The following is a 72089-nucleotide window of genomic DNA, read 5'->3' as shown; positions in this document are numbered from 1 at the left end:
TCCCAAGGACAAGCGAATGTCAAGCAAACACTTTCGCCATGTAAAACCATGTAAAACAGCTGTGTTTTGGGAAGAAAAGGAATGAAGGGTATGTTATCAGAACATATAGTCTGAGTGGTAAAATGGGCTGTGCTGGTATCTTTTTAAAGGAAAGCCTCTGCTCCTGTTCTGAAAACTCTACAGGAAAAACATAGAGTTGGAAATGTTTTCAACTGTTGTTTTACTTCTGAAATGTTGGAATTAATTCCTCCCCCCATTAAATGCATAATTGCAAGCGCATTCGCTAAACACACAGTTCTTAATGTAGTGCCTAATGCCATTGCCATTTAAATGATAAAATGCTTTATGTGCCACTCTCCAATCCAATAACCTTGCTAAAGTAAGGACTAATGGAAGAAGCCATTTAAGTCTAGAATATTTATATTAATGGAGAAGAAATTAATTCACATCTGTACATAAGCAAACACCCGGGCAAATCAGGAACACAAGAATGTTAACATTTCTAAAAAATTATCCTGTAGAATTAATAACTTAATAGAGGCTTTTAAAGAGCTATTTAATTATAAAAGATTGTTTTGAGAACTAAACACTGATACAGACAAAAAAGCATTTGGTGCTTTTGAAAATGGAAGTTTATTTTCTGTTGAATGCTGATAAAAATTAAAGGGCTATCCCACAGAAGTGACTGAATAAAAAGAGTTAAACACTAATTTTAAAAACTAATTGGGATTTTTCCATTAAAGAAGAGCAAAGGGAATTATAGCGTTGCATATTTGTTAAACAGACTACCTAATGAAAAGCTGCAGGGTCACCAAAGCCAATTTCCAACAGAGTCAACATATGGATGGCAGTTAATAGATTGATCTAAGAAATCCTGAAGGAGGTCTGTTTATCATTTTGTGTTTGTCGTATTTGATGTTGTCTCTTTCTCCTTTTCATATGTTTGTCATGGTCCATAATTTATGATTAATTAGCTTGGTCTTAGTTAGGGAGTCCCCTGAGGTGTGACTGTGATTAAAATAGTGGGAGTTACATGCCTAAGTTAGCAATAAGAGAAACACTTACTAAGAGCTGGCAAGCTATTTCTAGTTTCTCTAAACTAAATATTTTCAATAAGTTTTAAAATGAAATTACTTGGTGTCCAGCAATTGAAATGACCCCTTTCTGCCTCACAGTGATGCTTGGATCATTTAAAGAGCCAGTATACCTTAGCCCAGAAACAGAAAAAAGTAGCCCTGAAAGTGTGGGAAATAAGCCACAGAGAATATTTTAAGCATGGCAGAGTGACAACTTCTTGACACTCCTGTCTGTACTTATTGACTGCTTGGTTCTGTGATGCACATAACTCGTGAGATACTCAAGGTGTACCACACCTTGGAGGCAAGCACTGAAGATGCTTCAGTCATTAAGACTTGTGAGTGCTAGCCTTGGTGAGTCCCAGTTGCCACTCAAACCCGTATCTGAAAGGAGGGGAACCTTACTGGCTCTGGTAAGAAATGGAAAATTGCAGATAACTTAGATATAATGGCTTATATTTCACGATAAAAAGGTCCATTCAATGTAGGGTTCAGGATACTCAGGTCATTCTGCAGGTAACTTGCATTGTACCCCTGCTGCAAACACTTCCTGAACAGAAGAGCAGTCCAGTAGCACTTTAAAGACTAACAAAATAATTTATTAGGTGAGCTTTCGTGGGACAGACCCACTTCTTCAGGTCATAGCCATACCAGAACAGACTCCATATTTAAGGCACAGAGAACCAAAAACAGTAATCAAGGAGGACAAATCAGAAAAAAATGATCAAGGTTAGCAAATCAGAGAGTGGACGGGTAGAAGGCGGGGGGAGGTCAAGAACTAGATTAAGCCAAGTATGCAAATGAGCACCTATAGGGACTCTGAAGAAGTGGGTCTGTCCCACGAAAGCTCACCTAATAAATTATTTTGTTGGTCTTTAAAGTGCTACTTGACTGCTTTTTTGTTTTGATAGTATATAGACTAGCACGGCTCTCTCTCTGTTACTACTTGGCTTTCTCTCTGTTGCTATTTAACATGCAAGGCACTACATTTAGCTGTTTTCTGAACAGCTTTTGCAAGTGGGATTCTCTAGTCGTGGAGTCAGGTAGCCTACAAGACCACCCCTGTCCCGATCTGTATTTAGCAGTGCTTTGCAAGGACAGTAGCCTTTTCTGTTGGGCACAGTCCTTGATGAAAGTATGATGTTCATTCCTACACTATTCCTTGGTGTCTAAAAGAGTTAGCTTAGTCTGTAATAGCTTTCTTCAGGCTCTTGTCTTTTAAGAACCTGGAGTTGTTCTGTGCCACAGGAGTTCCCTTTAAGTTGGTCTCTGGTCAGCCTTCTGGGCATCTGCCTGGTCTTTGCTGTCTTCCACTAGTATTTGTCTACCTGATTCTGTCAGCAATGCCTGACTGTCATAGTCTGCTCTACAAGTAACTCTGTGGCCTGAACCTGTGTGTTCATACTGGAGAACAATAGACTAGTGTTGATGAAAATATTTTTTTCCTGCTACACAGTTATGGTTGACTGGGAATAATAGAGTTATGGATGAAAGATTTTCAAAACCTGGAACCATCCTAGCCAGACTAGTCTGCTGGAATCTGGGCTACTACTCACCTGGTAAGTACCATGGTAGTGTCTGTGGACTGAGCATAAATGATTCAGTTATTTTGCATTAGCTTCTTTGGTTACTGAAAACTATCCAGATTTCATCCTAACAAAAAACTTGGGCTTCTCTTTTTTTCTGACAAGGCACATCCTATGCTAGTGACACCATATCCTAACACTGTTTTGCATTTCCTCAAAGATGAGACAGTTTCTTTGCACAAGCAGAAGTGGAAGTTAAAAATGTGAACTAATAGTGCTGTTGTTCTCATTCTAGAGTCCGTCTCCAGAGTACATCTGGTCATTTGACTGACGTTTGGCTTTGAGCCTGGTTTTGACAAATGTGCTGATTTCCTTACACCCTAACTGATGGAATAAACATGAACTAGCTTTGCCATTACTTACCACGTCCATCCAAATTTAGATGATTAGTTGACTGCCTCCAAAGGATGTGTATATAACATGAGAAGCATGTTTGAAGGTGTGTAAGTTCTAGCAGTACTTTTACTGGTGCTCATTTACATTGTGGACTAGAATCTATTGCGGTTTTGAGTTCATGAACTAAGTACATTTAAAAGGCTGTGAAGATATTTGTAGTATTCAGGACTATATTTATGGTATTGTGTAGTAAATGAGAAACATGGTAGCCAGGAGTGTCACTGATGTATTTGATTAAATGTGCACTGAAAGTGTGCACTTTTATAAACCAGAAGAAATAACCTGGTCTGCTATCTGTACTGTCCACTCCAGAGTTTAAGTAGCCCGGTTAATGAGGAAGAGATGGTTAAATCTACACATAGTGGAAATAAGTCCAAATTCTGGTCTAGGAGTGTAAATTATGCAAGATATTTTTAGCAATGTTTGTATTTTAATCTCTTTCTGTATATGACCCTTCACAATCCTCTTTTAACTGTTGCCACAATAATAGGGAGATGAATATTGTTTGACTAATTACATTGAGCTCAACTTTTCTATTATTGATATGAGTGTAATCTCACTGATTTCAAACCAGTTACTCTTGATTTACATCTCCAGAGGTCAGTAAAGGATAAATGCATTGTATTTTAAAATGTTCTGCAGCAATTAATTGGGTAGATTTGGATGCTTCTTGATCAAAGTTATTTATAGGAAAATAAATGCTGTAGAATGATCTCCTTGCATGTTACAGTTTAGGAATGAACCTTCCCACTAATTTTACTGAAAAGCACTGTCCAAAGTTGTTGTGAAGGATGAACTGAATAATGGAGAGTGGTTTATGAAATGCTTTGATTTGATCTTATCAAAGATCTGAATAGCAAAACCTATCCAATGATAGTTTTCTGGAACCTTGTGTTCGTGAGAGAAAATGTTTACAATACTTCATTAAAACAATCTGAAAGGAAGAGCAGCACTGGTGTTAAGATTCAAACAAGACTAATTATACTTCTATTGAAAATCAGATATTTACACTGTTGTAGCTCTGTTGGTCACAGAATATTAAAGAGGGAAGGTAGGTGAGGTACTACTATCTTGTGTCGGGCCTGTGTTTGCTGGTGAGAGAGACAAGCTTTGGGTGCTTATTACCTATAGAGCTGTGTATAAGCCAAAAAGTTTCTCTCTCACACCAACAAAGTTAGGTATTTAAATAAATGTTAGCTACTTAAATGACCAGATTGTTAAAGGAGTCTGAGCATCTGCTGCTTCCACTGACTGCAAAGTACAGAGATTTTACTGGGATCTGGGTTCCCAGCACCTTTCAAAGACAGGCGTCTTATTTAGGTACTTAAATATAGAAGTAGGTACCTCATCTTAGATGCACAACTTTGCAAATATGGGTTAGAACCTTTTTGGCTCTTGATTAACCTTCACAAGGTTCATGTGATGCACTCTGAGTAAATATTATTTAATTGTGGGAAAACCTGTAAAATAAAGCACAGGCGAAAATCACTAATGTTAGTACAAAACATCCACTGTAACCGGGATGTAATGAAGTGCTGGGTATTACTTATGATATAAATTTATTTCCTGAATTAGAAAGAAGTGTAATATTTTGGAAGTATATAGTTTTTAACCAACACTTTGAAATAACAAGTACATGGCAAATTCTTTTGTTTTAAACTTGAAGGGTATATCTTCACTACCTGGAAGATCAACCCAGTCAGGGTTGATCATTGAGAGTTTGACTTCATGCACATATTAGGGATGTGTGAAATCGAACAATCTGCAGTCAGCAGTCAACCCCAGTGCACCTCAATATCACGAGGAGTAAGGGAAGTCAATGGGAGAGTTTCTCCTGTTGATCTCCCTGTGTGAGGACAGCTAGATAAGTCAATTCGAGCTATGCAATTGACATAGCTAGAATGGCAAATCTAGAATTGACTTGAATGACTAGTGTAGACCTAGTCTAATTGGGTTTTAAGACTGGGTTGTCTGGCTGTGACTCAGATCTTTAGAAGAGTGATTATGTGGTGAACTGAAAACTTCCACTGTAACCCACAAGAGTGCATGTTCCTTCAGTTACTGAGGGTAGGTCTGCCTTAGACCTGCAAGTCAATCCTAGATATGCAATTCCAGCTATGACCATTGCGTAGCTAGAATCTACTTACCCTAGTGTTGACTTTTCTGGCCATCCTCACTGAGGAAGGTCAATGGGAGAAACTCACATCAACCTCCCTTATTCCTTACTTAATAAGGAGCACAAGGGTGGACTGCCAGATCATGATAGCTTTATTTCTTGTGTCCTCCACTAGGCACATGAAATTGAACCCTGGAAGATGGACACTGAGCAGGTCAATCTCCCGGCAAGTATAGATGGACCCTGAGAGTGGTTACGTTTCTCACCCTGCTCTACATGAATTGTATGAAGCACTCACTCACCACTTCCTGGATTTTGGCTATGTTAAAAGCAAACACCACCAGGATAATATTAAATAAACATTTCAAACCTCCCCAGGCTTGGCTTCTCTCTGGGGCCATAGTGGTCCAGAAGTGACTGGTGATTTTGGGCACCCAGAATCAGTTGCCACTTTTGAAAATCTTACCCAGGATTCTTCTTGACAGATTACTCAGCCCATACCCTGTGTCCTCAGAGACCAACTGCTATGTTCCTTATATCCAGGTGGGGTTGCAGGTCATCTGAGTCCATCAGTCAACTAGAACTCATTTAATCCTTTCCAAGAAGGATCAATTCCTCCTGTGTGTGGCAAGGCTTCCAGGCAAACACTGTGTCCCTGTTATTATTAGTGGGAAATTCACCTTCTGGTTCTGTTCATGATTTAAATACCCTTAATTTATTCTGGGGGCTGCATGTGTTGATAAGAAACCTCCAGAATGTAATACAAGGGTCAGTATATCCCTAAATCACAAAAGAGGCAGCTTATAGAATAAAACAATTTAAATATAGCACTCTGCAATCAAAGTATTAACAGGCATGTTAATGCTTCTTTGTCTGTTCTTCCTGTGACCTAGTCACATACCTTCTGTTGTTGTTATGTATATGCCTAATCCCACAGCCCTTCGGCAGGCAAAACTCAGTATTCTTCATGTGACATGGTTGATAGTCATATACATGAGTGTACCTAGAGAAGAATAAAAAGTCACTATTAGTTTGAGGCAGAAGATAAAGAGGGGATTTCATGTTTTACATCAAATCACGAGTATCACGAGATCTGTTAATAATCACTATTTTCACAATAAACAGAATGCAGAGTTACTCTGATATACTGTAAATGGTGAATATGGTTGGGGATCAATGCTACCCCTTGCTCTGTGGGTGCACTGATGCCCCCACCAGCAGAACAGGGGTGGATTAAGAGGGCTGCATACACTTCATCTGGAGCTCAATCCCATTCATGGCGCATTGCTTGGCAGCCTATTAAAGCCTGTCATGATGGTTGGCCAATGGCAAACCTGAAGAGGGGAAGGGCTTCAGTGTTTGGTGTATCATGTATACAACTGTTTGTTCTGCTCTCAAACACCTTCATGAGAGAAACTTCAGGTTAGCAAATGCTACTGCCGTCTTAGGTTTCCTTTCCTTCCTGGTATACACATCAGATCTGATCTGATGCCCACTGAAGCCAGTGGAAAGATACACAATGACATGAGTGCATTTTCGATCAGCCTCACTGTGCACTGGATAAGACAATTTGATCTTAATATATATCCTTCTATTATGCTGATAGTGGTGAAAATGGATGAATGATTAACGTGATACAAAGCACTGAACGATCAACACTAATGCATGCATCATTGTAATGTAGGATTAATGAATGCAAATGATCAGTATTTTGTAATGGGAAAGTATGGTAAATATAGTACTTGTGGCATTTCGTTCTTCACTGTTCTGACACTGTTTACAGTGTCAGTCACTAATTACGCAATAATAAGCCAGAGATTGTGTAACTATCTCAAACAAACCACGCAAATTTTTGATAGAGCAGAGTTCACGGATTTTTGTCTCAGGAACAATGACTTATGATCAAGCAATTTATAATTGTCATAAAAATAATAGTGCAGAAAACCTTGTGAATTGTGCACAGGATCATTGACATGAGATTGTAACAAAAGTGTGCCACTCCCACTACATTGTTAGCAGGCTGGAACCCTCAAAGGGGGAGGGAAGGGGAATTCTGAAGGATTAGTGTGACTAAATCTTTGTAGCTTATTTGAAAACCCTGGCCTTAAGTACTGCCACACACTAAAAATATGGGGATATCAAGCCCTGTTCACCTTTCTCACGTGAATAGTCCCACTGAGTTCAATGAGACAAACTATGGGAGGCAATATCCTACCATCTTTTTCTAAGGAGATGTCTTAATTGATCTGAATAGGAATTAATGCTAAAAATGTATGACATGTCTTGGCTGACGAACGGGCTTCCAGTTCACTGCCTTCTGTCTGCTAGCCACCAGTGCTAGATTCTTCAGCTGGCCTGTCACCCAAGGGAGGGGAGCTGGGAGAGGGGAGGAGAGTAGAGGGGTCAGTTGCCCTGGTTCCTTCAAATCACTGCTGAAGCATCAACTCAGTGTGCTCCAGAGCTCCATGTTGCAAACCCCGCAGGGCCCTGAGGGGGAGGAGAGGTGCAGTCTGGGTGGCACTGAGGGCTATCCAGTTACGTGGACTCCCTCCTCAAACCCTATGCAACCAACGCTCCCAGCTATATCTGAGATACCACCGACTTCCTGAGGAAATTACAAAACATCGGAAAAGTTTGTGATAACGCCATCCTTGCCACAATGGATGTAGTGGCTCTGTACACTAATATTCCACATAAAGACAGATTACAAGCAATCAGGAACACCATCCCTGATGCCACCACAGCCAATCTGGTGTCTGACCTCTGTTACTTTGTTCTCACACACAATCATTTCCGTTTTGGGGACAATTTATACCTCCAGATTAGTGGAACTGCTATGGGCACCCGCATGGCCCCACAATATGTTAATATATTTATGGCTGACCTGGAACAACGATTCCTCAGCTCTTGTCCCCTATTACCACTCCTCTACTTAAGATACATTGATGACATCTTTATGATTTGGACCCATGGTACAGAGGCTCTAGAAGAATTCCACAGAGACTTTAACAATCTACACCCCACCATCAACTTATGCCTCGATTACAACATGCAAGAGATACATTTCCTCGACACTACAGTACTAATCAAGGATGGCCTGATCAGTACCACACTGTACCGAAAACCTACTATCGCTATACTTATCTACACCCTTCTAGTTTCCATCCTGCACATGTGACTAGATCCATTGTTTACAGTCAAGCTCTTAGGTATAATCGCATTTGCTCTGATCCAACTGACAGAGACCAAAAACTACAAGAACTTTACCAAATATTCATAAATCTGAATTACCCACCAGGAGAAGTAAAAAAACAAATTGAAAGGGCCAGACGCATACCCAGAAACCAGCTACTCCAAGATCAGCCCAAAAAAGCCAAGAACAGAACACCACTGGTCATCACTTACAGCCCCCAACTCAGACCACTGTAACGAATTATTAAAGACCTACAACCTATTCTTAATCAGGATGCTACACTCCAGAAGGCCCTGGCTGACATGCCTGTTCTCTCCTACAGACAACCTCCCAACCTCATGAGGATCCTTACTAACAGCCACAGTTTATACCCCAGGAACACCAGTCCTGGAACCTTTCCCTGCAACAAAGCCCGCTGCCAGCTTTGTCCACATATCTTCTCTGGAAATACCATCACTGGACCTAACCAGGTTACTCACAGAATCACAGGCACTTTCTCATGCTCCTCTACTAACATCATATATGCCATCATGTGTCAACAATGCCCAGATGCTTTGTACATTGGACAGACTTCTAACTCCCTTAGACAAAGGGTCAATGGGCACAAAACAGACATCAAAACACTCCAGATCCACAAACCAGTTAGTCAACATTTTAATGGAATGGGCCATTCTGTCAATGACCTCAAGGTATGTGTGTTACTGAAAAGACATTATCGCTCCTTTGTAGAAAGGGAAGTGGACAAATTGACATTTATATTCAAATTCTGAACATTAACACATGGTTTAAATCAGGATGTGAACTTTCTGAGTCACTATAGGGGCTCGTCTGCATACTTAACTCAATCTAATCCTTGATCTTCCCCCCCACCGCTCCACTCTCTGATTTGCTCACCTTGATTATCTTTTTCTGATTTGTCCTCCTTGCTTACTGTTTTTGGTTCTCTGTGTCTTAAATATTGAGTCTGTTCTGGTCTGGATATGGTCTGAAGAAGTGGGTCTGTCCCACGAAAGCTCATCTAATAAACTATTTTACTGGTCTTTAAAGTGCTACTTGACTGCTTTTTGTTTTGATAGTGTATAGACTAGCACGGCTTACTCTCTGTTACTAAGGGAATGTTAAGTGTGAAATGGCTGGTCTACACAGACCAATTAATGTGTAGCATATTACTGTGCTTTAGAAATCACATCATGGTTTGAGTGCATTATCCCTCTGCAGAGACTAGTCCAAAGTTCCACATTCAAAAGTGATTTTGATGTTTAGTTTGAGTGTCCTGGAAAGTTGGTGAGATTTAGGCTTCTAAGTGCTCATTCACTTTGGAAAGGGAGTTAAGCTCCTATGACTTTTAGATGCTTTTTAAAATTTAACCCATTGCCTTTTGTGGTAAGCACTTTTCCTGTAGAAGCTGAAATGGTTTGAGATGGAGTTATCTGAGATGAAATCTCTCTTCACATGGCACTATAGTTGTAATCAGTGGGTTGCTGTAGTGTCTCAGTTTAATTCATAGCAGGCTGCTGGTCGGGCATTTCCCAAGAGTTTCTTGAATGGATACCCTTGGTCCATCAAATCAGTGATTGTTGACCTTTGGAACATGCTGCAAGATTCATCTGTTTTGTTGGTCTTTGTTTGAAAAAGTGGGCTGCAGGATGTTCTCATTGTTTTAAAGATCTTATTGCTTAGCTCTTTGTGGGCTTTTTGTTTGTAAAATAGATTACAACCTTGAGTAGGATCTTCTGATTTAAATTAGAATAATTTGGTATTATCAGACAATGAACACTCAGGCTTGATAGAACTGAGTTTATTGATGTAAAGTATAGCAGTTTTCAACAGTAACACTATTACAGTCTCCCAAGATCTTTTTCTGGCATGCGATTGTGATTCCTGAGAAGATGGGTGAGATAGTGTTAGAGCACAGGAATCTTTGGAGATTTAGAGAGAGACTACTACTGCTAGAGTAGGGTGACCATATTTCCTTGTGCCACATCTGGGAAGGGGAGTGGCTCGCTGGCTGCAGCTTCCAAGCAAGTGTAGTGCCCTGGCTGCCTTATGCCCTGGGGTGCTGGAAGGGGGCTACCACCCCAAAGGGGAGCTCCACGGTTGGAGAGGCAGTTGCCCCGTGGAAGCGGGCTGGGTTCATCAGCTGCCCCATGCTCCAGGAATGCTGCAGCAATGGTCCCTGGTTCCAGTGGTGGCTTCCCTGTGGGGGCTGCCACCCTGTGGAGGGTGGCTATGGCTCCCACCGGCACCAGGAATGGGGCTGCTGCTTCCTCTGCTGGCCGGTCAGTATGTGCTATCTGGCCAGCTCCTGATTGATTTGACTTGGAGAAAGGGCAGCTCAGAGAGGTAGTGAATACATGGGACAACTAAGTTTTGGGGCAGGGGGAGAAGGAGGGATGCATGCCTAAAATACGGGACTGTCCCGGTGAAACGGGATGGACGGTCACCTTAAATTAGAAGAAAAAAGAATTTATAGAAATCTTACAGCTGATCAGCCCCGACCCACCATTGATCGTGGGATGTTATGTCTCCTTACATCATTCCAGCCCAGTCTTTCAAAAGCCAAAACTAGACTTCACCCTAATATTTTGAAGGTACACACACCTGACTGGAGAATGGAACTTACACCTCTCTTTTGAATATGCATAAGAGAGCACATTGCAGCCTCATTAACAACCTCCAAAAATGGGCATGTGGGCAAGATACCATCTAAATGCCCTTGGTAACCTAGACTGTCACTTTACAATAAACAGGAAGATTGAGCCAATGGGGCCATAGCATCGTGGCACCATGCAAGATAAAACTGCCTTCTACTTAGCTAAACTAAAGTCTGGGAATACAGATGTCTTCCTCTTCCTCTGGAACCCAGGCAGCAAAGCAGCATTCCAGTTCCGTAAAGATGGGGAGGGTACGGTAGGAGAAGCAGGCTAGGCCCATCTTTTCTTCTTCTCAGTGCCCAAAGGGAAAGCAAAGCCGGCAATAGCAATCAGGCTGTATCAGCCTGTGCTGTTTTGCCTTCCATGTTGTGAAGCCCCTGCTTTAAAAGCACTGGTGAAAAAAGCTGTGGTGGTAGGATCTCTGGAAATGTTGCTCCTTTCCTTGCATGAGGATTTTCAAAGCCCACAGGTCTCCTGAGAACCTTGACAATTGCAGAGGAGCCACTGATTAAATTGGCCAGACCTCCCCTCCATCCACAGCTTCTCTCCTCCTAGAATAGACAAGGCCTATTCTGCCAATGAAAGAATACAAAGAAAACGGCTTGAGTTTTGGGCTGGTGGGGTTTTCTGTCCCTGGTCTGGGTTATTCACATGTAGACAGGGGACAATGGAACCCTAACTCTATGAAAACAGGCTGGAGTACTTTACTTAGATTTTTTTCCAGCAGATAAATTGTGGCATTACGTAGTACTTTCAGTAAACATCACGAGAATGGGAAAAAATGTAACATTTTTCAAATCAACGTATGTAGCATTGTATGTTCACATGGGAACTTTACATTAGTCTTTTTATGTGATTTTGCTGTAAAATATTAAGCAATTTGGTTAAGAGGAAGTAGTAAAGTATGTAGTAAATGGTGTTGCGAAGGTATGGAACAAGAAAGTAAAATTTCTTCTCAGCTATTGCAGAATATTTTTGTTGTTGATGATGTATTGCTCAAGTAGATTGTGAAAGAGCTGTTTAATGAAGTGCCCAGTCATACTGATGATTCATTCTGAAAACTATTTCACTGAAACTGTTAGAATTCTACAATGCAGAAGAATGTCTTATTTTTTGCAGGCAAAATGTATCTAGGTTGGGGCAACCTTTTAAAAATAGCCAGAAAGGAATCTGGAACAGTTTTACCAACTTCCTTGCTCTCCCACAAAAAAACAATTTTTCTTTTTTAAGGTTTTCAAAATGAAGTTTCATAAGCTTTTAGAACAAGATGTTTTAGCTGAATTTGTGATTATTAACCTCTTAATAGCCATCTGGCCCAGGATTGCCTACCCGTCCCCCAAATTAGAGTCATTTGAAAATGTAGGCCCAGAGAAGGAGTGGGCAAAATACAACCTGTTGGTTGGATCCAGACCACCAAACACTGAACAAAAACTGCATTGGAGTATTGCTATTTTAACCCTTCTGAAAGCAGGCTTCACACCTTATCCCTGTCAGATTTTTGAAGATACTTCTGATTCTTCAACCCAAAGGCTGAGTGTTATAGCTATCTTTAGAAATCTTACATTAGTACAGGCTGAAACTCCTAAATCTGGCATTATCTCACCCAGCAGCATCTGTGGTGGATCACTGCTCTTCTAGAACCAGAGGCTCCTGTGGCTGGGAGGAGGAGGGGCCAGCCAAACCAGCATCAGGAGCTCAGGGCACAGCAGCCACAGCTGGTCTGGCTGCAAGGGGGAGCTAGCAGCAGCCAGGGAGCCCTGGCCAGGGAGCTTCAGAGAGAGATCCTCTCCCCAGGAAAAATGGCTGGGGCTGGGAAGCTGGCAGCCCAGGCCAGGAAGCAGCAGCTTGTGGCAGCTCATTGCTGGGGCTGGGCAGGAAGCCTCAGCTCCGGGAAACTGTGGCTGTGGATGGGTGGAAAGCTGCAGCACTGGGAAGCAGTGGGGAGTGGTGGCTGGGGCTAAGAAATGGTGGCTGATGAGCCTGTGTGGGGCTGGGGGTGGGGGGGGAGCCATGGGCAACAGGGAGGAGGGGAGCCCAGGAGCAGGGGCTGGAGGATGCAGGGGGACAGAATTGACCTTCCCTGGTCTGGCAAAATCCCTGGTCTGGGACCATTCATGTCCTGAGGGTGCCGGACTAGGGAGGTTGAATGTGTGGGTTCTTTGCCTTTTGTCAAATCTGCAGTGAAACTAATCTACAAAATGGAACATGCGCTGGGTCATTATCTGTGACTGCTATAACATGAAATATATGGCAAAATGTGGGTAAAACAGAGGAGGTAACACCCAGTTATCCCCTCAAGGAGTTCACTCAGAGAGCTAATAATGCATAATATTTTTAACAAGTGTGTCATCAGCATGGGAGCATGTCTCCTGGAATGATGACTGAATAATGAAGGGGCATATGTATGTTTAACATATCTGGCATATAATACCTTGCTCTGAGGTGACATTATGAATAAGAAATGGGTAGCATTATTTCCTGCAAATGTAAACAAACTTGTTTGTTTCAGCCATTAGCAGAACAAGAAGTAAGACTGAGTGGCCTTGTAGGCTCTAAAGTTATACATTGGTTTATTTTTGAATGTAGTCAGGTATCGAACCATTTCTACATTTGTAAGTTGTGCTTTCATGATGAAGAGATTCCGTTGCAGTACTTATGAAGTGAATTGAATTGAATGAATTTTGAAAAATACTATTTTGTTTATCATTTTTACAGTGGAAATATTTTTATTAAAATAATATGAAGTGAACACTGTACACTTTGTATTTTGTGTTGTAATTAAAATTATTATCTTTGAAAATGTAGGAAAATGTAAAAATTTAATAAACTTCAATTGATATTTTTTGTTTAACAGTACAATTAAAACCTCAATTAATCATGGTTTTTTTTTTCAGTTAATAGCTTGAGTTAACTGCAAGTAATTGGAAGCCCAATAGTTATGCATAGTTTAATAAAATGGCATAAGATTTTAAAGGTGATCTTAATTGACTTGATTTTCAGAAAAGTGCTGAATGCTAGCCACAGCCCAAGGTATGAAGGGAAAGGAGATTGCATGTCTTATTTACCAGTCATATAAACATGGTTGATTTATTGTTCATATGTTTTTCCCAAATTCGTGCTGGGTTCCTTTTCCACTTAGTTGTCGTCATGCCTTGGACGTTGTTGATAAACATGCTTTTGTGCTGGCTTGACGAGATTGCAAACAAAAAAAAAATATATATATAGTTCTTGAAAGTTTACATGAACAAAGTTAAGGATGAACAGGTGATAGAAACTGGTTCATAGTGAATGATCATTTATTACCTGGTGGAGGGACATGAGTTGTATCCCTTACTTATTCTTGGAAAGCTAAAAATGTTTTAGATGAAATCTCAACCCTACTGAAATCAATAGGAAAACTCGCATTAACTTCAACAGAGCTAGGTTTGGGTTGGGCTTTGCTTGGGTTAGGCTGTAGTAAGTGCCCTTCGGCCTTCACCAAGTGTCTGTCCATAGTGGATTGAACTGTAGACAACCGTGGAGTTCAGTCAAAATTTGAAGCTTAGACTCATCCCTTTAAGTTATCACAGCTGCGGGTAGCTTTTTCTAGGGAGAGACAGAAGTGCCATTGTGAGGAGGATCTAAATGTCAAGTGAGCAGAAGGAAATCTACACTTAAAATCACTTGAAAATCTATAAATCCTACTTATAACACCAGAAGTGCCTAAAGCTTTTAAATGGCGATTATTCCTTGGACATTAGCCCAATACATCCAAGAAAACATCAGGTTATTTGATAATCTGAGAACCAGAATTGCCCACAGTGTTTATTCCAAGCACTGATATTTACAAAAATGAGGAAGAGGCAGAGGAAACTTTACCTAATATAGGAACAAAACTGAAAATGTTTAAAAAATGCAGCATGTGTTTACTGCAAAAGACCCATAATTTCCTCTCACTTGACTGCATGATGATGATATTCACCAGGCCAAGGCAGAGCTGAATGTTTTCTCCATGGTCACAATGACCTTCAAGTTCTTTGGTCAGTGACAAATTAAAGCAAAAAGTCAGTATATACGTTTCCCTGATGTGTTAGGATTACTCCATGTTTATGTGTCTTAGTCACTTGAGTTACATTTTCCCCTAGAAACATGGTGAAATCCCAAAGGTCAGGATGTTGCCTGACCTTTTTTTAATAGCTAATAATTGTATTCATTGCCAATTAATCAGAAGGTAATAAGGTTTGTTTCTCAGGAATCTGTTTTGCAGGGACCCTCAGGGTGTAAGGCAAGGGCATTTACAATGAGGATGAAGTACCGCCTTAGAGATTTTTAATAAAACAAGGAATAAAGCAAGAAAAGCTCTGAGCCCCATAAATATAAGACTAGTACAAGTACTGGGGATGTCTGTGGTAACAGTTCGTGAACAAACTCTGAAATCTGAATACTTACACTGGGTCCTCAAGGAAGGGTGTAAGAGCCAGTCCAGGCTTTCCCTTGCCAAAGGGGTGTGATGGCCACGGTACCTCAATGCCCAAGATTGATGGTAGAGCTGAAAGGTCAAATGATGGAAAAACTAACAATAATGGAAAGCAGCTCTAAGCTAAAACTAAAAATTAACTCTCCACATGGTGGTTCGCCCTATTAGAGGACCTGAGCACCCTCATGAATATTCATGCTAATAGTCAGCCTTCCATGCCCAAATCTAACTTCCTCACCCAGGTAATATTGAGATGTTATTTATTCTATAGGTTAACATATTAATAAGTAGTAATGCCACTTAGGTCATTATTATTATCCATCACTTCTTGCTTAAAAGAGTTAGTTATTCCACATTCCTGCAGTTGCTATTTATTGTGAAATTCCAAATCCTGCCATTGAGCAAATTACCCCAAACTCTTCAAAAGCCAAGGGTAGCTGCCAGATCATTTATCTATGCCAAAGGTTACAGGACAGCTATCCTTGATGATATTCGTGCTAATGTCTTTCAGAATAGAGGCCTGTAGGTTCCTTGCATCACAGCAGAGAATAATCAAGGCTAAGGTAGCCTTACGGATTGCAAGGAAGATTCTCTGCTAGTGATACATGACTTTAGGATTTTTCCCCCACTGAAGATGAAACAGAGCAAATCTCTGGTTTATAACTAATGGGCATGACACATTTTTACCTGTATTGTAGATGAGGGAGTGGTGTGTGTGTGTGTGTGTGTGTGTGTGTGTGTGTGTAAGAATGTGTTCAAGGGTTGTACATACTCAAGAATGTTCAGTGCTCTTATTACCTCAAGCTTTGTGTGTGTATGCGGGGAGGGTGGGTGGGAATTCATATTTTGTTCAGTCCCTTGTGATCTTTGAGCACTGGAAGCCCATCTAATACAACTTAACAATAATACATTTTCTTGTAGAACTTCAATATTCTTCTAAGATGGGGTGGGCAGTAAAGGACCCAATAAATGGTTGGATGCAGTTCATCACAATCAGCCTTTGAGGACAAAGTCCTACTTCCCACAGCACTCACTGGCAAGGAATGGTGACCCATGGCCAGTTGGTCCTGGAAGCAGCCATACCTGTGGACAGGCAAGTAAACAAAGTATCTGGTGGCCTGCCAGAGCTAACCTGGGTGAACTGCTCCCAGCCCACAGGCTGCTTATTGCCCATCTGTATTCGAAGATCTTAACCTATTTCTGCTGAAACTAGATTATACCTAATTTCTGAACTTCATATGCATAGCAGTGTATGAAGTCCTCCAAGTAAATTAAGTATTATAATTGTAGTTTGGCGGATTTACTGCCATTGTGTCCTCATGGGTCTTTGGCTCTGTCGATGATGATAACCAGAAGGCTACCTGCATATGTGTGCAATGATGTGGGCCCAATGATCACAGCAGACCCCACAAGGCCCCCAAAGACCGTAGACCAGATAAGGATAGAAGGCTCCTGGCCAGGTTTCTTGCAGGGCAAAGGACAATAACAGTTGTCAGTAGACTCTACTGAACCACTGCGCATATGTACCTGCTGCAATGGAATGAATCAGTTAATGGGAAATTCCACTGCCCCCTAGGTCATACAAGGACTGCCTCCTCAAGACACCACCTTATATACAGATACAAACAAAGTACAACTCACTGTTTGCATATCATGTTACCACCTTGACATTGTCGGGTTACCACCCTCTGTCACTACTTAGATACCACTCATCACCCTGTGCCTTGTGGTTTGATTAAGTCATCTCTTATCCATCATGCTGTCATTTTAGACCCTTTCCTGAACCGGGGTCTGTATCTGTGACGAGTTGGAAACAAGAGCTTTTTCAATGAGCTAGTAGTACCTTGTGATTTTGACTTATGACCTGTACCAATTACTGTTCTGTGCCTGGGCTGATTGTCAATTAGTGTTTTGTACTTTCAGCCCTGTTTGTGCCATGTTCTGCTATCAGGCGCTTCCCTCTTGCTCACAGGTTAGCTTTGGTTTTAACCATGTTTTGTCCATTGTTGCTAGGTCTTAAGCCTCAATCCTGGCCTGTGCTGTATGGACCTAGGGCTTCATCTTACCACAGTAATTAGTGTAGCTATCTATTGTGAAGCCATGACCACTTTTTATCTATCATACAGACCTGTGCAAAAGAAGGACACAAAAGGGAAGTCAGAATACTGCCAAGAAATAAGTTGCTTTGATTGGCATCAGAACATTCCTTGTTTTTCCACTGTCACATTAATATCGCTAAATGGATGTCTATTTCTATGTGACTTACTTGTGGAAACAGGTGAAGTCAATGAGAAGAGAAGGAGGAGCTCACTGAATGTAGTAACCATCGTAACAGTCATATGAGGCTGTAGCATTGTGGTGACCCTCACTAGAAGAGTTTAAGTGTCATTGTTTTGGAACTGAAAGTTGTCTCATAATTTTTATGTTTTTCCTTAATTTTACCTTATTTCATAATTCCATTAAATATTGTAAACAGTAAAGAAAAACCTCATATTCAAAACACAATCACAAATTCCCACACACCATTTTGACTTTTTTTCCAAACAAATTTGAACGTTATTCAAAATTGATGCAAACTGACAACAAACTCAATTATATTAGAAAAATGTCTTTTCCTACGAAAAACTGTTTTAACCAAAATGTTTCCATCCAGCTACGTCTGACCCAATATTTCTTACTTAATAAAGCTCAGTTTGTGACTTTAACATTGTTTTACTCTGACAAGCTCCAAGCCTGCAGCCTGGGTTGGGAAAAAGATGCATAATAAGATGAGTTACACGAACACTTGGGCCATTAGCTGTTTATCAGGAATTTTTTTCCCTCCAGACATGCTTCTTGCAGTTCCTCACTGGTAAGTAGAAAGTTAGGAAAGTAGAGTTCTTACCCAGTCTCTTCTACCCTAAGCCACTGTCTCTCTCAATCCCTGCAATATGCAAAATAAATCCTAGTCAATAAAGGCTTCTGATAGCTGATGTGTTTCCTCACTTTAAACCATAAATCTGGATTATTTAAAAACAGAAACCCTTGAATTTGGTTGTCTTTATGCAGCTATTTGGTATGCGGGGGAGGGCGTGGTTGTATGTGTGAGGCTGTGTGTATGAGTGGTACTTATGATCTGTAGCTCAATAATAAGTGGTTCTACGTGACAATAGCCAGGGTTTTTTTCTGCTGGAATGCCCCAGGTTGGGGCTGTGTGTGGGGGGTTTTGGAGGTGGTAAGCCACCGGGGATAGGTTGGGGCTGTGAGGGGGCATTTAGGTTGCCATAGGACAGCTCAGGCCCTGCACGGGGAGGGAAGGGGCAGTTAAGCTGCTGGAGACACAGCTCAGGCCCCATGTGGGGAGGTTAAGTCATTGATCAGGGTGTTGGGCCTCAGAGGAGGGGAGATTGGGGCTTCGGGGTTGGGTATGAGGAGTGGGGTTTGGGGCTTGAGTCCTGCCACCTTTTTTCTAGGAAAAAACCCTCTGACAATAGCTAAATCTCAGGTCAACTTTCTTTGCCAGATTCTGCCAACTTATATCATGTTGAGTAGTCCAGGTTGAACCACTTATCATGGGTGTGACCAAGCTTCCCGTGGTCCTATAAACTTTGTTTACAGCCACCAGTTCTGGCTCTCAGTGTTCTGTGTTGTTATTTAGCTACAGTTTAACCCAAAATGTCTTCTAAGAGCCCAGCAAGAAGTGGCAGTGTTGCTAATGTGCTAGTAAATATTGACCTCCTGTCATCCAGAAAATTCGCTCGTTTGGCACTGGTCAAGTCCCTAGGGTGCCGGACTAGGGAGGTTCAGAGGATTACTCTGAACATAATCCCATTGCACTAGTGTGAGGAAGTCTGCCTGAATCAGTTTCAATTTTAGGAAAAATTTATAAAAAGCTGGAAAAGAAGACTTGGAGAAAGCATGCTTACTTGTCCTCCAGTTGTAGAGATATTGATGAAATCCCATCGTGGCCCAAAGAAGGTATTGTGCTAGTGTAATTTAAATTACTCCATTTACATCAGTGATGTAAAGTCTGGATTCACATCACTGTAACTGAGATCAGAATCTGGCCCTAGTCTTCCTGCGTTTAGCACAGTCTGAAGGCTCATCCCATTTTCTTTGAAGTCAATGGCAAAATTCAGTAGGTGTTCAGACAAATTAGACACATCTTTATTTTGAAATCTTCTGTCTGACACGGTCTCAAAGGCAACAAATTGTAAGTGCTGAGCTACACATGTTTTCAGGCTTGTTATTTGGGACTGCATTGTTTGGTGATGGAATGATACCAAAGGTGCTTCAACCTCTCATCTATGACACATGCGTATCGTATCACACAGGATGCCTCTGTCCAGCCCATAATTCCTGATTTTTATTTCAACATTAAGTTATTGATTGACACTGAATTGAAGTGTTCTAAGATGTTATTGATGTAGAATGACATGAATTGCATAGGATATTCTGGTTGCTGTCTATTCATCACATTTAACCTTGAAAGGTCCACAGTCATTGTTTTGAAAACTACAGCTAGGCAGTTGCTTGCTGCAAATGGGGCAGTTCCGTTCCTCAGCCAACTCCTCCTCCCCCATCGGATGTGCTCAGCAGGGCCCATACCTACATGGTTTTGTGACCTGGGACAATCTCCACCCTGCCTCCATTCAATCCCCTTCCCCAGACCCCAGTCCTAATCTGCCTCTGCTCCTCCTCTTCCCAGCCCCACTTTGTCTGCTCCCTGTCTCCACTCCACCCCTTCTCTATCCCCTCCCTCGAGTGGTGCAGTGCTAGGAATTAATGTATTGTGCAGGACTGATGTTCTTTCATGGAAACAGATTGTCATCTATGCTCTTCAATGAGTCTTCTCTAAAGTCATCCCTTCTCTTTTTCGGCAGTCTTCAAGGTGACTAGTGCAGGGATTCTAGGGATGCACTGGCTAAACGTCCCTGTCCCACCCTACCTGTCTCTTGCCATGGAAGCATCTTACCATTTTCAGTGGGTGCGGGGTAGTCTTGGCCCCAAAGCAATTTGTCCTACGAATAGCACTGTTGGGCCACGCTGCTGGGGAGAGCGGGGAGGCAGGACTGCTCCCAAACTCATCGTAGGTGTCACGTCTCTCACTGTGGGCATGAAGGGAGATGCAGGGGGTGTATGTGGCCCCCTATATACTCCCACACATTGCCTATGCTTCAATGTATCTCCTCAAAAGTATGCCCTTCGTTTTTTTTTTTCAATTACAGTGGGTGCAACAGTGCATCCGTTGACCACTCCTTCAGCTCCTCCAGTGCTTCATCTATCACAGAGCTGATGGAGGAAAAAAACATAATTGGGGGTGACATGTTTCATGATTAAATGCAGTCCACCTGCATCAACATGGTGCAATTATATGCATGGAGGAAACTGATACTTCAGGAGATAGGAACAGAGCATGAAGAGATGACAGAATGCATGGAGAGGGAAGCCAAGACACAGGAGATCTTGAGGCCTGTCAAGCAGCAAAGAGAGCTTCCTAAATGCCTGGTAAATGCACAGCAAAAGCAGCTGGAGCACAGGAAAAGCAGCTGGAGCACAGAGCCCTTTTGCTCCCCGTACTGAACCACCTGTCCTTCTCACCAAGATTCATAGAACCCTCTCCCAGGTGCCCTAGAATATGAGAGGCAGGGGAAGGGAGAGTCAAGAGTAGCCTTGCACTCAAATTCCAGAGATGTCTCCTGGAACAGAAGCTTGTCATTCCCACAGCTGGGATTGCTGAACAGGGGGATTGTAATATGCCACTTGTCCTTGTTCTCCATCCCTCCCAAGAGCAAACCTCCTGAACTCCTTTTCTGCATGTGCTCCCTTTGTTTCCTAAATAAAAATGTATATTTTCTCAACAACACAATCTTAATATTTGCATTATATGGTGTGGAGGGAGGGGTCCTAGTTTACAGGCATGGAGGCATAGCAACAAACATGATTATCATATCACTGTCTGATCCTTCACAAAACTAATTTTCAAATCCTCTCTGATTTGCAGTATCCCTCAAAATGCTCTCCTTATTGCCCTTGTGTCAGGCGGCTCATAATTAGTGGCTAGGCAATCTGCCTTGTCTCCCCAACCTTAGCATAAAAAATGCCCACCTTACTTTCAAAGATATTATGGAGCACACCACAGACTGCCACAACAATGGGAATGTCGCTACTGCTGATCTCTAATCTAGTCAATAAACTGTGAAAATGCTCTTTTAGATGGTCAAGTGCATTTTCTACTGCCATTCTGTATGTGTTCAGCCTGTAGTTATACTACACTTTACTGCCAAGGAGGCTGCCTGTATGCAGCTTCATGAGCCATGTGAGCAAGGGATAGTCTGTGCCTCTAATGATAATTATGGGCATTTCAATGGGTATTGACTGCCCTGGTTACTTAGATCACAGCAGCCCCCAAGGGAGACTTATCCACTCTGAATTAATTTCCAACTGACTGGTAGCTGTTTGACATTGCAAGCTTCCATGGGGCTATTGCCAATCGCTTCTGAATTGTTAGAGCAGATCTCGTTCTTGTATTAATGCACTACAGGGCAGGGGAAAGCAAAGTGAAAAGTAACATGAAAGCAGCCTTAGGCATGTGGAAGTTTTGTAGCCACTACTGATCATTCCATAAATGCATAACTATACGGTCCCACCAGTCTGACGGGACCAGAACCAGCATTCCACTTAGCCAGCAGCATCAACTACTGCCAGCATCTGCCAGTTGCTGCACTCAAGTGTTTCATATATGCCTGTGTTTGTGGCTTCCTCTCATTCTTCACTGGTCTGGAAGCTCATGAATGGGATCTGGGCATAGTGCAGTATAACGTGAGGTGTTTACAATGCTTGCCACAGCCGTTTGAAGCTGAACGGGGTCCATGCTTGCCCTGCTATGGTGTCTGCCTGGATAACCATGGAAAAAAAGCATGGGGAAAAAAACAACATTGTTTGCTATTGCTTTCAAGCAGAGGAAAGGGACAAGATAAATACACTATGGAAGGCTGATATGTTCCCAGAATCACCTGCTGCAGTGCTTTTCTCCCATCAGGCAGTGGTACCCTAACCCAGAATGCAAAGAGGCATTGGAAGCTGTGGGATGGCCACCCACAGTGCAACACTGTCAAAACTGAAAGTAGCCTCTTCCCTGGGAAAACACTCCACCGACCTTATGTTCAGAGTGAGGACATGCACCTTTGATGTTACAAAATCAGGTGCTAAAAATCAATGTTAATAAACTGGACTTAAATTCATAGTGTTGACATAATCTCAGATGTTTTCTCTCTGCCAGCATGGCAGAGCTAAATGCTAGGAAGATTCTTCTTCTTCCTTTTTATGCTTTTTCCTTTTTTAAAAATATCTGTATATTTATAGTATCGGAGGGGTAGCCGTGTTAGTCTGGATCTGTAACAGCAACGAAGGGTCCTGTGGCACCTTATAGACTAACAGAAAAGTTTTGAGCATGAGCTTTCGTGAGCACAGACTCACTTCATCAGATGCGTCCAGCATTTGATGAAGTGAGTCTGTGCTCACGAAAGCTCATGCTCAAAACTTTTCTGTTAGTCTATAAGGTGCCACAGGACCCTTCGTTGCTATATATTTATAGCTACCCTAGTCTCTGATGCACAGAAGGGAGATGACTGAAGTTTCTCCTACATTTTTTTTCCTTGGGACCTCTGAAGGAGTTTGTAAAGAGTCTCTCACCCAGGGGTATACATCCCCCTGAGGGTGTGCAGAGGTCTTTCAAGGCACACATCAACTGCTCTAGTTTTCTACAGGCTATGTAAAATGTACTAGTAAAGTCATTAGAAACTAAACGTTCATAGTGTTCATACTGCTGAATGTACTATACACTGAAATGTAAGCGTAATATTTATGTCCCAATTGATTTGTTTAATAATTATATGATAAAAATGAAAAAGTAAGTAATGTTTCCATAATAGCGTCTTGTGACACTTTTGTATTTTTATGTCTGATTTTTGTCAGCAAGTAGATTTTAAATGAGGTGAAACTTGGGGGTTACACAAGATAAATCAGATTCTTGAAGGGGGTATAGTAGTCTGGAAAGGTTGAGAGACATTGATCTAGTAGAGTTCCCTCTTCCCCCACAGGGATCATTTTTATATTAATCTGAAATAATTTGAGCACGAGCCTTTTGTAAAATTCTATACACCATATGGATTTTTTCATTCTAGTTGGAAACCCCTCCCCCAAATAGGTGTCTCCTGAGAAAGTTATTGTTTTATAAAACTAAACACTTCCCTTCAGAGTATTGCATTTAATAGGTCTTTCTTCTGAGTAGAACTAAGTACCATTTTTGAACAAATGTTTGTCAGAAATAAAGAAAAACCAGCAGCAGTGGAACATTTCACAATTTTCTGTTGGTTTTGCTAAATTACTTGTAACCTCATACCAAAACCACAAAACACCCCAAGCCCCATTCTAGCAATGAAAATGCTTCATTTTGACATTTAGAAGATAAATATTTTATTTTATTTGAAGACTTCAGCTACTCCTGGGTTCCGGAACAGCCAACCACTGTTGCCCTTCCAGTCTAGGTTGCACTTGTGCTGCTCGAAGAATGAGCCCCTGCCCAGCCCCATACAGGAGACACAAAGCTGTTTAAGTGCTAACTTCACCCTGTCCTTCCCTCTCCTTCCTGATTCTTGAGTCTCAGATAAAGCCCAGCTTTGACACAGAGAGAACCCTCATCCTGAAAGCTTAGCATTCATAGGAAACAGGTGCTGCACAATAATATTGAGTGCTTTGCTATCATGGGTTGAAGGAGACTCATGCTCCTCTTCAGTGATGGGGCAGGGTCCTTAGAAATTTGGAGCTTCTGACTTGGCCACTACATGGAAAATCATTGCTAAATTGTCTGGCAAAGGCCTTCGCATTCAATCTCTCCAATTTGGGACTGAGGGTACATGGAAGGCTCACGGGAGGAGAAACTTGTTCAATAAAGAGACCTGGCTGTTCTGTTAAGCTGGAAAGAATGAATTAAATACGGCAGGGGGAGAAAGGTAAGGAAAGGAAATAGACAGAAAGAAAGAAAGAACTGGACAAGGCTAGGGAAGAAAGATGCAAAAATAAAGCGAATGGACTGAGAAGGCTAAGTGAATAATGATATTTAAAGTGGGAAGACAGCAGACAGCAAATGTATCAATCCTCCAAACCACTGTAATTTTAGCACACAAATGGTCCCAAGTGAGCAAATGTGTCCCAACCACCATCTCCCATGAGACAGAGGCCTCTGCTGTCTTCCCACTTGTATGTGCAGAGCCCATCACAACCTCCAGACACCTGTTAGTCAAGTTGAATGTCGCAGTTTGAAAGCTGGCCTTGTTCTGCCTGATTGGTGGTTTGCTCCTTCTCACCCTGCTGCCTGGCTTCTTTCACCCTATCATTCACAGTTCTCTCCCTAGCTTTATCATTGTATCTCTCTCCTTCATAGTCCTTCTATAGCCAACCTTACACTCCCGCTTCTTCCCTTCTCTTCCTCCTTCTTTAATGTCTCTTTTTACCATACTTTGCTCTGCTCCCTGCCCCTTCCCTACTACTACCTCTCCCCCTCATTTTGTCACTGGCCCCATAATAGAACAAAACAAAGTGATAACTCAAAGAGAAGTGAAACTAACCAGATCACAACTTCCATCTTTGCTCTGACCTTCATGCTTGGAAACTTCACCTTTTTTCCACCTTGTCTTTTTAGAGGGAAAGCTGTTCAGGGCAGGGACAGTCTTTCGCCCTGTGCTTGTACAGCATGCTATGGTAGGAGAGCTTATTCCTGCCTGAGGCCTCTGGGCACTATGACACTGTAAATAATAATTAATGAAGCACTGCACATACGGAAGAGGGAGGTGGGTTGACGACAAGGACTGACATTTGGGAACATATACAGCCATTAATAAAAGGCTTTTACAGAGATTTCTACTGTTATAGCGGAAGGCATTAGCGCTTAAGACTGCCATTAAATTCCATGAGTTACACATTAACATACGAGAAGGGATCGGAGCAACGTGTATTAGACGGTTGGAGAATTCTGTGCACAAGTGAGTTTAATGAATGATAGCTGCCAATTGAAGTAAACACCTCGGGCCAGATCCTCAGTGAAGGTAGATTGCTACAGCTGGCCTTCAGGGAATCGTCTTGGTGTATTACAATGTCACATCTAGCCATCATTACTTAATAGTGCTCTATTAAAGATTATATAGAGACAGAGCTTGGGGATCTGTTATGATAGCATATTTGTGTTCCACTCCTTCTGGTGATGGAAGGCAGATGAGTGAGCTGGCTCAGCTTGGTCTGAGGGTAGTGGGTGATTGCCCCACTCTGGCAAGAAAGGGGTTAAACTCAGGGTTAAACTGAGAGAGGGATGAGGTTGAAAGAGCCAGAAGCTGGGGCAATTAGCTGCCAATTAGAGCTGCAGCTACTTAGGGCCCAGCTGGGGTTTATAAATCGCTGGCTCCTTGCGAGGAATAGGAGGAAAGAGTCTTGGTCTAGCAGTGGAGTGGGAGGGACCTAGCTGCCAAGGAAACGACAGGGGCTTCCTAACACAGATCAAGGCTGGAGGAAAGGCAGGCAGGGCTGGGATAGCTCAGGGCAGGCAAGGTCCCAGGCTGCAGGGCCTCACATAAGGCCTGAGGGTACTAGGGCTGTAGGGAGGCAGCCAGGGCAGCAGAAGGTCCAACCCCTTGCTAGTGATCAGCAGCCCTTTCAGACTGCAGTTTACCCCAAGGTAAGAGGCTAAATGCCAACTGGCAGTGGGTCACAGAGGCAAGATGGGTATTTCAGTTCAGAGTTCCCTGAGAGGGGAGGACCCTGGAGAGAGGGCGGGCACTGCAGCAGGACAATACCTCAAAGGGAGAGCACTGTGGTCTGGGAGGGATGTGGGAGAACAACTGAAGAACAGGCAGTAACACCGAGCGAGACACCTGCCAGAGGAGGGTGCTCCAAAGGCTGAAGAGCTAATTTCTGTGTAACCAGCAGGAGGCCCCATAAGGTGCCTCTCGCCCCATTACACTGACATTGCACAAACTTGTCAAAGAGTCCTCTAGCTATGGCTAATTAGGAACAGGAAATAGAAGGAAGTGACAAGATTAGTTACCCATCTGTCTTAAAGACACCTAATTTGCCGCATGGCTTCACTGCTATAGTTTGTTAGCAAGTTTAAAGTTCATTTGGGTATGCAGTCTACACGCAGTGCATTCTGGCCCTCCACAGCAGCATATACATACGCTATGAAGCAGTGAAGACACTCATTCATGCTGAGTGTAATGAAACAACGACACACATGCAAAATGGCTACCAGTAAAAGACAGCTGCAACTTCAGTATCATTAAGAACAATGGGAGACAGCTGCCTTTGGAAAGAGACACATTTTTTGGGGAATTCTTTGTGGTAACCCATTATATTGGATGGACTCAAATGCAAGAAAATATTTCAGGGTTGAAACATAACTGGAAAGAAATGCAATTAATTCTTTAATAATAATTTAGGATGGTCTTCAAGTAAGATTTCAGTGAGTTTTAAAACTACATTGGAACTTTTGAAGAAACATATTCTGTTACTGAGATGATTCGAAGCAGAGAAAGGTCTGATTTTGGGCATGGTATCTTAACATTCACTTTAACTGTAATTTCTTAACTAATGAATTCATAAACTCTAAGCAAGTTCAAATTATTCAAAGAGTATGTGTTAGGATTTTTGGAGAAGATTTTTCGTATGCAAAGGTTGGACGCTGCTTTGAGTGCAAAAATCACCACCACCTTAACTGCAGAAGCATTGTTACCGCCGTAATATTTGCTATCTTGATGAATTAATTTTCTTGATCAGAAAAAAAAAAGTATTTGTAAAAGCTGAGACTTTGAGTTAATTGCCCTGAGTACTATCAAGGCACTAGGCAGTTTGGTACCCTATCCCATATAGTTTTGAGACAGCAGGCTTCCCTGATCATATAAGGTGTAGGCTGTAACATTGCTAGTGCTTGTTCAGTATCTGATGTTTCATAAAGAAACTTTAAAATGATACCATTCTGGTTAATCACTGCCGAAAAAGAACCTGCAAACCACAAACATGCTATGGCAAGGGTTGGCTGTTACAGTAACATATTAGCAGGTTTCCTGTAAAGCAACAGCAAAAAAACATTTTTTAAAAGTATTGGATTTTCTCTGTCATGAAAAATGTATGCATTCCTCCAAACTTAAAAAATGTCTATACAATACTGTAGCTATCCTATAATTACTGTTACAACAAAACTTGTGTAGCAATTGTCTTATTCTTTGATTAGAATTGTCTTATTCTTTGATTTCCTGCCTTTCAACTCAACCGTGACAATGGGGTTTAATGACGTCTTTCCACATACTGTCTTGTTCCAGTTCTGTGACCTTGTTCATTTTCTTATGTTCTTCAAGGCTTCTATCCCTGCAGTGTCCTGTATGTTCATCCTTCACCACACGTGACAAATCGGACACTGTGTTGTGGAGAATACGGGGGTGGCCAACCTTAGGCTCTTGAGCCAGATGAGGCTCTTGAAGCCTTTAAATGTGGCCTCTCCTGAGAGCTGCACACAGGGTGGCCTACTCGCCTGCTCCATGCATGCACCCCACCCCTTGGTGGGAGAAGTGCGTGGTGGTGGCAGTCCCAGTGCCGGCTGCAGCAGCAGCCCCGGCAGCTCTGGTGAGTTGCAGGCATTGAATTAGAAGGGGGGATCTGGGGGTATCTGTTTCTGGGTGAGGGCATTCAGTGAGAGCAAGGGAAGGGACTAAGCATGTCTGGCTGTGGGGGAGGGCATTTATTTAGGTTGGAGCAAGGAGTGCCTGGCTCTGGGGGGGCCAGAGGGCATTTATGTGGGGGGCGGGGACTGAGAGTGCCAACTTTGGGGCAGCCTGGCTCTGGGCGGGGTGGGGGAGGGCATTTATTTAGAGTTGGAGTGAGAGACTGGGAGTGGGAATAATGTGGCAAATATGGAAAGATGACAGCCATGAGTGTGGTAATCTGTGAATTCCTATTGGACACCTACTGCTCTATCCTACAGATCCTTGGGTCTTCCTCTAGTTCTAGTTTTTTGCACTCTGGTATGTATCTATGTATTGTATCCTTTCTGGGTCCATTCCAGTCCAATCCATCTGTCTTCAATCATCTCTAACGGTGTTATTTCTTTAATTTATTCTGTTTTGATATTTCATCAGTTTTCCTCACACCTCAGCATGCTGATCCATACAGCAGTATCAGCATGACACTTGTGTCTTCTGACTTTTCTTATTGAAATGACTTCAACCTTTTTAGTATTTCAGCAACTTTAAGACCTTCAAAAAATTGGCCAGCCTGTTCCTTTTCACCCCTTTCTCACTGTGGGAAGGTTTTCCCAAAGCCCTGTCAAAGAGATGTCTTTTGAAGTATGCTTAGAAGGTCAAAATTTGGTCTCTTTGGGTCTGGAGAAAGGGTGGGAATACAACTATATTCTACAGCTGACTTTAAGCCTTGTCTAACAAATCTAGACAAGTTTAAATTTTGATGATAGATTGCTCAATTAAAGAATTAGTCAAGTGGATTCTTTTATGACAATGTAATCAGAAATTCAGATACTTTATTTATAATCTCACATTCCACCTATCTCATTCATACTATTGAATCATAGGTAATTTTCTGAAGGAATATTACCTTCTTAGCCTGAACTGTAACAAATGAGCAATTGTATTAAGTTACTGCTTTATTATGTATTTTCTCCCTCTCTTACCAGCAAACTTTATAATTCCAACACTATGGACATTGGAAAACTCATTGCTAACTATACATACAAAATGGCATACAAAATGATAAGGGTCTAAATTAACTGTGACCACTCAAGAAAGGGTTCTTGTAATAAACTGGGTTGTTCACAGAAAACATCTGCTCAATATGCAGAAGTGCCAGAAGTCTTATGTGAGTATTTTCTTGTGAGCTTTTCAGCCCATGTGTAGGGAGTCAGGATGTATGTATAAGCTTTGACTAAGCCTCTAACCCTTCTGCTATGCAATGGTAAAAAATAATTTGAAAAAATTTTCTTTGGGTGTGAACCCAACATAGCTCAGTGCTGATTGGTGCTAAATGCCTACTGATTTTTATGTCCCTCAGCCTTTTCTTTACATGATTTGTTTTCTTCCACTCTCCACTGCACAAGGAGTCTTGAATGCAATGTCTGGTATATGCTCTGAATTTCTAGGAAGGGGCAGGGAACTTTACAAATGGTGTGTTCAGTTGAGCAACTTCAGCCATTTCAAAGACTTTACCTAGACACAGCAGAAGTTCAGACCTTATTGTATAAACCAAGCATTTTTTAAGAAGAGACTGGTAAAGTTTCTTTCTGTGCACTACTCTTCTCGTAGTCAGGCTAAATTAAACTACAGGAAATACCTACCAGACAGGAATTCTTAAAAGGAATCTTTCCTCCTTCCCGTAAAAAAGGAAAGAGGAATTTTATGCATGTGTTCATAAGGTCCTTTTCTGAGAATCCCATAGCTTGCTTGCTTTTTGTTTTGTTTTAATGCTTATCCATAAGACTCCTGTTGTCCTGTGTCTCCATATATATTCATTGGTTATCCAAATTTTTATGTAAGTTGTTTAAAGGACTATTCTACAGATTGAACCTCTCTAGTTCAGCACTGTCTTGTCTGGCAACATCTGTGATTTGGCATGCTTTTAGTTAATTGGACAACCATTTATCATAGGTATGGTCAAGTTTATCATGGCCCTATAAAGTTTGTTTGTAGCAACCAGACCTGACTTTCAGTGTTCTGTGCTGTTATTTAGCCGTAATTTACCCCTAAATGTCTTCTGAGAGCCCAGTAAGCAGTGGAAGTGTTGGCAATGCTGTTAGACAATATTGACGTCCCATGGTTTGACTAATTCTCTCATTCAGCATTGATTAGGTCCCAAGGGTGTGCTAGATTAGGGAGGTTCCACTTGTAGTTTGAAATGTGACATTGTAACAGTGGCCCATACTGATTTGAGTTTTGCCCACTATGTGTTGGTGCGGAGTCCAGTCTCTTGACCTTAACAAGAAATATGAAAGGTGTGGTGATATTTTCAAAAGTATTTAAGGTGTAGGAACACCAGACCTGTTTACTTGTGCTCCTAGGTATATAGGCACTTTTCAAAATGCTACCTTACCACCATTTCTTCTGTTGGCTTTGTAGATAAGGAAGAAATTATCTTCAGCCTTTCATAGGGGGCATTTTGCTCTTGAAAGAATTTTATCCATAATGAGGCCAATGAGCTTTTGGGCAAAATGGAAATGATTAATAAAGAATATAAATCAAAGGTGCACTCAGGCACTCTGATAGAATGTTTGTTTAAAAAGTAGATGTTCATGTTCAAGTGAATCGTCACAAATACAGGTTCCTGAAATGTGGGACAATTACCTTCAAAGTCCAATCTCATCATTTACTTTCTTACCCAGGAGAAACAGGCTACATCATTAAAAGTGAAATCAGGCAGGGAATCTGCTGTATGAGGTACATACCTTATCCCCTCCAGGCACAACAATGAAGGAGTGTTGTTGATGAGAAGAAAGAGAGGGAGATAAATAGGTCGAGGAGAAAATACAGATTAAAATACAAATATGTATAAAGTTGATGACAAGATAAATACTTGGTGTCTCTTTGGTCATCCCCATTTTTACTGAAGTTACTTAACCAAATATTTCATGCATTAGGCCATTAAGTTCAGGTACACTCACAAGCCTGTCTGTGAGCTATGTTTTGGTGGAAAACAGCTATCTTGTGTGAAAGTTATTCACAGCCAGTAGCTAATTCCAACAAAAACTCACCATCATATTTGTCTTTTCTATTGGGAATTTGGATAGAGTTCATGGGCTGGAAGGACATGAAAGAAGACCTGTTTTCTAAGCCATGCATATGGCATGTTAAGGCCCAATTGCTGTACGGAGGTCAACGTAGCTTAATATACTCTCTGAGGACACTGATTACCAACTCCTGTGCCCTCTGGGTGAGGTTGTTTTGTCTTGGAGATACTGTCATTGTTATGACATGTCCCCAGAGCTGTTGAGCATTAGCTTGAGTACAATTACACAGCTTTTTTTCCCTCCTGTTTGTTTTGTCTCCTGCAGATTTCTGGAATAACCTTTTTCTGCATTTGACAGGCTAGAATAACAGTCTGTCTACAGTGTATCCCCAGAGGAGTTCACTAGCAATGGATGTTTTTTTCTCCCTTTGTCTCCTGCAGTAACAATATCTTCTTTTGAGGGAGTGTTTGTTCATCAGCAATAATGATGGAGGTACATTGTGTCCTGCAACTCCAAGCATTTGTAAAGGATTTGAAGCACTGCACCTTCATGCTGTAGGTGGGGAATATTGGCAGGGTCTCATTCAAAGCACATGTCAGTAAGTTTTAGAATAACCATTTTTAAGGCTGTAGTGCCAAACTCCACACCTCGCATGTTACAACCAACCACAGTTTGGAAATGTGTACGTGTTTAATCAGCAACCAAATGCAAACAGTGAATATGCTGAGAATGTTGTTCTCCTAGAGGCAGTTTAGAAGGGAAGGTATGTGGAGTGGAGTTTATTAAATGAAGGAAGCATTGCAACTGTTGTTAGGAAGAAATATAGAAAGTAAACAAAGCAGTACCATCTCCTGAAGGCTGGCCTTCTACAAGTATTCAACTGTTTTGAGCAATCAGGTTATAACTGGCTTTGAGATTACAATGCTGGACGTGAGAGTAGACTAGTGGCATCCATGAGGACTGATAATGAATTGCATGGCTTGTCTAATGGCAATATTCAGCAACTACTAGAAATGTGTAAATGCCAAAAGGGAAGAGGGAGAGTTTCTTTGGGGTTTGCACAAAGGTACACCATTAGGAGCATAGAGAGATAGCAAGATTGAAATTTGAGTTGAACAGTACAGGTGAACCCTTCTCATCTGACACCCTAGAGACCTGACCAGTGCTGGATGACTTTGCTGGACCATGGGAGGTCAATATTATCTCGCACATTACCAACACTTTCACTGCTTACTGGGCTCCTAGAAGACATTTGGGGTAATTTACAGCTAAATAACAGCACAGAAACTGAGAGCCAGGACTGGTGGCTGTAAACTTTATGGGACCACAGGAAACTTGGCCACATCCATGATAAGTGATCATTTAGCTAAGTAAAATCATGCTGGATTATGGATGTTGCCAGATGAGAGAGTTCGGGATTAGAGAGGTTCAACCTTTAATTCAAAGGTCTAATGGTGAGATTTGTTCGAGTGCAGAACAGTCTCCTAATAGAAATGGTGGAAGTCCCAGTCTGTCTGTCATTCTGTCATTTTGAGTTATAAGCACTATGAACAGTGTTTCCTCTGTTTTTTTCTATTCCTATGTGGAATAAAGTTTATTATGCACACCAAGGCATGTGTGGATGTGCACCATCAACAGACAGGCAACCTATTCATTGTGGATGGTTGTTGGTGCTCTATTTTATTTTGTGCATTCCCAGAGTCTGAAGCATCTGTTACCAGCCACTGCTGAATGTCAGGATACTGGGATAAATGGCCCATTGGTCTCACCACAGGTGTCTGGTTGTTCTTGTGGCCCTGGCTTGAATTTATGTATTCGTTACCATGACTGGTATCATAGCGATCTTCTATCAATAAAGTACAGGTTTTGGTTTCAATTTTCCTGCAAAAATGTAGAGAAATTTGAATTTGCTTTCAGATTATCTGAGCTTTAAAAACAACAGGAAGGAAACCCTTTGGATTCCTTTCTCAATATCTAATGTGCGTGCAGCCAAACCTGTGCTATCTGTGCAGCTATTCTTTCACAATGCCCACACAGCATGCGTGCTATGACCTCTTTTTTTTTTTTTTTAAACACCCACAATATCCTCTGTTAGTGCTTGATTTTATTTCCTTCCCTTTGCTACTGAGCTGTTTACAAGAAACTGCAGAATCAAGCAGGGGAAAAGAAGTAGAGTAGGGTGTCATTTTAAATATTTTCAAAGCAGTCTGGGGATTTACATAGACTTCTGTAAATTGTGCAGTGGCAGATCTGTTTGCTCTTGATTTACTTTGAACATCTCAGTTATATAGAACAAATTTATTTTTCTAAGTGACTTAACACGTTAGTTGATAGCTGTAAGTAAAATATGGCCAGATGGTTTAAAGTTATGCTGTCTTATGGAAAAGCTAGCATTTCAGAGCTGCATAAGCTCTACATAATTTTGTCTAATTATTACCCTTGATAGGCACATAGCAACTCTCATTTTGTTTGTTAAACAGAATTAATGGCTGTTCTGCAGCTAACAGGAGCACAGTTCTGACTACATGTTAAAACTGGAAGCTTATGAGTTGTGTACATTCTCATCCTGGGGATTCTGAAGCCCCAGTACCCCAAGAACCCTATTCTGGCATTAATGCCACTGCTTTTGGCCATTTTTGGTGTTACAGTACTATTCACTGAAACTTTTATAGCTCTAAGGCCACATAAAGAATGCGATACTTGTTCAATCCTATAGTGATTTTTTTTACATCAAAGTGTATTCTATTTCAGAACTTTAATCACCCATCAGTCAAAGTCAGGCATCCCACCAGCATACCTCTAGATGTATTTCTTATCAGCAATTAGGTTTCATAGTTTTGCCCTGAGGCAAAAAGGAAAGGCTTGCAGAATAACTTCTTAGTGAGTATTTATGAAAACGTTTTCCTTGGGTGGATCTTCACACTACATAACTGGAACATAAATGGATATATAATGAAAATCCAGTCACTCCCACTCTTAATCTTTACAGTGATTAGTGCGGTGTATCTTTCTTCCACTTCTTAGCTTCATTATAGCCATTTTGTCCTAGATAACTGCTATGAAGGTATGTCCCTCAGGTACAGCAAAAGGGTGCAGGCTCTGAGGAAGGGCTGACACAAATACAATAAAAATGCAGAAAATGAGTGTGTGGTAAAATTATTTGTCAGCAAGGCAGGTCTGAACAGGGAGGCAGCCCACGCCTATATGCACAATGGTATAAAGGTAAAATAATGAGTTACGCCTTGTTACCAATGGAAAAAATATACCTAAACAACAGAATTTTTTTTAAAAAAAAAAAAAGCCCAAAAGCTAGAGGGCTAACAGGAGACCTTTTCCTTCTAAGTCTAAATGCATTTTCTGTGCTGATTCCACATCCCCCAGTTTATGATCCCTTTATGCTTGCAAGAAAATATGAGCAAATAACTTCCTGCTGTGCAAAAGAGAGGTGTCAGGCACCCACTTCTGGGATGCTTCCAGTTATGCTACTACCAGTATTCTATTACTGTATCTCTGAAAAGAAACAGATACTGAATAACAGCAACAGAATGTTGCAGTGGGGTTAGTTGATTGGAGAATTTAACTTTTTTTTGGTAGAAAATGTTGACGAAAACTCCATTTTTTTTTGGTTGCTTTGAAGTTTTCAGTGGAAATTTTTGAATGTTGTCCAAAATTTCCTCCACGTGAAAACCAACCAGTTAAACACTACCAACAGCACCAGCACCACCACCATAGCAAAAAGCTACATGTTTTTGTTTTTTGGGGAAAAAACACTGAAAATTTTCAAGGAAAAAGAGGCTTTCTTTTAAAAAAAAAACTTGAGTCAAAATCCCAATATTTTCCCCTTTTTCACTCAATCTCTCTAAAAAAAACAGTTGACAGGAAAATTTACCAATCTCCAATTATGATACAGGGCTGAAATGTGTATAGTCACATCTGTGTGATTCAAGGACATAGGTAGAGTCTCTGTTGTACAACAGAGCAGTGAGTTTGGTCTTAGTTCTTTAACTGACATGAAGACACACACAGTAGAAGAGGACTGAAACATTAACAGAGTTTGTGTACTTCAAATATTAGCTTTGCTGCCAGCTTGGGATAAATAACACAAGCTTCATTCTTCTGTAGCACTGCCCTTACTATGAACGTGGCCATCAGCTCCCATGGGGATTAGGATAGCTTCATTTGACTTCCATGACTTCCATTTTAGACCAGCTGAGGTTCTGACTCAGGACTTTTGAAGGGGAAGATTTAAAAAAAACCAAGAGCTGTAGTGTTCTCTTAAGTGAAAAGGAAGCAAAAAATTGAGAGGGTTGGTTGTTTATGTTTAAAACACTTCTGTTTATAGCAGGAAAAGATGTACTCTCTTCAGAGAAGCACTAGGTAACTGGCACAATGAAAGGATACTAAGAAACAATGAGCCAAAGGAAGGGGGACACCGAACAAAAGTCCCAAGAGGAGCAATAAGAATAAGTATGATTATACTACTGTGATTTTAGCTAGGGAAGGATTGTGGAAAGTCATATGGTCCATTGTTTGAAATTTCCTCAGCTATGGTGAGAAATAGTTTGATTATAAAAATGACTGTTTAGCCTCCTTGTTTAAATATCAGTCCATGCTGAATTGCGTTTGACAGTTGTGTTTTCATAATGGCAGTGAAAGTGTAAGCCTGAGATTTGTCCTTTCATAATTAGGCCACCAGACAGATCACGTGAAATAAGACTGTATACAGTATAATGTTAATCCATGGTTTATAGTAAGACTTGAACTTTGTGCATCTGGTAACTGAGGATTCAGAAGTCAGGTAGCATTACAGTTATCTAAGCTACCAAGGTGATACACTGTGTGGAAGGGAGTCAACAGAACAGGAGCACAGACCATTGATGTGCTGTTGTGAGGAGGCTTAGTTAGGGGAGGAGATTGGATAAGTGGAGATGTAACTAATTTAGTTTTGAAAATCTAGAAAACTATTAATTTCACTTCACTGGACACCCAGTCATGTTCCTATATAATGCTGTCACTAAATTTCCTATTCTGTCCAATTATCTTCTATTTTGTCCTATTCTCTAACATATATGATTTTGAAATAGACAACATATATTATTTTATAATAAGTAATACATATTCAAGCATCTTAGCATAGCCAGGAATTTCCATGTGAGCTGCAGGCTTGAGAAAAATCCAGAAAGCAGAAGTCTCAGTCAGTCTTGTCTTTCCCCAGTATTTGGGGTTCCTGGTTTTTTTTTTTTTTTTTTTTGTCTAGTCAATCTCTTTCGTGTGCTAGATTAAATCAAACTGATATGTTCAGGTAACTTATTAGCATGTGATGATCAGGGCTTATTCCTGCTGTTTTTACTTTCCTTTTTTTTTTGTTCTCTCCCAGTCCTACCTCCCACAGTGTATTGATAAGATCTTTTAGGTTTTGTTCTTATTTCTGCTTTGATGGTGTTTGATATTTTCATTTTCTAGTTCACCTTCTGCTATTTGAAGCTCGGCAGATAGCCTGTGTCAGGTTCACCAGAACTTTCCCTTGGGGCATCAACATGGGTATAACCAAAGGCTGAGATTTTTCAGATCAGTCTAGCAAATTTAGATACATCTCCCAGTCTGTGTCAAAATTCCCAGAACTGATCTGAAAATCTCAGCAAAGATACTTTTAATAATTTTTTAAATACTATTTCCTCACCTTCTTCCCCTTTCTTGAAATCTAGTTTACTTCTTACATCTGAATTGCAGATAAGTAGCCTGGGAGTCCTTTTGATTGTCACTTGCCTTTAACTGTCCATGGCAGTCAGATGACCGTATCTCCAAAGGAAAAAGAGACAAGCCCTGCCTGCTTCCTCCTCAAACCCTGTCTCCCCCACCCCCACGTCTGGGCATGGCTGTCATGGCTACCCACTGTCATGGCTACCCACTGCACATTCCTTTGCATCTCACTTTTTGGAAAAGATGGGTACTTACTTGGTTTGCTCTTGCAACTTGGCAAATAAAAAAACGGGAGGAGGCGGGGTTGGGGGACATAGAGATTTTAAAAAGGAGGTAAGGTCAGCCTACATATCAATTAAGTCTTGCAGAGTCCGTATTTTGTAATGCAGGAAGTAGCTGGCATCCACCAAGTATGTCTATCAGAAGATGTATAACTCAAATGTAACATCAAGGAAGATCATAGAGGTGTAACTCTTACATCAAACTCTTGGGATCGCTCCAACTGAACCTCTGGACCCTTAAGGTAAGAGTTAAGCTCCTTTCCAAGGGCAACCTTCTTTATATTGACCATGCGCCTACTGAAACTCTGCCTTGTAAGGGTTCAGTCTCTGAAAGACCTACTTAGGAACATCCTTTTCTGGTAGATGGCCCATAAAATTTGAAAAAGAAATATCTGGCTGCTGCGGCTGTTCTCACATGACTGGTAAATATTCTTCGCTCTTCTATGTTTTTTCCTTTTTTTTTCTTCCCAAGGAAGTGGCACATCCCCAGAGTAAACCATTACAAAGGTATGCACCTATTTATGTAACACAATCCCCAACTTACAAGAGGGTAGTGTTCCCAAAGTTCATTTTTAAGTTGGTCATTTGGAACTGTGAACATATTTTTCCATAGAAACAATGTTATAAATGGCGGTTAGGTTCTCAGGCTAACCCACAAAAGCCTACTTAACCTGCAAGGTAGCTGAAATACTGTATGTTTTCAATGCAAAATAGGAGAAATAGTTTTTTTAATTTAACCCTTGAATGCTGGTGCTTGAGAAAAGGCAGGCGTATTTGGGGAGGGTGGGGCAGTAGGTAGAAATTCTGAAGGGGGCTTCTGGGCATCCCCTAGATGCCACCCACGGACTCTGCATTGTCTCATCTGGTCAGCCCCATCTCGCAACCATCCCTCCCACTGCCCTGGGTTACATCCAGCCCCCATCACCAGGAGGCAGTGAGCCACGTGCGTGCGGGCTGGAGGACTCTGGAGGGACAAGGAGCAGTCTTGCAGCCAGTGGCTGGAGAAAAGTGGAGCTTTGACCTACCATAGATATTCCTCCTTCAGAGAATCCAACCTGTGTGGCCCTACCCTAATCAAGACCATGTGTGACTGCCCGGTGAAGCTGTGGGAATCAGCCAGGATCACCTGCCCCCACACATGCCCAGATCCTGTTATCACCCCTTCTCCACCCACAAGAAGTCACCTGACTGAGGTCATAAGCTTTTCAGCTAAAGCATATGTCTCTCACCGTACCCCCTTAGCGGTGGGGTGGTCTTGCTGCTTTCTCCTTGCCCCCTCTCTCTGTTAGGCATCAAAGGCAAATGCTGTAAGGCTGGGTCTAGCTGCTCCTTAACTCCTCTCCTGCCATGGTTTAGAAGCTGGGTGATTGTTCTATCTACCTCTTCTGTGGCTATGTTGACAGAGCAATAGGGCAAGCAGCTTCCCTCAGGGTGAGGCGGAGATGAAAGACATGCTCAGGCTCAGTGCTGGGCTTGCCATGCACGAAGTCAGATGCTGCCTTTTCTGAATATCTCTAAGGGGGAGTGGCATGGACTTCAGCTGCCTTTTAGGTTTGCATGTGAGAGACAGCAGGGGAAGTATAGAGTTTGCCCTACAGTCAATGTGTTTGCAGGTCTTCAGCAGGTTCCTATGATACTGCACAGGAAAGTGGTGAGGGCAGAGCCTTCCGTTCAGGAGATGGCTGTGGACCATCTACGTCAGAGAACTTGTGGTCTGATATTAATGGCTCACTCTGTTGCTCCAACACAATTGGTTAACCAAGTGCAACGTGAAGTCACTGAGTCCTTGATAACTCCTCTCCCATCCCTACAAAAATAATTGTTTCACAGTTGATGGACCTGGCTAGGTTGACATGGGCAGCTCTTGTGAAGCCTTTAACATACTCTTGGGAAATGAGCATGGCACACAATTATTCAGTTTCTGTGGAATGAATGTCCTAGGAATCTGAATGAAGGTGAGGCATTGTGGGAGCCTTTCCTTTGGTGGACAGAAGGAACATCAAGTGGCTTCTTCAGAGATTTTTATAGTCTGGAGTTCTTCTCCATATTTGGTTGCAGAAAGAGATGCCAGCAGAAAGTTAATACTAAAGAATGTCGAAATTGTCAGTAAGTCCCAGTTATAGGAAACATGTGGGTTTGTGTTCTGAATTGTGTTCAGAACAATATGATTTTTCAAACACAATGGAAGTAAATAACACTACTGCAAAGCCTGTGTGATTAGCCACGATGGAAAACCATCTCCCATGTCTTGTTGCCTTACATGGTGTATTTTACCATCCTCTAATTGTTTGTTCCAAGGTCAGCCTATGGTTGAGAGAGAAGTTGTGATGACACCTTGTTTCAAGAACTATTCTTTATATTAATGAACTGTATTTGATAAAATTGCTTCCCCATCCTGACTCTGCTTTCCATTTTCTCACACCCTGATCCTCTCTTTTTCTACTACCCCCAAATCTTCTCTTAAAGAAAGCTTGATCCATCATGTTGTATGGCTTCCTCCTCCCCCTACCCATGCCCCAAACAATTCAATACATAGCAGAAAGAACTGGCTGGGAAGCTTTCAGTTACATTTTTGTCTTCCCACTTCCTCAAAAAACCCCCCACTTTTCTGACAAAATTGTTGCTAATTTTTTAACAACTTATGGTAAATAAAACTTCATGGATTTTCTACGATGAACACTGAACCATCTCCCACCCAAGAGTTCCTATGATGATAGTGTGGTGCAACTAAAATGATATGTTGTAATCAAGTATGAAATACCAGCACACAGAAAATATTTGTAAATTTATTTAACACACTTGTATTTTAAACATACTTTTTGTAGAAAAATAAACATGAAAATCATTCAAGCATGTTATAAAACATTACAAATAAATAATCTCATGTTATATGTACATTAGTAATCATCCCAACTTTACCAGGTGGGGTTACATGTTATTAATTAATAAGTTAGTTGAGCACTGACATTGTGCTTGGATTGTACAAGACAGAGGAAGACTCTTTACCACAGAGTTTATGGTCTACATTCAAACTACCTGAAATGCTGACATGGTAAATTTTATGCAAAGAGATAGAAGGACTGACCTTAATTTGAAAAGCTTAGTCCAGAGTCTTGATAAAGTGGGCAAAAAGACAGTGCGGCTTTGATTAAAACAAATACTTTTTCCCCTAGAGTAGATTAATGCAGGAAGCTTTTGGGTATGTTTGCCAGGAGGAGATAAATGACCCTGAAATATGTGCTTTGATCTATCTAACATCTCAGATGACCTCCTGAATAGTCTTCCATTTATGAATGTTTGAGTGCAGGAAACTTCAACATCATTATGGGCTGCATAGAAAAAATGAATTTTTAAAAATTCCCAAACATCTGTACAAAATTGCCTAGTCTCAAATACTTCATTGTACAACAGACTGCATGTTCCTCTTTCAGTTACCAGTATTCAAAATTATAATGTAACATCCCTTAGAATGAGCAACCCAATTAAAATAAATCCAAGTGTAAAGACAAGTAACTAGAAATCTAGGGAAAGTCAGTGAAATTGTAATAGGATCACATTAATACTTTCCTATCCTATATTAGGAATGCAGTATACACAGTACTGGAGAGACTGAAGATTTGTCCACAAGGCTCCCTGGCCATTCTCTCACCACTTCCTGCCAGCAAAAAAAAAAAAAAAAATTCCTGACCAATTCTGGACTGAATAACTGCATTCTTTCTACCTAAATCTCCCAAGCAGTCCTTAATTAAAAACAAACAAAAAAAAAAGGCATTCTACCTGCTCCCTAAAAACAATGAAATGACGATTGCACGTAAAAATCTAAAGTGCTATTCTAAAAACATTTTATCATCATTTCTTGCCACCTAAAAACAGCTATCAAAATATAAATGCCCTGGTATCCCAGCCTGGCAAATGACTACTTCTAGCTAAACAGCAGCAAATGTTCCCCTCCACCTTATTTGCACTTGTTGTGCAAATGCCAAAACCTAATTGGGATTGAAACACGTTATATATATTTTACAAAGTAAATTTAGTTTTCAAATTCTTAATGCATTGGTTCAACTTCCAAAGTCAGAAAGTAAAAGTTAAGGCTCTTTGTTAAATATGGATATAAAAATCTGTGCAATGATAGTGAGGTAGTGTTTGTGAGAAACTTAACTTTTTCATTTGCCGACTTTCAAGTTGCATAATTTCTTTTACACCTCATTCGCTATTTATGATACTGTAATAATCATTGGAGGTGACATTAATCCCATGGATAGCTCATTTTCAAACTAAATGGTTGTCTGCAAAATAACTTGTTCCTGTAGTGTTATGTTGCCAGGTGAGAAAACATTGAAAGTCAAGTTTAATAACAGAACACCAAAAATAAACCAAAAAAAATTGGACCCCTTCTCGTCCATTATGGATTACTAATTTCTGCTACAGAAGATGTTGAGTAACAGATCCAGTGCAGCAAGCTTTAAAAACAAACAAAGGTTTGCCTCAACCAGTGGACTCCTTCTCTTAGTAAGGCATAGCAGAATCTGCCTGGATTTCATTTTTAAATATAAAGCTATAAATACAATAATTTATATAAATAAATAAATAAGGGGATGTACTACAATTCAGCAGATCTCTCTTTCATTAGTAATGTGGGATTGATATCCTCCATTGTGGAACTTGAGGAACTGACATTGATAGTGGCTGTATCTGTGGCTTCAGAGTTTAGCACATGGAAGGCAGTGACGGGACAGCCTTTCACATTTTTACAGATGAGCTTTTGTAAGGAGGCAGTATTGATTATTTCAAAGCCCACTCTTCCACCAAAGGTGCTCGGCTTCCAGTACTCAGGAGAGCAGATAGCATTTCCCATCAGGCCTTTCAAAGAGAATGGCGCTCCAAGTTCCACCATGGTCTCACCAAAAATGGCACCAGGCCGAGGCCTCTCTACGAGAAGGCCAGGGTACAGCTCCATAGCATCAATGTCTCCATATAGCTCTTCTAACTCAGCCGCCATTTCTTTTTCTCCTGTAATAATTAATAAAAATAAGAGTAGTAAATAGAAAATTCTGCCTTTTTAGCTTCCTTCTTTTGATCTTTATCTTACTTCCCTGGAAACAACAACAGATCTACCATATTAACCGTTTGTAAGAAAAGGCCTCATCTTTTATAAGAGAATAGTTCTTACCTGTAAGTTCCTCAAATGACTTGAAAGGTTTCATTAGGAAGTGTTTTCGGTACTCATTCAAGGACTGGTATCTCATCTGCCTGCTTTGATCAATTGAAGCCTTAGCTACTTTCTGTACTGCAAATGGTAAGTTTTTGCCACCAGCAACCTATTGCGAAAAAAGGATACAAAGCATAATGTTAGGCAAATGCTTCAGAACTTTTATAGTGGGTATAAACTTTGGGTGGAATCCTCCTTCCCGTCCTCAGGCAACATTTCCATTGATATGAATGGAAGTTGTGAGTAAGGGCTTTCATCCCTACAGCACCCATTAACAGGAGAGGAGTACAACTGAGAGCATAGAGCTATTGTACTTTACTTCTCAGAGTCGATACTACTTGTTTAGACCCAGACTTGCCAGGTTTTTAACTTTACAAACTGAAAATCACTACCCAATGAGTGCTATTTTCAAATCAAGGATATTTTCCATGATTATATCAAAATTTGGAAGAGCCTTTAATATTAAAAGTCCATTTTTGACCTGACCCTGAAGTTGTCCTACCAGTAAAACCCCCACTGAAATTGGTGAGCATTATTGCAGCACTAAGGGTGCAGCATCTCCTGCATGTCTCCTGCACAGTGCCATTTTAAGTGTTCACTTTCACAACTCCAGCATTGAGAGGAATTATATTTTACTATTTAAAACATTTCAGCAGATTTTTGCCCTAGGTCACCGGCTTATGTGCCTAAGGAATAAAAAAAGCTAGACTGTCCATGAGCTAAAAGTCTTAGAATATTTACCCGGCCAGCAATTTGCTTAGAGAAGGATTTCACCATGTGGGAAAGGCCATGTTCCACCATGATGGAGTTGTTATAGAGAAATTGCTGGAAAGTGTACTCCTGGTCATGGATCTGAAAGCTGTCTGGCAGAAGTGGGTGCCAGTGGTACAGAGTGTTGAATTCAGCTGCAATTCGATTCTGGTATTGAAATCGTTGGTTAAACAGCAGCTCGGGATCAAACTTCAGCTTGAAGTGGTAGCCGCTCAAGTGCTGCACGTAGTCTTCAATTACAATCTTGATAGTCTCTCCTGTAAAACAGGGAAAAGATGTATCACTTGTTTGTTTGAGGAGTTCTGAATGTAAACCCAGCTGTGTAAGAAAGGGTGTAAATTGTCAAGTAACATGGCCAAGAATTATTCTAAAATATTTTTTCTTGCAAGGGGGAGGGGATTCAGAAGATGTCAAAGATTTCTTAATGCTTTGTAAGCTCTTCTGGGTAAACTCACAGAATGAGAATGATAGCATTTCTAACATGCAAGGAACATTGAGAATTTAGAAAAAAAAAAAAGTGTCCTTTCCATAATTTTCTTTATTAATTCTACAGCAAGGACATAATTTGCTATTACATTCTATGAAATTTTCTCTAACAAAAACACTGCCAATTTTACCCAGAAAAAGATACAAATATCTCAGAGCAAATCTCTGTTGCTGCTATTCTCAAATACAATAATCCCCTTTTAGCACACTGGTCATTTCTTTGTTTCAGGCAACCCATTTGCTGCTTTGCCCAAATGGAGTGTGCATATAAAAAATAACAAAAATAAGTATCCCTTGATAAAGATTAATGTCTAACTATTATGTTGGGTTATTTTTTCAGAAACTTTCTGAATTCTAAACTTAATCAAAGATTTCCTCTTCACTTGTAAGAGCATGCAGCTATTGCACAGGAGATAAGCCACTTTAGCAGCTGCCGAAGGTTATCGCTCTACACATGCCTGCCGTTTGAGAATTAGGCAACGTCAACGCTTCACACTGACAGCAGCACAGCTATGTTGATACAGCTGTGTCACTGTAAGAGTGTTCATGTAGCCACATTGGCTACGTCTACACTACAGCCAACTGTTGACAGAAGTTAGTTGGACAAGATCTTCCGGCAAAACTTCTGTCAACAGATCACATCCACACACAAAAGCAGATTGAAAAAGCAATCTGTGCAGCCAGAAAAGAAGAGTGGCCAGACTGCCCGGCTGGTCTCTCAGAAACTCAGCAAACAGGGCTTGCCCAGTGAACTGGAAGCCCTGTCTGTCACAGGGCAACCCGGAGTGTCTACAAGGCTTTTTAGTCAACAGCAGCTGCCAACAAAGGTGTTATTCCTCATCGCAGAGAGGCAGAACACTGCTGGAAGTCCTGAGTTTTGTCAAACAAAAACATATTTTATGTGTAGATGTTCAGAGTTTTGTTGTCAAAAAACTCTTTAGTGTAGGCAGAGCCATTATGCCAATGGGAGTGAGCCCTGTCTACACAATAAAACCAGCTCACTGAGCAGCAGTAGCTATGTTGGGGGGAGACCTAGTTCTGTCCACACCAGCACTTATGCCAACTAAACTTAGGTCACTCAGGTGTGTGTTCATATCCCTGAGGGTAGGTCCACCCAGCATAGTTATTTTGAAAGTAAGTTGTTATTTTGAAATAACTATCCTGGCGTCTACACAATGCAACCGCTATTTTTGAAATAGTTATTTTGAAACTGGTATCTTTTCATTCTATGACCATTAGCGCTTATTTTTAAATAACTGTTTTTAAATAGGCACTATTAAGACAGGGAATAGTGCCCATTTTGAAACACCTATTTCCAAATAAGCACTATTCCCTGTCCTAACAGTGCCTGTTTCAAAATAGCAATTTTGAAAATGCTCTATTTCAGATAAAAAAAATTCTTATGATTTTACAAAACTAAGAAAAATTTGTTCTATTATTAAACTTGGTAAAGCAGCCTAGAGAGGAAAAAAAAATCTCCCAGATCACTGTAACATGTTGACATGTTTAAATTCTATAGACTATTAAACCCACCCACATGTTGGCCTCTGTTTTCAAAAGTGCCGAGTAAGTTTGCGTTGTCTCTGTTTTCGGGTGCCTAGCTTGAGCTATCTTAAAAGGCACCCCTTTTCAGAAAGTTCTGCTCTCCTTATCCTCTGAAAATATTGAAAGTTGCCTCCCCAAAATAAGGAGGCATCCAAAAAGATTTGAGAACACATCCCCTTGAAGCTGCACTCTAGGTCCATGTAAAATAACTGACTAAGGGAAGCCTAATTTTTTTCCCCCACATTTACTCACCTATCAATATGAGCCTGGTAGTCTGGAATAGCTGCTCGTCATCCCACTCTGGGTGCACCTGTTTAAGGATGTCACAGACCCGGTTGTGCTCTCTGAGCCAGATTGTGGCATACATCATTAAACCTGGGACCAAACCAAACACCTCTTGGCCTACAGAAAATCTTAAGTGCTCAGGAACATGAGGTGGATAAATCATTTCTGCCTGTGTGTCCTTCACAGTAGGAGGGTACATTTCTCCATTAATCATCTGCAGTTAAAGAAATTAAGAATCACTGACAGAGAAATTCTCCAGTATTTTTTTTCTCCATTCTAAAAACATGGACTGTGGATCAAAGTCTTCTCTTGTATTTATGGATGCAGCTCCCTTTAACTATACAGGACCTGTTAACACCATGGAGGAATTTGGTCATCTGTGTTTTAACAAGACTTTGTACTAATTAACACATGTTGATAACAAAATAGCCATTTTTCTCCTATTAGGAATTTTAAAGTGAAACACACCTGATACTTTAGCTTTCCATCCTTGCGTAGCCTCAGCTTCAGCTGTCTGTCCAAAGTCTCTCCATAGATGTGGTTCAAGTCAACCTATAAAAAGTATTTCAAATATGAAGTCAAACTATATTCCTGGTTATTTTAAGATGGCTCCAACTCCTCTTTGTCATTGGTAGTTGGGGTGTAAATGTTTGCATATTAGGTATACTTTGATAGGCACCTTATTTACCTCAGATAAATGTTTAAAAATAAGGTTAGCTTCTTTTTAGAAATGGATCAAACTATGCATGACAAATTCTCAGTCAGTTTAAGAAGACTCTGCTTCAAACATGTAAGTAAAGGGTTCTGTGTCTAATAAGACTATTGTAATATCACTGGACTTAAAACTGGAACTGGTTTCAAAGAGAGAATCTATACTTGCGTCAAACAGCGTAACAAGTATTTTACACAACTGTACATGCCTTCTTGTATCTGATGGAAACAAACAGTCTAAGAGGAAAAAATTGTGGTCCCAGATTTGGATGGCTGTGTGTGTAAACAGTAACACTAGATTTGGAAAACTCAGATTGTGCAGATAAGGAGAATTAAATCCCTCAATATGTTAGAATTCTTTAGGCTCCTGTAGTCTAGACTGGAAAAGCACCCATTGCACCGAAAAGGGGTTTCAGCTGTCTCCGGGTTGCAATGTAACATGAAGAATGTAGTATAATATGTGCATCACAATGTTTACGTATGCTTTTAAACACTCTGAAGGATATCTGTTGTTATCATAAAGGCCGATGAACTTTTCAGTGAGTCACAACTTTATGATCTTACCCCATGGCCGAGAGCTTTGGTAAACGCTGGCCCTCTGTGGTGATCCGTCTTAAAGAATTGGTGAGTGAAATGTTGAGCAAAGAACGTGAACATTATATTTGTTCCTTGAGGGTCTGGAATAAATTTTCTCCTCAGCAGAAATTTCTCCACAACTATTGAGGAATCTGGGAGCTCCTTCTTACCTGTAATTTAAAATCACATCCGTTTATTTTCCTTTGCATTCAGAGGAAATAAGAGCCTTATTCAATCCAGCTACATCCTTTTTTCCTTAGAACAATTATGTATCCTATATGAAACCTATGAGCTAGATCCTCAGCCAGCATAAAACAAGCATAACTCCACTGTCAGTTATTTGATTTATACTAGCAACTTAGCTATAACTTTTAGAAATCTTACTCTTGATTTTTATTACAAAACAAGTTGCTTGTAACGTCTTCATTTCTGCTATGCTAAATCTGCAACTCAGTCTTTTATTTCTAGCCTTTAGCTCAATAATGAAAGTTGGTGTCTGTAAACCTTTACTCAGTTTTTAGTTCTTTGTACAGAATATTCAATACAATACAGAACCATTTTACAATGTACTCTTGCACATTTCAGAGAGCACAGTCCTCTGAAAAAGTTTAAATGTTCTCCAAGAGGGCAAAAACAAACAAACACTTTAAATATCTTTAATTCCTTACCTTTAACTCCCATGGGTGTTGGGCAGTCTAGTGCGACTGGTGGGAGGGCTCTAGTGTAGAAGGAAAGGTTGGAATAGGCCTCCCAGCTTTTGTAGTTATACCAGCTATTGTATGTTGGTGGACTGTCAATCAAATGTGACCGTGCTGAAATGGAAAAAAAAAACATATTTCTAATATTGGCGTTAAAACAGTACATTTACGTCTATGAAATAAATTAAAAGGCTAAATCTTTTTCACCTTACTATTGACTTCAGTAGTGTTACTCAAGTTAGTGAGGTGAAAATATTTTGGTTATTTAGAACACGAATGGGGCAAGGCTTGTATCTGGTTATTTAGAACACAAATGGGGCAAGGCAAAGTCTGGATTCAGATACAAATGTCAGAATTTACTGATATGGGGATATAAATTTTTGTTTCAATAAATTATAAGGATAAGAGGCAAGCTATGAAGTTTCAATTTGAGTCTGAAGGCCTTCCCAGTTTGAAAGACACTGAGATCCAGACTTTGTTTGGAGCTATCCTTATTTCAGAGCAAATTTACAGCTTGGTACTTTGCACTGTTCCTTTAAGTAAAGTTTTAATACTTGAATATATAATATATAATGCTTGAATCCTTGTATTCAATTATACAAATTCATGTGTTGTTACAAATGTCTTAATTTTGATCAGTGGTAGACTCCCATTAAAAAAAAAAAAAAAAAGGCCACCCACCACAAAAAAAGCCCCTCTCATCTGTTCTCTCTCCCCTAGCAGTTGCCTTCTGATTCTGAGGTCAAATATAAGCCTTGCTTTTGCTTTCCACATTTCCTGTCTTGAGATATATACATACACAAACTTTAGATATAAAGGAAGGAAATGCATGCATGTATATGAAATCACTAAGCAACAGAATGTGCTCAAACTCTGGTGACCAATGTCTAAAACTTAAACGTATTAGTAAAAGGAGAGGAAACTTACATGTCAACACATATTTCATAATGAAATCACGGAAGAAAGGAATGCTGTTTATTATATTCCAGACACCTTTGAAATGAGTGAGGATGTAGTGGACAGTATTGGGAGTAGGTTTTAATGTCAATTTAAGCCAGGTCAAGAATTCCGCTGTGAATATTGAAGAGAAAGATTAAAATTATTATGACTTAGTTCTGAGGACCAAATAATATGTCAATCTAGAAGTAAAATACTGGAATACTGTTTTGCATCTTTCAGGAGTCACTGTTAGCTTAAAAACATGACTTTCAGATACTAACGTGTAGTGCAGTTTTCGCCATAAAATCCTGTCCTTGTACAGTCACATTCATATTGGTCAAAACCTATTGTCATACATACTCCTCTGTTCTGGCATGGGTTTGAGCAGCAAGGGTTAGCTGCAATGAAAATGAGAGTAACGTTAATAAAGTAGTGTTTGGAACACAAGAATCAAAGTTTTCATCTCACCAGGCAACGTTTTAAGACATATGTAAGCAAATTTCTGCCATAATACTCAGAATATAAGACCAATTCATACTAGGCCCTGCACCGATATTGTTAAATGCTATTAATATAAGAAGAAAAACTATGGATGTTTGTTTGGTGATTAATTTTCAGTTGATAATATATTTGGGAGGCATTGCTAGAGCAATGGTAACCCCCCCCCCAGCATGTTCATATTCTCTTTCAATATCCCATATAAGATATTTTACATAAAATATAAGATGATATAATTACTTTTAACTATGTAGAATAACTACAAACATTGAAAGGTGTTAAAAGAGATTGGGGGAAAATGAAAAGTTGTGAATATTCGAGGCATAATGCTGGTCTCAACATTCAGTGAAAAACTGAGTTCTTTATTAAGCAGACATAACCAGTTACCATGACAACTATTTAGGATTCCTTTAACTGGATCTTCCAGTTTTCCAGTCCTCTGCTAGGTCATGTTGTGTGTGACACTTGCCTCATTTGCTACTCCCCTGAACACTGAAGGTTGAATACTGGCTGAAAATTTGCCATTGGTGCCTATCAACCACATCAGGAGCAAATTTTATGCCAAAACACTGGGAGCATTAGAAAATAACACTTTGTGCTTATCTTGTACTGGTAAAGTTAACATGGTATTGTCACTAACAGTAATCAATGCAAACTAGATCAGACCAATAGTCCTTCAAGTTTGGTACCCTGGTTTCTGACAGAGGCCAAAGCCAGATGCTTGATAGGGAATGAAAAGAACAGACAGACATAGAATGATCCATCCCATCACCCACTCCTAGTTTTGGGCAGCCAGAAGCTTAGGACATCCCATGGGATTGCATCCTGGAAGCACCTGGATTACACCTGAGGACTCCCCCATCGCTCAGCTACAGCACATTCTTATATCAGAGCTTCTGGTTCTTAAAAGCCCCTGGGGTGTCCTGGCTGCTGTGCCACGGGGGGCGGGGGTGGAGGGGCATTGGGAAGTCAGTTCTTTGAATCTTGCTCTCCCTGGCTGCATCTACACTAGCAAATTCTCTCAAAAGCTTTTTCGAAAGAAGGGGGCTCTTCTGAAAGATCCAGAAGAGCGTCTACACCCACAAAGTGTTCTTTCGAGCGTAAATCGAAAGCCTGCATTGCTCCTTTCGAACTCGCTCTTCCTTTACCGTTCCGGCCAGTGCGTGCCCTTTCAAACCTTTCTTTTGAAAGAAAACACGTGTAGATGCTCTGCAAGCCCTTTTTTAACCCTCCAAAAGAACAGTCTTCATGGGGCCTGATTTTTCAGCCCTGGGCCTGTTGTTTGGGAAGAGCGGGGGGCGCTCTTTTTGGGTGGGTTTTTGTGTGTGTGGACGCACTCTTTCGGAAGAGATCTTCCACAAGGGCTTCTTTTGAAAGACCACTGCAGCCCACACGTAGCCTCCGTTGCCCCTCCAGGCTGTGCCTAGCAGAACCGCCTCCCCCCCCGCCCCCAGTCCCCCCAGCAAAGGGGACGCGTTAACCAGTCGCGGCCAAGTGACAAGTGTCCCGGGTGAGAGCCGGAGAGAGTTCGCGCACTTACCTGCGTGGCTGAAGGCCAGGGACACAATGACCAAGGTGCAGGGCACAATCATATCCCAGGGGATCTCTTCTCGGGAGGACACTCGCTGCTGGCGCTTCCTAGGGAGCTACTGCTGCCGGCTGTCTGCTTTGCTCCGGCCACTGGATTGCCGCATTTATAGCCCCCGCTGTGAGTCACGCGAACGTCCTGGCCCAGGCGGAACTCGACCCTGGCCGCCCCGGCAGGCGTGTGCGAAAAAGGGAATTTCCTGTGCCGTGCGCAAAGCCCCGCGGTTTGCCGCGCGCCGGACGAGGGAGAGCCTTTGTAGGGGGGCTCTTCCCCAGAGCCGCTCCTGCCTGCCCGAGGACTCCCTCGCCAGCCCCCCGGGCGTTCTTCTCTCTGGTGCCACCCCCCTGCACCGTGCTCTCCCTGCCTTTCTCTAGTGGAATCCGTATTCACCAGAGTCTCCCTGGTGTGATCACTATTCACCAAACTCCCCCTGCCTTTCTGTGGTGTAATCACTGTTCTCCGTGCTCTCCCTGCCTGTCCTCTGGTGGAATCACCATTCACTGTGCTCTCTCTGCGCTTCTCTGGTGTAATCACTATTCACCACACTCTTGCTGCGTTTCTGTTATGTAGTCACTGTTCGCCACACTGTGGGTTTCACATGCCCTGGCTTCTCCCAGGCTTTTCCTTTAAAAATTGGGGGGGGGGAGCCTCAATATTTGTCCTCCAAAATAAAAAGAATGCCCCCCCCCCCGCGGTGCATTAAGGGCAGGCAAAATAATGTCTCGTTTGCATTTGGTAATTGCTTTGAGAAATATCCCAGTTGTGAGTGTAATTTAAACTACAAAATGCTCTATATGAGTCACCTGACCTGCTGACAAGGGGGGCAAAAGGCATGGTTGCCCTGGGGTCTGGCATTTCAAAGGGGCCTGGAGTGGCACTAAAGAGCTGACTAGCGTTCTGAGGGTGCAGCACCAGCCTCCCCTTGTTCCAGGGCCTGCAGTGGCTATTAGCCTCACTGTTGGTGGTTCACAACCTTTCCAGACTACTGTACCTTATTTGGGAGTCTGATTTGTCTTGTGTGCCCCCAAGTTACACCTCTTTAAAAAAATGACTTGCTTAAAAAATCAGACATAAAAATGCCAAAGTGTCACAGCACTTTCTTGTTTTCACCATAAATTATAAAGTAAATCACTTGGCATACAAATATATTTGCCTTTCAATATATTGTATATAAAGTAATAAAAAGTCATTATATGATATTTTAGTTTGTACTGACTTTACTACAGGTTCAGCCTCTTAATCCAGCACCATCAGGACCTGAACAGTGCCAAAAGTGAGAATTTGCCAGACCATGGGAGGTCAATATTGTCTAGCAGCCCTTCCAACACTTCCACTGCTTACTGGGCTGTTGGAAGACATTTAGGAGTAAATTACAGCTAAATAGCAGCACAGAACACTGAGAGCCAGGACTGGTGGCTGTAAACAAACTTTATGGGACCACAGGAAACTTGTCCACACCCATGATAGGTGGTCATCTGGCTAGCTAAAATCATGCAGGATTACAGATGTTGCCAGAGGAGAGAGTGCCAGATTAGAGAGTTCTTTTTGTGTAGCCTGTTATAAAACTAGGCAAATAGCTACCACTGAGTATCCCCTTAACCCCCATGTGTACCCCTGGTTGAGAACCACTGCTTTATGTCATTAGAGCTATTAGCAATAATGCAGTAACATTACATTTGTTGTTAATAAATTATCCATACAGAAGAGTTCCACGCTCAGAAAAATCAACACCCACTGAAATCAGTGGGAGTTTTTCCATTAACATTAATGTGTTTGGGGTCATGCCCAAATTTATAATGCTCTCACTTCTTTACGAAGAATTTCACTGTAATAATGATCCTCAAAAAGCACAGATGCTGTTGGAAGTGTGAATGTGGACAAACATTATGTCATGTAATTGAAGCTTCACTACAATTGATACTACAAAAATGAGTCTTTCTGTACAACAAATAAATCGACAGTATAAATATGACTTGCACCACTACCATCCTTAATTTTATAGTTTTTCTCACAATACTAATCTGGATCCTCAATGATGACTAGTAGACACAGTATATGAACTCTGTTGGTAACCTGAGAGAAAAATCAATGACTCAGAAAGAACATGATATTACCCAGAAAGTACCTAATTCATTCACAATAGTATTAAAAACAAAGAGACATAGTATTAATGCAGTTTTCACCACTACAATCCTTTTTAACTGTATAATGTTTCTCATAATACTAATCTGGATCCTTAATGATAACTCATAGACATAGGAGTTCTGTCTATAACAGAGAAAACAAAGACTCACAGAGAACACGATACTACACAGACAAGAAATAATTCATTCAAAATAGTGTTAACAACAAAGGGTCAAAGCAATGTGCCAGCACAGATTTTTTTTCAAATCTATGAGAACACAGATTATTTAACTGCTTCCTTGTTGGTACACAAGTTATCAAGCCTATCCTATATGGTTGATAAATTAGATGGAAGCCAAATTTGTATTGCTTGCCATTTTAGGATCCCACCTTTACCTGGAGAGAGCTGTCCCCTCAGATTACTACTGAAGAGATAGCAACGAAGGGTCCTGTGGCACCTTATAGACTAACAGAAAAGTTTTGAGCATGAGCTTTTGTGAGCACAGACTCACTTCATCAGAGTCTGTGCTCATGAAAGCTCATGCTCAAAACTTTTCTGTTAGTCTATAAGGTGCCACAGGACCCTTCATTGCTGTTACAGATCCAGACTAACACGGCTACCCCTCTGATACTGAAGAGATGACAAACCAGGTATATTTTTTTAGGTGGAGTATGCCTTTTATTTTCCCCAGCCACTGAAGAGTCAGCTCTGACCTTTAATCAGTTCAAAACTGGCTTTGATGTGCAATTTTTGAGAAACTCCTTTTTGCCAACCATTTTATTTGTTGTAGGCATTGGTTCAAATCCTATTGTTCTTAAACCTGTGAATAAGGCAAACAGCTTGGACCAAAGGGGTCTACTTAAAAATATCCATGAAATGGACTGATGGATCTGGTTCTCTGACCGCAAGATGTATTTTTCCAAATGACGTTTTCAAAATGAACTCTACTGTCAAATATTTTATTCATGTAGTGCCCAAAAACTCCAGACAGGACTGGGCTATGTTGTGCTAGTCAGTGGAAACAGACAGAGGTAGTACCTTCCAGGAAAGCTTTATTACCTTAGAACAGAACAAAGCAAAACAAAATAGCACAACCCAGACAGATAGAATTGGGAATAGGGATGATAATAATTGTCAGACCGTTCTCCCCCAAACTCCAAAATCCATTTCTTGCTTGTCCTTATAAAGTGTTGTTAAGATTTTAATAAAATGATTCTACTATATCATTATTAGTCATTAAAACAATTAGTTTAATATTAGGCGAAGGAGTTCATTTCAATGTTTTAAGTGTGTCCATTGGTCTTTATGATTTTTTAAAAAACAAAAAAAAATGAGTGAAAGAGTTCAGAAACCATTTAATTTTATTTCTGTTAGGAGATCTGTTCAATCCCTGATAAATTTTGGTTTTACACATTTTATTCAGAGATTATAATATAACCTTTTTCATGCTAGCAGTGGTTTAATCCTCCTCCTCCCCCTCCCAGCAAACCTTGATACGTATAGTGAATTAACTAATTTTCTATTTGGTTCCATCTCTTACAGAATATAGATAGGTCAGAGGTGACGGTTTACCTTTATTTTATATCTGTATTAGCTAAAAGGATGCAATATGAATCAGACTAAAGGTTCAGTTAGTCCATTAATGGACTGTGATGGGTGCTTCAGAAGAAAGCGTAAGAAATATCTTAGGGTTTATCTTAGGCTGGCCAGTTAGCAAATGTGAAAAATTGGGACCCCCTGTTTTTTGGTGGAGGGCGGTATGGTTGCATATTTATCCTTGTTCATGTGCCTTGTTGGGGCAGGGTAATGTGTGGGCTCTTAAGATCCCAGGAGCTATGCTGGCGGGAGCTTAATGCTTCTGGTAGGTTCAAACAGGCCAGAAAGGTCAAGGTGGGAGGAGCAAGAATAAGCATGCACACCGATCCTCCGGGATTGAGGGTTTGGCTCAGGGCTAACAACCCTGACCTTTGTTACAGAAACAGCAATAAAGAATTCCTTCTCAACTGTGAGAAGTGGAGGACCTTTGTTGCTACCCTACATGCCGGTAGGCGTAAAGGACAATGAAGATGATTATGGTTGTGTACGTAAAACAAAGCCCCTAATATTGGAGATCCCTAGTATGTCTCCACAGAAAAATAAACCCAAAATATCAATAACCAAAAAACTCATGGCAGTGTGTCTCAGAATCAGGGTCAGCTGAGTTGGCCACCCTTTGTGGGGGGCTCAAAATGTCAGTGTAAACTTTGGGGTTCAAGCCAGAGCTGGCCTCTGAAAATCAATGAGAGGTGAGAATCATGTACACATGAGCTCGAACATCTACCCTGCTATTTAGTGTGGTCCCAAGAGGCCCAGTCAGATGACTCAGACTCTGAGACTCTTTGCCACAGGATTTGTTTTGTTTTTCAGTTTTTTCCCCTCTAACCTCAATCAGTTAGTCAGGAGTTCTCAAATTTCATTGTAGTGTGACCACCTTCTGACAAAAGACACTACTATGTGAGGGGAACCAAAGCCTGAGCTTGCCCAGACCCCACTGCTCCAGATCAGGAGGCCCAAAGCCCAAACCTGAGCCCCAATGGCCCAGCATGGGTGCCAAAATCAAGGTCATAGGACTTCAGCCGCAGGCAGGGAGACCTGTAACCTGACCTCCACTGCCTGGGCTGAAGCCCTTGAGTTTTAGATATGGTCTTATGCAATGGCAGGCCCGCATGCAGAAATTGTGTATGTGTGTGGTGAGGGGGAGACATGTGCTTTTATTTCTTTGTACATGCAGACCACCACTCCCCGCAGCAGGGCCTGCCCTTCTCCCTCCACCTCTGGAGCTCCATCTGGCCCTCCACCCCGCACTCCCTCCAGCTAGCCATCTAGGCCCTGCACGTCTCCCCCAGCATCCCTGCTGCTGCCAGGCACATCTGTGCACACAGAGGCTCCTGCTGCCTTACCTCTCTCCCTGCCTCCTACCTGCCCTGCACAGCAGGGTCACGGCTGCCGCACACCCAGAGCTCTCTTAGCTGCCTCCAGTCCTGCGCATGTACTAGGGCTCTCCTGACAGCATGCAGGGCAGGGAAGCCGTGTTCCCTCTAAGATTTTCCATCCTTGGACAGGTTGAATTTTCTTCTGGGTGGGTTACAATTTCTTATGTGCAGCACGAAAACTGAGGGAGTGCCTGGATGTGCACCACCAGTACGAACAAAAATTCTAGATAGAAGTATATATTGTAAACAGTCCATAGGTGTGGAAGAAAATATATTAAAATAAGGGATGATTAACAAGGAGCAATGCTTACAATATCTATTTAAAATGATAGCAGATAAAAGGAAAATGAACACTACTCTCGGAGAACCTGGATGATCATCCTTTCTAACAACTCAAGCTAGTGTATACACGGAAAAGCATATTATCCACACATAACTCAGCTTTAAGCTCTAAACAAATCAATGAGCCAATTAGAAATACTCCCATTGCTGCTTATACCTGCTGTCTGTGCCTGGGGGTGACAGGTTTACACCCTTCACACTCACCCTACATATGGGCCTGAGGGGGCCTTGGGATTTGCCATTGGCTCCAAAAAGTCTGTGCCCCATTAAAATGGGGTTGTGACCCACTTTGGAGTCCCAGTCCACACTCTGAGAACTGTTGAGTTAGTAGTTTGAAACCTAGCATGGAGATGGTTGCCTAAAATATTAATCAAAAAGCCTGAGGGTGTTGCATTTGGTTTCTTTGGTTAAACAAATGATGCTGTCAGGAGGTCTGCTTGTGTTCAGGCTGAACCACAGACTTCCCATGTGACCATCAGCAAGTCACGTACCCTCTTGTCTTCAACACCTGCAACTGAAACATGAGATTCCAGACCTGTTTTCTGGGGATTTTGTGAGCTGAACAAATTAGTGTTTGTGAAATGCACCAAGCGCTTTAGATGGAAGCTATATGAATGCAAATCCTTTTCAGCGATCAGCATACCAGTGCTGATTTGGGCTACTCCTCGATAGACTTAGGCATGTTTGTCAGAAGCATGACCATGAATTTACTGCAGGGTTTCTAACTAAGGTAGGGTATTCGAGCTGGTAAAGTAGGAATATTGTGGAAAAAGACTAATAGTTTTGCTGTAGCTGGAGATTTATCTCCGAGTTACAGATTATTACACCATTCTTCGGTAGAATGACACATGTCACTTATGGTTCTGGGGTATGGAAATTAGCCAAATTTTCATCCATTTTGTTTAATTGAATTATTGTAAATATATGAGGTGTGAATGCAACAAACAATAGGTAGAGTTCTTCAGTTTGTTATTGTCACAGGTATCCAAAAGAAAATTCCCCTGGGGCAGCAGAACTGTTTTCCAAACCTGGCAGTCTTCTTTGTCAGCCTACCTAAACCTCTCTCTCTTAGAGGGCATGAGGGGAACGTTTTGGGGGATGGGGAAGAGACAGAGCAGAAGTCCCTTACACACATCTTCCATCTGTGTATGGTCACTTTGGGGTCTGCATCAGTGGTGTAAGTCAAGGAGCAGCTCCATTGCTCTAACTTACATAAGGGCAGCATCAGTGTTCTTCCCTCCACCATGCATAACCCTCAGGGGAGAAGCTACAGCATCATTCGGGGGGTGGGGACCTGATGACCTCGTGAGGTCATTTCCAGCCCTAGGATTCTGTAATTCTAAGATTGTGAGAAAGGGTTTTGACATCTTAAAGTATGGGGCTGCTGTGACAGGTGGCATTGTATGTGTTATCTTACAAGATTTGCTTAACACTCATGTAAGCAAGTTTTTAGTCATTGAAGAAATGCTGTATTATTGTTAGTTATGTGGGAGTACTTTGAGAGAAGCCATGGCACGTAGTTGAAGGCATTACTTGCATTAGCGTAGCACTGATATGTGGGCTGAAATTTCTGGATGATGGAATTGCCCAAGTGCTGCTTGATTGCTGCTGTTCCACAGCTGGTGTAGCTGGGTGAATAAAACATGTTACAGTTAAAACGGACCAGACATCTTCATTGGGAAACAGACCAAGACAGCCCCAGACATCTGCTATCAAATGGCAAAGGGTGACATTGGTGTTAGAAGAGGAATGTTGCTGTTGGAAGAAAAGGCAGCTATATATAGCAATTGGTGAACATTGGTCCTGGAAAGCTCTTGAACAGGGTCCTAGGAAATTCTTGTTACACTTGTGCCACTAAATTGGTGGGAAGTTTGGACTGATTCCCCTGATTATCAGGAAACTGTCCCCCTGGAAAACTCAGCCCTTTTAGAGTTTTGACATTTCACTGGCACAGGGTCCATCTTCTTTTCTCCTGTGTTTGTATAGTTCCTAGCACGGTGGAGCTCAGTCCCATGATTGATACTCCCACAGGGCTTGGCCTGGGGAATTATAAGATTTATATCTGAAGACTGATTGTTTTTGTTGCTTTTTGTTTTTGTAAAATGGCATATGTTTGTACATGGTGTGTAAGGCATGTTGTGCTAAGTACAGCTTGAAGCAGTATGAACTGACTGAATCTTGCAACAGACACGGGGATGAATTTATTGAGTGTTACTGCCCTCTTCTGCTAGATGCTGGCTTTGTTCTGTATGACCAGATAAAGCTAAGTGATGGTAGGGGCAGAGAATTTGATACCTTAGATTGTCTGCATTTTACAAGCTTATAATTCATGGCAAAAAACACCTATCCAAGGGTAAAGTTTTACATGTTTAAGTCCTATTTTGAAACACACACAATAAGTTTTTTAAAAAAATCCCCACACCAGCTATATTAAAAGGAAGGAATCTGGCTGCTCTAGAATCATAGAATCATAGAAGAGTAGGACTGGAAGGGACCCCGAGAGGCCATCGAGTCCAGCCCCCTGCCCTCATGGCAGGACCAAGCACTTTCTAGACCATCCCTGAAAGCCATCTATCTAACCTCTTCTTAAATAGCTCCAGTGATGGAGATTCTACCACCTCCCTTGGCAATTCGTTCCAGTGTTTGATCACCCTGACAGTTAGGAACTTTTTCCTAATGTCCAACCTGAACCTCCCCTGCTGCAATTTAAGTCCATTGCCTCTTGTTCTATCCTCAGAGGCAAGGAAGAACAAGTTCCCTCCCTCTGCCTTATGACACCCTTTTAGATACCTGAAGACTGCTATCATGTCCCCCCTCAATCTTCTCTTTTCTAAACTAAACAAGCCCAATTCTTTCAGCCTTTCTTCATAAGTCACGTTCTCTAGACCTTTGATCATTCTTGTTGCTCTCCTCTGGACCCTCTCCAATTTCTCCACATCCTTCCTGAACTGCAGTGCCCAGAACTGGACACAATACTCCAGCTGAGGCCTAACCAGCACAGAGTAGAGAGGGAGAATGACTTCTCGTGTCTTGCTCACAACACACCTGTTAATGCATCCTAGAATCATGTTTGCTTTTTTTGCAACAGCATCACACTGTTGACTCATATTTAGCTTGTGGTCCACTATAACCCCTAGATCACTTTCTGCTGTACTCATTCCTAGGCAGTCCTTTCCCATTCTGTCTGTGTGACACTGATTGTTCCTTCCTAAGTGGAGCACTTTGCATTTGTCCTCATTAAACTTCATCCTGTTTACCTCAGCCCATTTCTCCAGTTTATCCAGATCCTTTTGAATTATGACCCTATCCTCCAAAGAAGTTGCAACCCCTCCCAGCTTGGTATCATCTGCAAACTTAATAAGTGTACTTTCTATGTGAATATCTAAATCGTTAATGAAGATATCGAACAGAACCGGTCCTAAAACAGACCCCTGCGGAACCCCACTAGTTATACTTTTCCAGCAGGATTGAAAACCATCAATAACTACTCTCTGGGTACGGTTATCCAGACAGTTGTTCACCCACCTTATAGTAGCTCCATCTAAGTTGTATTTGCGTATTTATTGATAAGTATATTATGTGAGGCCGTGTCCAATGCTTTACTGGAGTCTAGGTATACCACATCCACCGCTTCTCCCTTATCCACAAGGCTCGTTATTCTATCAAAGAAAGCTGTTACATTGGTTTGACATGATCTGTTTTTAACAAAACCATGCTGGCTGTTCCCTATCACCTTACCACCTTCCAAATGCTTGCAGATGATTTCTTTAATTACCTGCTCCATTATCTCTCCTGGCACAGAAGTTAAGCTGACTGGCCTGTAGTTTCCTGGGTTATTCTTGTTCCCCTTTTTATAAATGGGTACTATATTTGCCCTTTTCCAGTCTTCTGGAATCTCTCTTGTCTCCCACGATTTTCCAAAAATGATTGCTAAAGGCTCAGATACCTCTTCTATCAGCTCCTTGAGGATTCTAGGATGCATTTCATCAGGCCCTGGTGATTTGCAGACATCTAATTTTTCTAAGTAAATTTTAATTTGTTCTTTTCTTATTTCAACTTCTAAACCTACCCTTTTTTCACTAGCATTCTCTACGTCAGGCATTCCTTCAGATTTCTCAGTGAAGACCGAAACAAAGAAATCGTTAAACATCTCTGCCATTTCCAAATTCCCTGTTACTGTTTCTCCCTCCTCACTGACCAATGGCCCTACCCTCTCCTTGGTCTTCCCCTTGTTACCAATGTATTTGTAAAAAGCCTTCTTGTTTCCCTTGATGCTTGTAGCTAGTTTGAGCCCATTTTGTGCCTTAGCCTTTCTAATCTTGCTCCTGCATGCTCATGTTGTTTGCCTATATTCATCCTTTGTAATTTGTCCTAGTTTCCATTTCTTATACGATTCCTTTTTTATTTTGAGATCATGCAAGATCTCCTGGTTAAGCCAAAGCAGTCTTTTGCCATGTTTTCTATCTTTCCTATGCAGCGTGATAGCTTGCTTTTGGGCCCTTAATAATGCCCCTTTGAAAAACTACCAACTCTCCTCAGCTGTTTTTCCCCTCAGTTTAGCTTCCCATGGGACCTTACCTACCCACTGCCTGAGTTTACCAAAATCTGCCTTCCTGAAATCCATTATCTCTATTGTACTGTTTTCCCTTCTACCCTTCCTTAGAATGGTGAACTCTGTGATTTCATGATCACTTTCACACAAGCATCCTTCCACTTTCAAATTCTCAATAATTTCCTCCCTATTTGTTAAAATTAAATCTAGAACAGCTTCCCCCGGTAGCTTTTTCAGCCTTTTGGAATAAAAAGTTGTCTGCAATGCAATCCAAGAATTTATTGGACAGTCTGTCCCCTGCTGTATTAATTTCCCAACATATACCTGGATAGTTGAAGTCCCCCATCACCACCAAATTCTGAGCCCTGGATGATTTTGTTAGCTGTTTAAAGAAAGCCTCATCCACCTCTTCCACCTGGCTAGGGGGCCTGTAGTAGACTCCTAGTAGGACCTCATCCTTGTTTTTTACTCCTCTGAGTCTAACCCAGAGACTTTCAACCCGTCCATCTCCTACGTCCATCTCCACCTCTGTCCAAGTGTGTACATTTTTAATATACAAGACAACACCTCCTCCCTTCTTTCCCTGTCTGTCCTTCCTAAGCAGGCTGTACCCTTCAATACCAACATTCCAATCATGAGTATTATCCCACCAAGTTTCTGTGATGCCAACGATATCATAGTCGTATTCATTTATTAGTACTTCCAATTCTTCTTGTTTATTTCCCATACTTCTTGCATTTGTATATAGGCATCTCAGACACTGATTTGGTCTTGCCTCCCAGTTTTGCCCTGGCCCTCTTTTTACTCTCCCAGTGTAGCCCATACTCCCTCCCATTTCAAGTTCATCTCCCAGGTATCCATGCTCTCCACTTACCTGCAGGCTTTGCTCCCCTGCCCCCGTCGAACCTAGTTTAAAGCCCTCCTTACTAGGTGAGCCAGCCTGTGTGCAAATATGGTCTTCCCCCTCCTCGAAAGGTGAACGCCATCTCTGCCTAGCAGTCCTTCCCGGAAAAGGATCCCGTGGCCAAAGAAACCAAAGCCTTCCTGGCGACACCATCTACGCAACCAAGCATTCACCTCTAGGATACACCTGTCTCTGCCTGGGCCCCTACCTCTGACAGGCAGGATTGAAGAGAATACCACTTGCGCCCCAAACTCCCTGACCCATGCCCCCAGAGCCCTGATGTCACTCTTGACCTGCTCAGCGTCACACCTCGCAGTATTATTAGTGCCCACATGGATGAGAAGCTTGGGATAGTAGTCAGAGGGCCGGATAATCCTCGACAATGCCTGCGTAACATCTCGGATACGGGCCCCTGGCAGGCAGCACACCTCCCAAGATGAAATGTCAGGGCGACAGATCCCTCAGAAGAGTCTCCAACCACCACTACTCTACGTTTCCTTCTTGCAGGGATGGCAGTAGACTTCCCAGCCTTGGGGGTACGAGGCTTCTCCTCTTCTGTACGGGGTAATTCTTGGTCTCCTGTATTGAGTACAGCATAACGGTTTTCCAGTACCACAGTGGGAGGGTTCTGAGCAGGGGTGGGACACTGCCTGCTGCGAGAAGTAACCAGCTGCCAGTGTCCACCCTGGTCCACCTCCTCCAGTGGTTTATCAGCCGTCCTGTGCACTGGGACAGTTACCTCTGCAGTCTCCACCTGAATACTATCCAGGAACTGCTCATGGACTCGGACACTCCTCAACCTGGCCACCTCCTCCTGTAGCTCCCCCACCTGCTGCCTGAGAAATTCCACCAGCAGGCACCTTTCACACTGAATATTCCCCTCAGCCTGGGTATCAGTAAGAGGGAACAGCAAACCACAGTCCTTGCAGAACCAACCAGGATCTGGGTAGAAACATCCATGGTCAGGCAGTCTGTCTGGCTACAGGCACAAGTGGAGGAGACAGCAGTAGTGCTGGCACAGGTGTTGCAGGTCTTCCTAACCATTATAGTCCTCTCTGTCACACTCCCTCCCAAACTCCCTCTTAAACTCCCCTGTCTGCAGCTCCCTGTCTGCTTCGCTCCCCTGGGCGCTCCTGCCTCTGGCTTTTAAGCCTGCTGGCCTCTCTCAGGCCCTCCCTCTGTGAGTCACACAGGGGATGGCTGATCAAGAGAGCAAAAGGTGAGGCAGGCAGTCCCAACTGCCACTGAAACTGAAATTGAAACTCCCCCCGCCTGGAATCACAATGGCAGTTCAATTGCCAGCAGTTAAAGCGCACGCTCACTCACCCAGAGATCAGCACTCTCACCTGGTAGCTTCTTCAGCAGCAGGCTCACTTGCTCTCCTCCCTCTTAAACTCCCGTCCCCATATTTTTATAATTATAGATTTTTTTTCTTTCTGACGCATGAATGCAGTCACAGCAGCTGAAAGTTACATAGTAGTAGTTTGCCATAAACAACTCTCAAACTAGCCAATGAATAAATCTGAGGGATCATGAGATGTTTACGGACAAGTTACAAACAGAAAGGCCATGTCTACACTACAAAAATAACTTCAAAGTTGCTTACTTCAAAGTTGAGCATCCACACACACCCTACAGCAAAGGTAAACTTCGAAGTAGGGCACTACTCCATTCCCAGGAATGGAGTACGGACTTAGAACTTGGGCACCCTTAACTTTGAAGGAAGGGAAAACATGTAAAGATGCTCCACAGGCTATTTTGAAGTAGCCCCTAATTTGAAGTTAACTTTGAAGTTATTTCCTAGTGTAGATGTACCTAAAGAGAGAAACTCCTCATTGCATTTTTTAATAACGAATGGGTTGTCTGTTTCAGGTTCCTAATACAATCAAATCTGATCGGTTCACTAGTTCCCTTAGGTTATGTCTACACAGCAAGATCCCGAAATAGCTACCTGTGTCTAAGAAATATGCCCATTATCTCAAAACCGTTTTCAAGATAGTAGGCATGATATTCTGGCATCGCTGTATACCTCATCACAGGAGGAGCACTGAGATGCTTCAAAATAGCACTTTATCTTGGCATGTGGTGCCTTTAGAAAGAGCCACATGCCGAAATAGCCTATTTTGAAATCTATTTGAAATAAGCGACACAATTTGCATTGTTTATTTTGAGGTTAGGCTGTCGTGTAGACACAGCCTTAGAAACTGCTGTGTTCAGTCTTGCTTACCTCTGTCTGAGGAAGATAAATTCAAATTGGAACAGAGATGGACTGCTAGGAAGACCCAGGGCAGGGAGAGCCTATCTTATGCAAGGAGATGAAAGGTATGTCTTTGCAACATGGCAGATCAACCTGGTCAGGATCAATTTTCCGGGCTTTGATTTCATGCACCTAATAGGGATGCACAAAATCGAATTATCTGGTGTCAACAGTCGACCCCTGTACTCAATATCGCGAGGAGGAGGGGAGTTCAACAAGCAAGTTTCGCCCGTCGACCTCCCCCTGTGAGGACAGCCACATAAGTTGATTGTAGATAAGTAAATTCTAGCTACCCAATTGCCAGAGCTAGGATTGTGTCTTTACAATCAACTTCAAGGTCTACTGTAGACCTGGCTTAAGGGTATGCCCACGTTTTGAGTGTAGGTATGATTCACATGCTATTTCTCAGCAAGTTGGCCTACTCATGTGAATGACAGGAAAGGCTAACTACTCCAAATGCTTGCCCAGCAGAGACTGCAGGCTTGTACTTGGGGCAATCTAGCCTGTCCTACATATGTACTTCCATTATTACATTCTATATGCTACATATTCGCTCCTGGACAGCGAACCTGAATGTCTGTTCACACTTGGAATACGATCCCCAGCCTGAAGTGCAGATGTGCCCTAAAGGAGCTCGAGTTATTTAGCTTAGCCAAAGAAGGCAGCAAAGCAATATGATTCCTCTAGATAAATACCTCCTGGGTGTAGTGGCCCCTCATCCTCAAGTGGGGAGAGAGGCCACTCCACCTCGTGGTGTTCTTACTGGCAGAGCTGAGTCGTAAGCAGTCTAGTTCTGTGACTGCCTCACAGAGGCAAACAAAAAGTAACCGTCTGAGAATCTCACCTTCCCTCGAGCACTGAGTTGTCTTCAGCCCACAGCCCCATTGCTGCACAGGTGGTAATTAACAATCTAAGTCTGTTGCCCTGTGGCAGGGCAGAGCATAAGCTGTCTTTAGTCCACAGTTGTCTGGCTGGGGCTGACACCAATTAACAGCAAGGCCCAGAACAGGAAACAGGCTTTAGCCTATGCCCCCTGACGAAGTCAGCCAGCTAACACACAGTCTGAGGCTCTTGTTCTTGGGAAGCACGATAGAACAGAGTAGCCTCTGGCTGGGCTGACAACAAGTAAGAGTCCAGACCCTCAAGACCTGGAAGAGCAACAAAAAGTTCTGATGCCTCAGTTGCAGGCAAAGGTAAACCTCTTGGCCTACAGTGGGAAGACTGCCACCACCTGGTGGAGTGACAGTGCGGGAGAGAGGCAGGGCTCACTCCCCTACACTGTGTCCCAGCCCAGGGCTCTAACAGTGGCAGAGTGGTCTGTCACTGGGTCAGTAAAGAGGGTCCAGCCAAAACATGTTGAGCCAGGCTCCAGCAATAAAACTGGTCTGCAGTAGGATTTCCACGGGCTACTTCCTACCACAGTCAGGGGAGGGTGGCCTGCAGTCCATAGGTCCTCTGACTCCTCTGGGTTTACAACAGTGGGAAGTCCTGGCAACTACTGTCCAGGGTCACTCTCCTCTGTCACAAGCCCAGCTCTCAGGTTTTGCAGCAGAGCAGAGGTATCTGTCTCTTTCCCTAGCTCTAATTCAGCTGAGCAGCAGAGCCCCTTCCATCCTGGTATTTCTGGCGAGGGGGTATGGGGTCGATTTGACTCTGCCCAACAATGTCATTCTAGTGGTACCTCACCCTCAAGTGGGAAAGGAGGCCTCACTGCCTCTCTACACAGGAGTATACAGCATGGACATAGAAGAACTATTTAAGCTAAAGGACAATGTTGGCACAAGAACAAATATGTATACCCTGAACACAAATTTAAGCTGGTAATTAGTCTAAGTCTAAAGGGGTGAGATTCTGGGAGTGCCTTCCAATAGGAGTAGTGGGGACAAACTACCTAACTAGCTGTAGGATGAAGTTTGTTAAAGTTATTGATCATGAAAGTATACAAGAGAGGTACCTAAGGAGCTGGGAATTGGACTTGATGAACCCGGAGATCCCTGCTAGTCCCATGTTTCTGTGTTCTGTGATTCCTGCCAAAATGACCTTATATGATCAACGGGCCAATTCTCTGCTGGTTCAAATGAGGGGAAATGCCACAGGAGTCAGTGGAGCAGTTCATACTTACATCAGAGAATTGCTCAAAAAACTCTTTTAATGGGGCTCAGATGTGCCCTTTCCCCTTGCTATTCTGGGAAGAACATCATCCTGTTTAATGATATGTAACTTTCTGGCATGGTAAACCAGTTCTATTTCTTCAATCTGTACTTTTCCATTCATTCATTGAAAAATACTTACAAGCTTAGATGAGCAGAAAGTACGCGTCCAGAACAAAGAGACATTCCTGAAAGGACCACCAGCAGCCTGGCCAGTACAAAAATGTAATATAGTGACTCAGCCATAATTTAGAAAGTTATTGAAACTTTAGAATTAGGCTTATTCAGCTTTAGAGTTAGGCTTGGGCTTTATCAGGTTGTCATGTTTTATCACTGCTAGGCTTCACATATATGTTCAATAATAGACCTAGTTTAAAAATACCAAGGTAATCATCCATTAGTTTGTCTGCCTGGACTAGTTAGTTTAGAAACTATGGCTCTCTTAATGTGTAGCTGAAAAATGTTGAGCGCACAGAGGCCCCATTCTTGGCTGTGAACTCTAGATATCACTGGGAAACAAATATCTGACAAGGCAAAAGCAGAGAGTTAACGAGGGATCATTTCAAGTAAGATATGAGGGAGCAGTTCACAGAGAGGATGTGTGATGTTCTGTTTGGTCAAGGAGATCATTCTATTAAAACATGTTTGCACTTCCAAATTCTTGAAATGTTAACTGGTTTTTGTTTGTAATCTTTGATATGGCTGCCAGAATTTACTGGAATCCACACCTAGTGAATTCAAGTGCTGAAATTCCATTTGACATCTCTGAAGAAATAAATGATCGCATTCCATTGTGCAATCCTGGAGAAGGCCTGGCTTTTGATTGCCTGGGTTGCGGCACCTGAAACGAGGTGAAACTTAAGTAGTTGACTCTTAAGATAGAAGGTCAAGGAATGTGGGGCTGGGCACTGCAACATCCTTCTGGAAGCAGATAAACCTGAGGTGCTGTTTCCTATAGCCTACCACTGAGTTTGTGGCTGAGAGAAACTGCTCCAGAAAACCAAACAGGCAAGCGAGAGACTGTTTGGGCACCTTGGAGGGCTGATGCTCTGTGGTAAAAAGTCAGGAAATCTTGTTATGTGAATTACTGGGATGAGAGACTGACTTGGAGGAAGGGGACTTTTGCAGGCTTTGAAATAAGAATCTGCACAGGAAGGGATTCTGTTTTGCTAAGATGTCTCAGTAAAAGAAAGTACCCCATCTGAAGACAGCCTCCCTGTATTCCTTGAGAAAAATGAAGATGAGGGTTAACCCAGAGAATGAGCTGAATTGGCAGAAAACTGGGTCAGACAGAAGGAAGGCAGTATAAGATAGTAAGATAAGATCTGTTACAATGCCCCAGTTTTCTTATGTGCTGTGCATGATGAACATTGCCTTTCTTGTTAAGTGAATGTCTGCTTAGAGTGCATTCCACACTGATACATTCAGGTAACTTTTTGGTTTAATTCTCTGATTTCATAAGAGGGTTGTTCTTAGTTAAAGGTCTCTCAGGAGGAAGGATGTGAAGAGATGGAAGGTGAAGAGTGATGATTTAATGGTAGATCGCATAAGGTGAGAGAAAATATGGAACTAACACAACACCTACCCTAGCCAGTTTGGCTTTGTGTTACAATAGCTCCCTGTCTCTTTGGACTGTAAATTTTTCATGGCATTTATAGCCATGGTATGCCATCTGTCTAAGATGTCTACACACTTCTGGATAGTTGATTAGTAATTCTGTAGGAAGTCAGAAAGAAAGTGTGAATGAAATTCCAATGACTCAGCAGAGAAGGTCCAGAAATGTCAGGGGTAGCTAAGTGTGTTTTTCCTGCTGTTCATAGCTCCTGTGGGGGGAATATGTCTGTGAGCCAATACTTTTCATAGATTCTCCTATAGAATATTGTGTGAGTACTCATGGCAAACTCCTTTAAGTAATCACAGATGGAGGAAGGCAAATAAGATTTTTTGTTTCCCTTGTAACTCTGAAAATTTGAACAAACCTTTATTTGGGGGGCAAATTGAAAACAAGTTCTGGTTGTCAGCTAAGTAAAGTAGTTCTCAGTACAGTGAAATGTTTAGCTTGACCAGTGACACAAATTTTCATTTAGATGGTGAGTTTTGTAACTCTTCAAATTACAAGTTGAACCTCTCTCATACAGCACCCCAGGGTCCAGAAGGGTGCTGAATGAAAGAATTTCACAGACCACAGGAAATCAATATTGTCTAGCACATTACCAACACCTCCACTGCTTACTGAGCTCTGAGAAGATATTTAGGGGTAAATAACAGCACAGAACTCTAAGAGGTGCTCCTGAACAACGAGAAAGTTGTATAGTGATGGATGAGACATTGCACCAATCTGTACAAAGCACAGTTGGACTCGAGTGTCTCAGAGAGACTGATAGAAGAATTAAGAGAGATATCTCCCCTGAGCATCGACAGTGAGACTGGTATTTCAAAGACGGAAGTAGAAAGAGCAGTGAAATGACTAAAGTACAACAAAAGCCCTGGAAATCATAAGATCACGGTAGAGATGATCAAATATGGCAGAGAAAGTATGATTCAGGAAATATACTGAAAGAAGGAAAAGCACCTGAGGAATGGACAAGATCCATGCTAGTGACAATACTCAAGAAAGGAAGCATGTTGGAATGCAAGAACTACAGAATGATTGCCCTAACAAGTCATCTAGGCAAGGTGCAGATGAAGATACTGATGGAGAGACTGAGCTTGCAGATAGAAGAACATCTAGCAGATGAGCAAGTGGGATTCAGGAAAGATACAAGTACCATACAGTAGATATTGGCACTAAGATTGATAGCAGAGAAAGTTCGATGTAAGAACAAGAACATCTACAATTGCTTCATCAATTTTCAGAAGACATTTGATAATATAAATCAGAAAGCAATTCGGACAGTGATGGAGTTATACGGAGTGGATAGCAGACTGATATGGTTATTGAAGGATATCAATGACAATGTGGAGGCACTGGTGAGAATGTGCAGGGCAGTGGGAAGTTGGTTTAGAATGAGTAGAGGTACAAGACAAGGAGATCTGATATTGCCAAGTAGCTTTATCACACACCTAGAGAGAAAGATGGACAAGATCAAGGAAGAGGCAGAAGGAATATTGGTGCATGGGATGAGAATTAACAAATCAAGGTTCACAGATGATATAATTATCATTAAGGAAGAGGAAGAGAAAGTAGCGAGAACTGTGTAGGTGCTAAATGACGAAGGGAAGCGGTACGGACTGATTATGAACATTGATAAAATGAAAACAATGGTATTTGGAGACAAGGAAATAGGAAGGAAGATCACTTTAGATGGGACTGAACTAGAGAACGTAGGCAAGTTCATGTATCTGGGGAGCAACATGATGTATGATCTAGATTGTAAGAAGGAAATAGTGACTAGAATGGCAAAAGCAAGAGTGAGTTTGAAGGTGATGGAGAAGATCTAGAAAACCAAAGCGATTAGCTTAGGAATGAGGCTAAGCGTCTTGAAAATGTGTGTATTCAGCAGCAGGTTGTACAGATGTCAGATATGGGTGATAACGAAAGATCTGAAGAGAAGAATATTGGCATTCAAGAGGAGTTGTTATAGTAAGATCCTGAGAATAGGATGGATGCAGAAGTCACCAATGTGGAATTATAGAGAAAGATACAGCCGAAAGAGAACCTGCTGCAGAAGGGTATATAATGGAAGTTACAGCTATTCAGGCATGTCTGCAGAATGAATGACGAATGGAAAGTCCAGACCCTGGTATTTGGCATAATGGATGGTTTGATTAGGAGAGACCATCCATACAGAGAATGGGTAGATGCTATAGTAGATTGGTGTGGAGCTAGTCTACAGAAACTAAGCCACTCCACACTGGACAGGGAAAAATGGAAGGAAATAGTAACAAAGAGGAAGCCGTGCTAGTCTATACACTATCAAAACAAAAAACAGTCAAGTAGCACTTTAAAGACTAGCAAAATGGTTTATTAGGTGAGCTTTCGTGGGACAGACCCACCTCTTCAGACCAACTGAAGCCCACGAAAGCTCACCTAATAAACCATTTTGCTAGTCTTTAAAGTGCTACTTGACTGTTTTTTGTTTTGGAAGGAAATAGTGAGGGAGGCATTGGACACCAACGGGCGCTGAGCTCATGGTTGTTGTTGATGATGATGATGATGACACTAACAGCCAGGAGTGGTAGCTGGAAACAAGCTTTATGGGAACATGGGAAACTTGGCAACACCCATGATAAGTGGTCATCTGTCTAACTAAAATCATGCCGGATTATGGATGTTGCTGGATGAGAGAGTTCTGGATGAGAGAGGTTCCACCTTTTTTTTTTTAAAAAAAAACAAAACAAAACAACAAATTAAGGAGTTTTAGGAAAAATCATTTCAAATAAAAAAAATTGAAATGACTCATTTTTAAACAGTAAGACCATAGTTTTTTATGAAATGCTAAAGTATTTTTTTTTAAACTGAAACAATTTGACTAAGTTGACATCAATGTGCAAAATATTTTGGTCTTGCCAAAGCCGTATTTTTCACTGGAAAAAAAAAAGCTTAGGTTAAAAAATATTCACCCAACTCTGCCTAGTTCCTCAGGAACTAAGCATCAAAGGGCCTGTCACAGGGTGACCCTCTGAGGCCCCTCCAGGTGGGCTCAACCCTGCACATGCACTCAGTTGGGAAAGAGGGAGGGCTATGTTCTCCCTCATAATTATCCCCTCAACTCATCCCTGGCCACAGGACGAGGGGTGGCCGTCTATAGCAACACCCTTTTCCCCCAGGGCAGTGAAGCCTAAGGACCAGAATCAATACTAATGCTCCCTTCCCACAGGGCAATGTGGCCGAGCAGCCAGAGTCAATGATAATGCTCCCCTACCACAGAGCAGCTTGACCTAGCATCCAGAGTCAATACGGTTGTTCCCTTCCAACAGCACAGTATGGCCAAGTAGCTAGAGTCAGTATCAGTGGGGATCAATCCCCACAGCAGGGTTGAAGGGGTAAGAGGACCCAGGCCATCTCCTTCCCCTTGGTCCAAGCCCAGGATCCTGTCAGAGGTGAAGGTGACCACCTCTAGCTCAGCAGGGAATCCCTCAGAAAGACTCCACACTCCCAGGGTGGAACTCCCTGCCCTGGGCTACTTCCTACCAGTCTCTCTGGTGCGGTCTTCCTCCGCTCTTCCCGCCAGACTGGGAGAGCATCTCCTGCCATCCCCTGCTGACTGGCCTACTCCCCTTGGCCTGTCTGCAGCTTCCTCCTCAGGAGCTGGTAGCATCTCCTTCTGGCCAGCAGTCAGCCATGATGGAGCTACTCCTCAGGCTTTTATATCTGGCCTACGGGTGGAGCCAGCAGGGCTGACAGCCACTGCAGGCCCCGGGACAAGGTGAGAGTGGGGGCCTGGCTGTGTGCCCCAGAAGGGGCAGGGCCCAGGGCATTAGCAGGAGCAGCAGCCAGAGCTCTGGACCCTTTTTAACCACTGGGCTCCATTGCGTCTGCCACCTTTACCCCTCCTCTCCTCCCCACTGGCAGACCTGATTGGAGCATGACCAGAAGGGTTGTGGGGGTGGGTCCTCCTAGGCTAGGTGAGCCAGGTTAACCCTCTGCACCCCAGTGTGGAGTTGGACACCCCATCATGGGGCCAAACAGAAACCTCAGAATAGTTATGTCAGAGCAGCCTCCTGGTCAAATTTCATATCCCTGCTCCCAAACATGGAGTTGACAGAGCCTCTCAAGATACAGGTGTTAGAAATGTTTTAATGTGGGCAAAGCAACTTATTGTCCTTCAATCTCCTTCTTGGAAATTTCTGAACCATTTTAGCTTAAAAATCCCTCAGATTTTTGAAAATATTCAGTATGCAGCAGACAGCTGGCATGGAAGATTTCAGCATGAATGATTAGCATTTAGCAAAGCTATAAGCAACTGAAAACAGGGTTTGAAAATAGAAAGTGTAAGGAAACACTAACTCATGCAGTGCTACCAACCACATCTCTCTTAGATAAGCCGTGTGTCTTTTTATTTCCTTTTACAAGTGAATTTGAAGAAGAAAGAAAACAAGCATAAATACCTAGATTTTTGGCTCCATGATTTTGCTTTGGCTTGGTCAGGTCAATGACTTTTTTCGGTTCAAAATACACTGGTAAAGGCCTTGATCATAATATTTAATTTGTGCGATTGTCTTTGTCTTTGAAATGCATCTGAAAGAATGACTGTTTTCCCCATTACAACTAAATACTATTGCACTGTTAATCTGCTACAATAGCACCGAGGTGAGTATTCTGTAAT

At 41.9% G+C, this 72089-nt stretch overlaps 1 protein-coding gene across 1 annotated transcript; it reads right to left on the bottom strand.

The window, feature by feature from the left end:
• Positions 1-39985: 39985 nt before the first annotated feature.
• On the bottom strand, positions 39986-50621 carry PTGS2 (prostaglandin-endoperoxide synthase 2). Its single transcript, XM_075002896.1, has 10 exons — positions 50471-50621; positions 48714-48830; positions 48421-48564; positions 47464-47607; positions 46784-46965; positions 45977-46060; positions 45476-45722; positions 43163-43449; positions 42383-42530; positions 39986-42222 (listed from the first exon to the last, which is right to left on the bottom strand). Exons 1-10 carry the CDS (start codon positions 50520-50522, stop codon positions 41813-41815), a joined length of 1815 nt encoding a protein of 604 aa, XP_074858997.1. The 5' UTR covers positions 50523-50621; the 3' UTR covers positions 39986-41812.
• Positions 50622-72089: the final 21468 nt, after the last annotated feature.

The sequence above is a fragment of the Carettochelys insculpta genome, chromosome 9, assembly GCF_033958435.1.
Source record: "Carettochelys insculpta isolate YL-2023 chromosome 9, ASM3395843v1, whole genome shotgun sequence".
NCBI lineage: Eukaryota > Metazoa > Chordata > Testudines > Carettochelyidae > Carettochelys > Carettochelys insculpta.
Note: the sequence above shows the minus strand (reverse complement) of the source record. Positions and strands in the feature narration are given on the sequence as shown.

Coding starts and splice junctions, on each gene's coding strand:
- PTGS2 (XM_075002896.1), bottom strand. CDS start 50,522: ATGATTGTGCCCTGCACCTTGGTCATTGTGTCCCTGGCCTTCAGCCAC. Junction 46,966..47,463: donor AACACCCATGGGAGTTAAAG/GTAAGGAATTAA, acceptor TTTAAATTACAG/GTAAGAAGGAGCTCCCAGAT. Junction 43,450..45,475: donor TACCAGGCTCATATTGATAG/GTGAGTAAATGT, acceptor CCTGTTTTACAG/GAGAGACTATCAAGATTGTA.